This window comes from Zingiber officinale, chromosome 2B, assembly GCF_018446385.1.
Source record: "Zingiber officinale cultivar Zhangliang chromosome 2B, Zo_v1.1, whole genome shotgun sequence".
NCBI classification, from domain to species: domain Eukaryota; kingdom Viridiplantae; phylum Streptophyta; class Magnoliopsida; order Zingiberales; family Zingiberaceae; genus Zingiber; species Zingiber officinale.
Genome location: NC_055989.1, coordinates 67,111,662 through 67,183,750, shown reverse-complemented (window position 1 = coordinate 67,183,750; position 72,089 = coordinate 67,111,662). Strand labels below are relative to the sequence as shown.

The following is a 72,089-nucleotide window of genomic DNA, read 5'->3' as shown; positions in this document are numbered from 1 at the left end:
GGAGCTCGGGGAAGTTGAGGCGCGCACCGTCGCCGCGGAGCATGAAGGCGGCCTTGTCGTAAGCCAGGGCCGCCTCGTCGGCGGTGTCGAAGGTCCCGAGCCAGAGGCGGGTGCGGTTGCGCGGGAGGCGGATCTCCGCCACCCACTTGCCCCAGTGCCGCTGGCGGACGCCGCGGAAGAGCTTCGTGGGCTTCGGCGGCGACCCGGCGCGCTTCATGGGCTGCGACTTTGGAGCGAGGGAGTTCGTGTTCCTCTGGATCCGGAGCTCGGCGGACCCCGATCGGAGCTGCCGCTGCTGCTGCTGGAACTGAGCTTGGATCTGATGGATCTGCGCAGGGGAGAGATAGTTGAGCCCCATCGAGCTCGAGCTGCCGCTCTGATTCAACCACTGCTGGGTAAACATCTCGGCTCCAGATCCCAGTGGCATGGACAGATCAAAGCTAGGGTTTTGATGCAGATCGAAGTAGTCGAAATTTGAGGAAGAAGAAGAAGAAGAAGAGAAGCAGATCGGATCGAGAGAGGTAGAGGAAGCAGCTTTAATAAAAGGCTCAAGCGCTTCCCTCAAAGGATCTGACGAAGAGAACACTGGCATACTACTGTACATATCCATGGCGGTCGCCATGCCTTCTAACAATCAAATCTAGAAAAGAAAACCTAAAAAAAGATGCAGATCGTAGCAAGAAAGAGATCAAGAACAAGGACAAAGCAAGATCAAAAATCAACCAGAGGGAGTAACACACACACACACACAAAGCCCTCTTTGAAGCCGAAATCGGATCTGAACGATAAGAAGCCGGAATCGAAGAAGATTAAAGGGGAAAACAAGTGAAGAAAGATCGGAGACTCGAACAAGATGAAGAACAAATCAGATCAAAGATCAAAATTTTCTCCTTTGTTTTTTTCGCTCCGCGAAGGGATTTCTCAGCTCACCGATGGTGTGGGTCAAGGCTTTCTATTGCTCTTGGTGCTTTTTTGGTGATGAAATGGAAGCTTGCAGGTAGCTGTTATATAAGCCGCGGTTCTCCCGCGTCGGCGAATCCGTTGGCGCCACGTACCCTTCGACCGAGAAGACACCGGCAGCTGTCGGGGAAGCTACTGACTGGTGGCGGTGTCCAGGACGCGTGGTGGATCTCCATTGGCGGAGAAGCCGGTCCGTTAATTCGAGGCTTATCAATTTCTTATTCGGTAGGGGCCGTAGGATGAGACCTTGCGCTAAGTTGAGGAAGCTGCGTAGCGGGATGCAATTGGTTGAGTTCTTGCCACGGGTAACTGTTACGGTTAGTGCAGTTGGAGGAAGGTAATATTGTTGGGCGAGTTATGAGATGATTGTGAAAATATGTTTAGATTATTAGCAAATTTTTCTATAAGAAAACTTAAATTTATAAAATTTGATTGATTAGGAGAGGTTAATACGAGTAAAAAATATCGAATGTAGTGACTACTTGAGTTCTAAATTGAAAATTATCAATCTTATAGTTTCATAACTTCACTTCTTGCATCCTCTCTATGAGACTAAAACCATTTGCATGCATTTCCTTTGTAAGTTTTGTCAGGCGTTACCGACTCTCTCGAAGTGTTCAATCACATACATTCCTATCGAGCACAAGAACTTCTTAATCTCCTCGGGATCTTCCTCACTATCCTCCCCTTAGCTTTAGGATCGTAGCACTATGATCATCCTCACCATCCTCTTGCTCAGCGCTCTCTTCAATTGCATGCATTTTTTTATCGACCTCTCAACTCTCGAATTGCACTAGACCATCTTCGAGACTTGGCAGACTATTCTCCTTCAACGAAACTTGGCTTTACTATCTTTGAGACTTGGCTTAATGGTCCGGCCGATTTATCAGAATTGATCGACCTACCCAAAAATTGGCAAAAATGAAAAGGTGAAGATAAAGATATATCGATAAAGTGAACAACTTGCAAATGGGTGGAAAAACAATTTTCAACTGAACCAAACAAGAACCACAAGGATCCACTCGGCGAGTTAAACTCAAACTAAGCACAAAAGTTCAACACATCAGCAATAGGAACAAAAGCCACAGGGATCTCGTCGAAGAGCATGATGCAAATCAGTGAGACTGGTAGTACAACCACAGAGCCACAGCAAAACCGCTGAGGAACTCGACTCCAGATACTGAGGAAGGCGCACTGCATGATGGGGACGGACCTGCAGCATCAGAAAGGAACTCTTCAAGCGTTTTCTCGATAGCTTTTACTGAAGGTTAAGTTGCTCTCTGTGGACCAAATGATCAATACAAGGAACAAACACTGAAATCAAGTCCTAGTAAGCATCTACTTTGTTAACTTCAGCACAATTTTGATATATCGAGTTTTTGGTTCATGAAACAGTTTGATGGACTAAGAAAAGTATCTCGATACAATTGACAGATCAATCTAGATTCTTCGTTCATAGGAGTCTGATGATTGGCTTTATCTACATTTAGTTACACAATTATGTAGGCTAGTTTAGCATGCTATACTCACATTCATATATAGCTTGAAATGCTAAGGAGTCTTCACGCTAAAATCGCATGAACACCCCTCTATACCTCCACAAAACCCAACTTTGGAAGGATCCAACTAATTTAATCTCAGACTATAGCTTGTGAAGGATCCAAACTAAATCATATTTGGATCTTGTAGCCGCTAGGGAACCTTCATGCGAACAACAAAGATTACATCAAAACTAGATCCCGCGACTATTAAGCAAGTCTTCACATCGTTCCATACAAAGGCCCCTTCATAGTTGGTGCTTCGGAGGTTAACTCCTTGCTTCAACTAAAAATACCTTATTTTGTAGGTGATACAGTGCATGATAGTGGGGTCGGACAGCGGATGTGGTCGGAAGTCAAGTCTACGGGACAGTCAGAAGTCAAGCCCACAAGACAATCAAAAATCAAACTCACGTGGCGGTCAGAAGTCAAGCCTACGAGGTGGTTAAAAGTCCGGCGTACGTGGAGGTCAAAAGTCCGGCTTACGTGGGGTTCAAAGGATCAGGTTACAGGATGGTCCTGGTCGGGCACAAGTCCGGCCTACGTGGGGTTCAAAGGGCCGGGTTACAGGATAGTTCTGGTCGGGCACAAGTGACCTTCCAGAGTTAGGCCTACATGTCAAGTAGGAACTCGGAAGGTATGACCTACAAGTCGGGACTAGACTTGCGGAACGGGATATATGGACAAAGCGTACAGGTCGTGATGTGCAAACCAAGGATGACAGGTCAGGACTTGCGGACTTGTGGAACGGGATACCCGGACACAACGTACAAGTCGGGATATGCAAACCAAGGATTACAGGCAGGACTTATAGACTTGCGGCATAGGATACACGGACCAAAGCATACAGGTCGAGATATGCAAACTAAAGATTACAGGGCAGGATTTATAGACTTGCGACACAGGATACACGGAGTAAAGCGTACAGGTCGGGATATGCAAACCAAGGATTACAGGGCAGGACTTATAGACTTGCGGCACAGGATACACGGACCAAAGCGTACAGGTCGGAATATGCAAACCAAGGATTACAGGGTAGGACTTATAGACTTGCGGCACAGGACACATGGACCAAAGCGTACAGGTCGGGATATGCAAACCAAAGATTACAGGGCAGGACTTATAGACTTGCGGAATAGGATACATGGACCCAGGCATACATGTCGGGACACGCAGACCAAGGCTCGCAGAGCAGGATATGCGGACCAGAGACATACAGGTCAAGATATGTGGACTAGGGTTTCAGGCCGGGATCTGGAGGACGAGATACACAGAACAGGATGCACAGGCCAAAGACGTACAGGTCAGGATATGTGGACGAAGGCTTACAGGTCAGGGGCGGTAGACGCATATCTGGATCTACTGAGATAAACCGAATAGCAAAAGCAGGGCGGGACGTACAGATCTGGATTTGTGGGACAACAAACACAAGCCGGGGAATGCGCCAGGAAATGCAAGTCTGGGCCTACAGGTCAAGATTTACAGGTACGAAGACCCAGTCTAAGGTTAACAGACCAGAGCGAACAGACACTACACGATAGTCAAGCCAGAGAATCGTAACAACCCGTCAGAGAATAATCACCACATGTCAGGGAATATGCTAACGGTCTGTGGCTCGTTGCTTCCTCAGACCTATAGAAACATGCCACGTGTCATTCACCGCTAGACAAATTCTGACACCCGACATTCCCTGACACTCGTCAGACTCCAGAAGCACCCACTGCCATATAAAAAGGGAGGCTTTGTCCCTACACAAGTACGCTCACTCGTCTTTTCATTCTCGTCTTTTACTTTTTGTCCTTTCACTGTGCTTCTGGGAAAAAAGTACCTGACTTGAGCGTCGGATGGCCTGACCCGGGGACTTTTTCCCTGGTTCTTGATCTCTAACGTAGAAGCGGCTTGTCTGAGTGTGCGCAGAGCCCTCGCATCGTCGTCCTCGTCATCACCCCCCGTCATCCGCTCGTGAGAACCCTTCCAGTAGGTGCCAGAGCAACCAGGCGTCTCGATGACTTTCCGTCAGCACCAATGACAGCGCAACCAGCCTCTGTCCAACTCAGCTTTCGGACGAAATCAAATTTGGCACCGTCTATGGGAAAAAGTACTTGACTTGAGCGTCGGAAGGCCTGACCCGGGGACTTTTCCCCACTGGTTCTTGGTCTCTAACGTAGAGGCGGCTTGTCTGAGTGTGCGCAGAACCCTCGCGTCGTCGTCGTTGTCATCACCCCCCGTCATCCGCTCGTGAGAACCCTTCTAGTAGGTGCCAGAGCAACCAGGCGTCTCGGCGACTTTCCGTCAGCACCAGCGACAGCGCAGCCAGCCTCTGTCCGACTCAGCTTCCGTACGGAATTAAATTTGGCACCATTTGTGGGAAAAGGTACCTGACTTGAGCGTCAGAGGGTCTGCCCCGGGGATTTTTTCCCTAGTTCTTAGTCTCTAACGTAGAGGCGGCTTATCTGAGTGTGCGCAGAGCCCTCGCGTCGTCGTCCTCGTCATCACCCCCCGTCATCCGCTCGTGAGAACCCTTCCAGTAGGTGCCAGAGCAACCAGGCGTCTCATCGACTTTCCGTCAGCACCAGTGACAGCGCAGCCAACCTCTGTCCGACTCATCTTCCGGACGGGATCAAATTTGGCGTCGTCTGTGGGAACACAACTACTTGCTCCGGAACGTGAAGATGGAGGATTCTGACAGAATCAATGTAACCATGACAACGGGAGAGTACGAACTCTTCAAAGAAGCCAAAAGGCGGGGAAGCCTCTAAAAAGCAACAAACTACTGCCTCCCGACCGCGAAAGTTACATGAGGTTTCTAAAGAACCAGCTCACACTTCGGATCGAGGTTCCAAGAGAAAACAACCCATGGAATTTCCTCCTGGCTTTTATAGAGACCCCAACCACAGTTATTACCAGCCAGACCCTGGATGCTATAGCCGCAAGGAGCAACCACAAGTTTCTGTGGCTGAAAGTTCTTTGCCTAAGGATTCGAAGAGAGGGAAGTCTGTCGTCCCTCGAGAAGAACGCTGGGTGGAGCCGGAAGAGAAAGTGCCCTTCTCTTCCAAAATATTGGAGGAAAGGCTACCCAAAGGGTACCGACCCCCTGCTATCGGGGAATATGATGGCAGCAAGGACCCTGAATACCACCTCCGCAAGTTTAGAAACACGGCTCTGCTACATCAATACAGCGATGTCGTTAAGTGCCGAGTGTTCTTGAACACTCTATCGGGCTATGCCCAGAAGTGGTTCGATGAACTACCGCATGGGTCCATCACCTGCTTCTCCGATTTCAAGATCGCATTCCTGCGTCACTTTGCAAGCAGCAGAAAGTATCAGAAGACGGACCACCGCTTGTTTGCTCTTAATCAAGGGCCCTCTGAGCCGTTAAGAAGCTATATCAAACGTTTCAATCAAGTGGCTCAGGACGTTCCCTCGGCCACATCAGAAATACTCATGAGCGCCTTCTCTCATGGGCCGACAGAAGGAGAGTTCTTTAGGGATCTCATCAGAAATTCTGTAAAAAAATTCGATGAGATGTTGGAGAAGGCGGTCAGCTACATCAATGTGGAGGAAGCACAAGCGGCGCGAAGAAAGACAGACAAACCTCCTCATGTAAATAAGCCTGAGAGAAGAGTACCCTAACCTTCTGCTCAACCTCTCCCGCGTGCTTGGGGCGCCCGACCTTCTTTCCACTCCGGTCAGGATGTTCGGCCGATCCCGCGCATAGCTGCAGTTCATGCCCCCCGACCTGGACCTTGGGGACCGCGCTATTATACTTATCATCGGTCCCACACGCACACCACTTTCGATTATTTTTAATTTGCCCGGGATTCTCGTCGCGCTGTCGTGCTGGGCCTACCACCCCCCGAGCTGGCTCCTCAAGTCCAAAGAATGATGGAGGAGCGACGCAATGCAACGGGACAGGCCAGCCGACCCCGGGCCGATCAGGAGGGGTCAAGCATGCAACAACAAGGACGCACTGGAGAGCAAGGAGAAGCCCGCAAGGCGGAGAATCGGGGCAACGCGACCATCCGTGACATAGGCATGATTTCTGGAGGACCTACCGACGGAGATTCAGGCCGAGCACGCAAGTCTCATGAACGCCGATTGGAGATTCACACTGTTGGATGTAGCAAGAAGCAGGCCGCTGACCCTGTTATCAGTTTTGGGCCACAAGATCTGGAGAGACTGGAGTTGCCTCATGACGACACCCTTATCATCAGAGCTGTCATAGCCAATAGCCGCGTGGCCAGAGTCTTCGTCGACATTGGGAGCTCTGTTAACGTGTTGATCCGGTCTGCTTTTGAAGAAATGCAGATTGATGCCAGCGGGCTCCAGTCGGTGGCTACTTCTTTATATGGCTTTACTGGTAATGAGGTAAAGCGTATGGGCCAGATCAAGTTGGGCATATCTTTGGGAAGCGAGCCATTAGTCAGAACCAGGAGGAGTACCTTCCTCGTAGTAGACTCGCCCTCTTCTTACAACGTCATTTTGGGTCGACCGGCTCTACATGAGTTACGAGCTGTTGTCTCTACCTTCCATCAAAAATAAGTTCCCCATGGGAGAGCAGGTCGGGGAAGTTAGGGGAGAGCAGCGGGTTTCTCGGCGATGCTATATTGACATGATCAAAGTAGAAGCTCGCAAGGCATAGAGGACTCAGGACGGGGCCGTGCATGCTATTCAAGAAGAACCCCTGCCTATACCTGAAGAACTCATTCCCTGATAGGAAGTTCAGCTATATCCTGAACGTCCAGAGAGTCTTACTCGGGTAGCAGGTGACTTACCTCCCGAGCTCAAAGAAGAATTAATCCAGTGCTTGACCGACAACAGAGATATCTTCGCTTGGTCTACTGAAGAGTTACCAGGGGTCAAGCCTGAAGTAGTGGAACACAAGTTACATCTCCTGTTTGACGCCCGACCTATCAAGCAGAAGAAGAGAAATTTCTCAGTCGATCAAAATAAAATTATCAGAGCTGAAGTGGATCAGCTCAGGAAAGCGAGCCATGTTAGGGAAGTGCAATTCCCGTCCTAACTCTCTAACGTGGTCTTGGTGGCAATACCCAATAATAAGTGGAGGGTCTGTATATACTTCCGGGATCTCAATCGAGCCAGCAATAAAGATTGTTATCCTCTGCCCAGAATTAATCAGCTAGTAGATTAAACCGCCGGCTGCGAAAGGATTTGTATGCTGGATGCTTATCAGGGCACCATCAGATTCCCCTAGCCCTGGAGGATCAGGAGAAGGTCAGTTTCATTACGGCTGATGGTACTTTCTGCTACACTGTCATGTCCTTCGGACTCAGGAATGCTGGAGCGACATACCAACGGATGATGGATAAAATCTTCCGGGAGCAGGCTGGGCGTAACGTGGAAATCTATGTGGACGACATACTTATCAAATCTCCTTCAGCCGCAAATCTGATAGCTGATGTGGAGGAGACCTGCGACACCCTCCGACAGTACGGGTTAAAATTAAATCCCCTAAAATGTCTGTTCGAAGCCAAAGGAGGGAAATTCTTGGGATACTTGGTGACAGAGCGGGGAATCGAAGTCAACCCTGAGAAGGTTCAAGCACTCTGGGATATGAAGGCTCCCCACAACCGGAAGGAGGTGCAAAAGTTGGTAGGCAGGATAACAACCCTGTCTCGATTTATCTCCAGATCAGCAGACAGAGCAGCGCCCTTCTTCAAAGTGCTCAAAAAAGACTCCAAATTTCAGTGGGATGAAGAATGCACGTGAGCTTTTAAAGAGCTAAAAAAGTATTTGGAGACTTTGCCTTTTTTATTCAAGCCTATTACAGGAGAACCGCTCTGGGTCTACCTGTCAGCCACCCCTGAGACCGTGGGGGCGGTGTTAGTGAAAGAGAAGGACAATGTACAACGATCGATGTACTTTTTTAATCATCTATTGAAGGGGGTTGAGTCTAGATACACAACCCTTGAAAAGTTAATCTATGGATTGGTGCTCATGGCTCGGCGCCTAAGGCCTCATTTTCTGGCACATCCCATCACAGTCCTGACCAATAGCACCATGGGTAAAGCCCTCACCAATGTAGAAGTTGCGGGTCGACTTATCAAGTGGGCGACAGAACTGGGAGAGTATAATATAGCTTATCAACCTCGAACGGCTATTAAAACGCAGGCCTTGGCTGATTTCCTGACCGAGATTCATCAAACTGATTCGGAAGAAACTTGGAAGGTATATATGGATGGATCAGCCACACAACAGTGAAGTGGTGTTGGAGTTCTTCTGATATCTCCTCAAGAAGACATTTTGCAGTTAGCCGTACGGTTGAACTTCAGAACCACTAATAACAAAGTAGAGTATGAGGCTTTATTGGCAGGGGCAGCCCGACATGTGGGAGCTGCCCGAGTCATCATATACTCGGATTCTCATTTAGTGACCCAGCAGGTAGCAGGCAACTTTGGGGTCAATAGTGACAAGTTACAAGTATACCGAGAGACCTATGAGAAAATGAAAGAAGAATTCAAGGAGGTCACGGTGAGCAAGATTCCCAAAACAGAAAATGGTCGAGCTGACGAGTTAGCCAAAATGGCCAGTTCTCTAACCACATGGGTTTTGGACAAGTCAATAGCGCAGACCTTCCTCATAGCTCAGATAAATCTTCAGAATAACAAGGACGAGCTTATTGACTGGAGGGCACCAATGATTAGTTATCTGTAGCAAGGTATCCTACCAACCGACCTAGAGGAAGCACAGCTGGTCAAGAAAAAGGTCCATGCCTACACCATAATAGGAGATCAATTATATAAGCGGGCCTTTTCCAGGCCTTTACTTAAGTGTTTAAGCATGGAAGAGGCGGAGCATGCTTTGCGAGAGATACATCAGGGGTGTTGCGGCAGTTATGCTGGAGGTCAAACATTAGCTCACAGGGTGCTACTGGCCGGCTATTTCTGGCCTACCTTACAAAAGGATGCTCAGCAGTTGGTGAACACTTGCTTATCCTGCCAGAAACATCAAAATTTGACACAGATGCCCACCTCAATGCTAAAGACGTCCATTGTTTCTTGCCCCTTTGATCAGTGGGGTATGAATATTGTAGGACCATTCCCTATGACACTCAGTCAAAAGCGATTTCTACTTGTAACAGTGGACTATTTTTCCAAATGGGTAGAAGCCGAATCTCTGGCAAGAATTACAGAGGGAGTAGTTATTAAGTTTTTGTGGAAAAACATTTTGTGCAGATTCGGCATACTTCATAAACTGGTATCGGATAACGGAAGACAATTTCAGGGTCGAAAGATACAGGCCTGATGTCAAGGGTTCGAAATTACTCGGACCTTCACGTCCGTAGCATACCCACAAAGTAATGGGCAAACAGAAGTTATCAACCGAGAGATTGTGCGGGGATTGAAAGCCAGGTCAGGTAAGAACGAGACTTGGGTCTAGTCAGTCGGGCTGGAGCCTCCTTCGACTATACTTGAGGGGGAGGCTTGTGATACGGTGCATGATAGTGGGGTCGGACAACGGATGTGGTCGGAAGTCAAGCCCACGGGGCGGTCAAAAGTCAAGCCCACGAGACAGTCAAAAGTCAAGCTCACGTGACGGTCAGAAGTCAAGCCTACGTGGTGGTTAAAAGTCCGACCTACGTGGAGGTCAAAAGTCCGGCCTACGTGGGGTTCAAAGGGCTAGGTTACAGGATGGTCCTGGTCGGGCACAAGTCCGCCCTACATGGGGTTCAAAGGGCCATGTTACAGGATGGTCCTGGTCGGGACTCGGAAGTTAGGACCTACAGATCGGGACTAGACTTGCAGAACAGGATACATGTACAAGGCGTACAGGTCGTGATGTGCAAACCAAGGATGACAAGTCAGGACTTGCGGACTTGTGGAACGAAATACCCGGACAAAACGTACAGGTCGGGATATGCAAACCAAGGATTACAAGGTAGGACTTATAGACTTGCGACACAGGACACATGGATCAAAGCATACAGGTCGGGATATGCAAACCAAGGATTACAGGGCAGGACTTATAGACTTGCGGAATAGGATACATGGACCCAGGCGTACAGGTCGCGACACGTAGACCAAGGCTCGCAGAGCAGGATATGCGAACCAGAGACATACAGGTCAAGATATGTGGACTAGGGCTTCAGGCCGGGATCTGCAGGACGAGATACACAGAACAAGATGCACGGACCAAAGACGTACAGGTCAGGATATGTGGACGAAGGCTTACAGGTCAGGGGCGGTAGGCGCAAATCTGGATCTACTGAGATAAACCGAATAGCAAAAGCAGGGCGGGACGTACAGATCTGGATTTGTGGGACAACAAACACAAGTCGGGGAATGCGCCAGGAAATGCATGTCTGGACCTACAGGTCAAGATTTACAGGTACGAAGACCCAGTTTAAGGTTAACAGACCAGAGCGAACAGACACTACACGACAATCAAGCCAGAGAATCGTAACAACCCGTCAAAGAATAATCACCACATGTCAGGGAATATGCTAACGGTCTATGGCTCGTTGCTTCCTCAGACCTATAGAAACATGCCACGTGTCATTCACCGTCAGACAAATTCTGACACCCGACATTCCCTGACACTCGTCAGACTCCAGAAGCACCCACTATCATATAAAAAGGGAGGCTTTGTCCCTACGCAGGTACGCTCACTCGTTTTTTCATACTCGTCTTTTACTTTTCGTCCTTTCACTGTGCTTATGGAGAAAAAGTACCTGACTTGAGCGTCGGAGGGCCTAACCCAGAGACTTTTTCCCTGATTCTTGGTCTCTAATGTAGAGGCGGCTTGTCTAAGTGTGCGAAGAGCCCTCGCATCGTCGTCCTCGTTATCACCCCTCATCATCCGTTCGTGAGAACCTTTCCCGTAGGTGCCAGAGCGACCAGGCGTTTCGGTGACTTTCCATCAGCACTAGCGACAGCGCAGGCAGCCTCTGTCCGACTCAGCTTCCGGACAGGATCAGTAGGGCAGACACATGTCCTTTGTGCAGACCACCTCCTTCACCCAGCTCAAGTAGCATTTGAAAAAGGCAGGACCATAATGGATAACATCCACTTAACTCAAGAGCTACTAAGAAACTACAACAGAAAGAGACTATCCCCAAGATGCATTTTGAAGGTGGACCTCCAAAAGGTGTTTAACTCTGTACACTAGGATTTCCTTAATCAAGATGTCTTCATTGGTTTCTAGTTCTCGGAGATATACATTTCACGGATCAGAGAGTGCATCGATACTACATCATTTTCCTTGGCAATTAATGGTGGCATTTATGGGTATTTTCGAGGAACGGTCTTAGGCAAAGGGACCCATTATCTCCCTATCTTTTGGCATATGCACGAGGTATATGACATGACTACTATAACAACACACCATACTGTCTGATTTTCACTTTCACCCAAAGTGTGAGCATCTCAGAATTGTCCATTTAGCTTATGCAGATGATCTGTTACTGCTAGCCAGAGGACATATACCTTCAATCACCATCTTGGCCAAATGCTTGACATAGTTTGGAGAAATGGCTGGCTTTCATGCAAATCTAGTAAAATCTAACATCTACATGATAGGAATGGTTGAGCAAAACAAAAAGACTGATTCTGACTAACATGAACTTTCAGAAAGGCAACATGCCTTTCAGATACTTGGGGATCCTCCTGGCCTCAGCAAAGTTAAGGATAGCAGATTACAACCCACTCATGAATTCTTTAATAAGGAAAATTAATTCCTGGCCAACCAACACCCTATCACATGCAGGGAAAGCACAACTTATCGCCTAAGTGTTGCAGGGAGTAGAGTGTTTTTGGATGTCCATTCTGTCGTTGCCATGTGGTGTCATTGATCGTGTCTATAACCTCTGCAGGGGTTTCATGTCCAAGCACCCTCCAATAGCATGGGAAGAGTTGTGCAATCCTAAGGAGAGAGGTATGGGATTCAGGGACACTTGAAAGCATGTAATCTTTCATTGCTGGCCAAGGTACTACAGTAAATTCAGGAGAAACATGACACTTACCTCATGCATGTGGATATATGGGGATGACGAACCAAGTACGTGGACTCTCCGCTGATCAAAAAGTTACTGCAGATAAGGGGCAACATTTTGGCTACAATTGGCACCTCAAAAGGTGCAAGACAGAAGTTGGCATCATGGTTCAACCAAGGGAAGGGGGGAGTGCAAAAAGCTTACGACCACTTCAGGGATGTGGGCACGAGAAAGGCATGGGCAAGCACTGTCTATAAGAGCTATCTGCAGTCGAGACATATATTCACCCTATGGATGTTTGACACATAGGAAACTGCCCACTAGAGAGAGGCAAGAATACTTTGAGACCAGGAGGTGCACCTTTTGCATATTAGCATTGGAGACACAAGAGCATGTTTTCTTCAGATGTCAGCCGATCAGGGAGCTATGGAGGAGGATTAGATGGTGGTTGCACATTACCGGCGAATGTTCATTCTTCGAGCATCATTATCGGGGACCAATAGCTTGGTGAAGGCTCGACACCTTGTCATGTCATCCATGATCCACAATGTATGGATGACAAGAAACTGAAGCATGTTTGAGGATATGCATTTTGATGTGGAGTTGATTTTTAGAAAGATACAAGTACATATCTACTAATCCTTGGACATCTATTCAAATCTACTCAGGTCTGATAATTCATCTAATATGAATAGCTATCCTTGACCAACATGGTACACTTTGCCTCTTTTATATCTACATTTACCTTACCATCAATAAAATAAAAATAAAAACACCTTATTTTGTAGGGCAGGCACATGTCCTTTGCCCCTTCATGAAGGAGAAGACCCAACAAGCCATTCATTACTCCAAAGACAAAGCCTCCTACCCCATAGTCCTTGGCATAAATTAAAGGCTAGCCAATTCAATCGGCTTAACCGTTTCATGCCCGGTTCGACCAAAGAAACAGCCGACCGGAGTAAGTGTTCCTTCGGGTTCGACTCAGTGCACAAGTCTGCACCAGTGGCTCGAGATCAAACCACTTAACTACTCCAATTACTCTACTTCTCAGTGATTTAGCTGTCTATCACTCACGCAATTCCAAGAAACAAGTTTTTATGCTCGATCGACCTCAGGGGAAAATAAAAATGGAAATTTGCTGTAAAATATGATCTCAAGCATTGTAACTGAGAAACATACCTGAAGCAGCAGGAGCACCGGGAACTGCAAAGAAAAACCCAAAACACAAATCTCTCAACATGAAGAAGAAGAAGAAGAAGAAGCAGAAGAAGAAAGCGGCAAAAATGGGAGAAGAGCATACGGTTGCAGGGGGTGGAGATGCCGCAATCGGAGGGAAGGGTGAGGGCCTTGGTGACGTTGATACTGAAGCCTTGGGCTTGGCCTTGGCTGGAGAGGTGGCAGATGCAGTCGGGGGCCTCCTCGACCACCTTTCTGAGGCCGGAGCAGCACTGGGCCTCCGGCCTGGTAGCGGTGCTGCCGTTTTGGACGAAGGAGAGGCAGCTGACGAGGTTAATGACCTCGGAGGAGCAGTCGGGAGAAGGCGACGGGGCGGCGAGGGGAGGAGCAGCTTGGCTGACGCGAGCGCCGGCGGTGCAGCAGAGGAGGAGGAGGAGGAAGGGGAGGGAAAATGCCATTATTTTTTATTTATTTTTTTGTGGAGAGGTTGCAACCGGAGGGGGGGATTCGATCGGAAAGGAGAAGTATGCAGTGTGGGATGGAGAAAACGGCAGGATCTAGGAGATGGAGGTGACCTGTCGGAATGATGAGTGGAGGTGGTGGCGGCTGTGGTGGTGGTGGGCCGGCGGAGGTGGACTTGGTAGTTGGAATTTATGGGAGGGGGCTGGACCATAGCTCGGAAAAACAGACTCGTTTCAACTCTACCACTGACTAACGATTAATTACGGAAATAATCGATTGCATACAAATTCCTCACTGTCTGTCCTAAATCATGTAAAATGGTTCCTCTTAATTGATTCCTAAACTATATGACGAAAAGTAAACGGTAATTTATAAAAAGGTGTACTAGATTTAATATATTTATCAAAAGACGATTTTATATTTATTAAAAGGCGTACTAAATTTAATATATTTACTAAAAAAATATAGTTTACCAAAATTAATTTCCAGATTACCCCTCTGGCTAACTTGGCAACCGCCTTTTTCAAATACATTTTTCCAAGCATCCAAGCCGAAATTAGAATTGGAAAATAATTTGTGGTTCGGATGCACATCTTCTCACTGTCTCTCTCCCTCCATCCCTCTGTGTGGTGTTATACACTTAAAAGAAAAAATAAATATGAACCCTACGCTTGCCATTACTGCTCGTGGTGGTTGGCGGGATTGCAATAGACCAGTTAGGTTTATGGCATAATTGCGTAAGAGTTGCTAGAGAAGACCAAGGACAAATTAAGTTAAGAACGTCAGCCGAGAAGGACAAACTTCTTGCAAGAGGGAAATTAGTAGAAGCACACATTTAAAGATTTAGACATGTATGTATTGATTTTTTTACTGTAAATTAGGGTAGTGATGGTAAATAAAAATGACACTATTGGTGGAAAGGGTGACAGCAAAAAGTGTTTTTATGGTTAATTTTGGTTGTGTGGAGAATAATATTTAACAACACCTAAATTATGATGTGATAGAAGACTTAATCGATTTAAGTCATGTTAGTTTTTGACGTTGATAGTTAAGTTTGGCTAAAAATTGTTTATTTATGGTTTAGGGTTTAGTCAGTGGTGGTCCTAGTTTACAAGAAGTATCTGCTTCAAAAGGGGCCTGATATCATAGATATCATGCCCACCTTGGGCCTGATATCGATAACGTGTTATGTGGTTAAAACTTTGCTTTTACATCAGACCCTTCCTAGTTTGAGCAAAATTACAATTTAACTATAGCAATAGATTATGTAGTTGCAAATTTACTAAAATAGTTTGTAATTTATTTATCAGGGATGATCATATAACTGACGAAATTCTGTCTGAGATATAGAATACTCTTGATGCAAATTCTAGCATTGGACATGCAGATAATGTAGGAGAAGTATCCAGAACAAATATTCCATCATCTTCACAGTATAGTTGTGTGCATAACACAAATAGAAATACAAGCAGTAATTTCACATTTGATCTAAATGAAGAAGCTAGTATTCAAGAAGATGAGGTTCTGAACCCGTGTGCAACACTTGTTGATTACTATTAGCCTACTTGGAGTGAGGAGGAAGGATATTATAATCGAAATGGAGAGGAAATGCAATGCAATACAGATGTATAAGAATTCTTTGTTGATGATATGCAGATTGAACAATATGAAATATCTCAAGAGCAGTACAGTGACTTAGAGGAGGAGTTCCCAATAGCTGATGATCCATATATTCTAAATTCTCGATTGCTCCAAAGGCCAATTGAAGAGGCAACAAATCAGCATGAATTTTTTGTAGGACAGATATTTCCGTCTCGACAAGAGTTCAAGAATGAACTTGTGAAGCATGCCATGGTTAAACATATGAGATATAACCCAGTTGACACTCGGAAAAATAAAGTAAAAGTTGTCTGCTTCAATCAACCGTGTAAGTGGAGAGTAGTTGCCAGGGGGGATGTCGAGTTCATTGCTACGAAATATATAAAGGAACACTAATGTGGCACCATTAGGGAAAGTGCTGATCATCAAGCATGCTCTTCATCCTTTGTAGCTTCTTTTGTTGAAGAGCAATTTCTTGCTAATGAACAATACAAGGCAAGTATGATTATAGCAGATATAAAAGCCAAGTTCGGAGTGACCATTGTTAGAGTGTATATTGAAAGCCTAAGCTTTTGTAAACATTTATTTTGAATAAAGAATCACATTTGGTCAAATTATCTACATTTGTTTGTAGTTGTTCAATTAATTTATATTGTAGATAACATAGTATGTGCTGTCACATACAGAAGATAATGTTATCAGTACCTTATAAATTATAAACAGTAGCTCACAACCAAAATGGAAAGGAATAAACCATTGGAAGGTCGTAGTGTAATTAGGTATTAGTTTATCTTAACTATATAATTACACTAGTACACTTAGAGTGTATTGAGTAGGACCATCAGAGGTCGTTTCTTTTATACTGACTCTATAAAGGAACAAGACCTCAGTTATTATGGAAGTGTGTGCTCTTAATCCTAATATAATAACAAGTACATATATTTGATATATATTTCTTTAATTTATCAATGGGTGAGATTTAGTTCGATAAATCAATAAGTCCGATAAGTTGGGAAATGATATCACTTATAGTGTGTGTTGTTGATTATAGAAGGAAACTGTGTCCTAGTGATCTAGGTTGATAATGTCCCCAAGAGGAGCTCATAAGGATTGTCATGTTAAACCCTGCAGGTGGACTTAGTCCGACATGACGATAAGGTTGAGTGGTACTACTCTTGGACTAAGATATTAATTAAATGAGTTATCAGTAACTCACTTAATTAGTGGACATTCAACATCTTAAACACAGGGAGACTAACACACTCATAATAAGAAGGAGCCCAAAAATGTAATTTGGGATTGGTGCGGTAGTTCAATAATAGTTCTATAGTGGAATGAATTATTATTGATAAAATTAAGTTGTGTGTTCGGGGCGAACATGGGATGCTTAATTTTATCGGGAGACCAAAACCAATTCCTCCTCTCGGTCCCTATCGTAGCCTCTTATTTATAGAGTACTATACCCACATATACCCACCTTCATACCCATGTTGTAGGGGTCGGCCAAGCTAGCTTGAGGACCAAGCTAGGGTCGGCCAAGCCTTGATCCATGGGTGGCCGGCCCTAGCTTGAACCCAAGCTTAGGTGGCCGATCCTATTAAATTAGAAAAGAATTTTAATTTTAAATTTTTCTTATGTGGAAAATATAATTTATTGGAGAGATTAAAAATTAAAATATCTCTTTTATAAGTTTCTACAAAAGATTAAAGAAAGAGATTAAATCTCTTTCCTTATTTGTAGATTGGAAGAATATTTTATTTTCTTCTTTGTAAATTATTCACATGTTGAAAAATTAAAATTATAGAAATTTCTTTTTATCAACCATGAAGGGATTTTAAACGGAAATTTTATTTTTAAAATTTTCGAAGACAAATAAAGAATTTTAATTGTTGATTGAAAATTACCTTGTTTACTCTCCATGAGGTGGCCGACCATGACATGATCTATAAGGAAATTTTATTTAATTTTTCTTAATTAATTCATGTCAAGGAAAGTTAAGGAAATTTTATTGTAATTAAATTTCCTTATTTGCCAAAGCTAAGGATTATAAAAGAGGGGATTTTGGGTGCCTTCAAGGTGAACAACCTCTATTATTTTCTCCCTCTTTTCTTCCTTGGTGTGGTCGGCCTCTTCCCTTTCTCTTCTCTCTATCCTTGTGGCTGAACCTCTCATCCTCCTTGGAGATCAAGTGGTGGCCGGATTTTAGCTTGGAGAAGAAGGAGAGAAAGCTTGCATCCCTTGGAGCTTGGTTGGTGGAAAAAGATCTTCATCCTTTGGAAGCTTTGAGCTTGGCCGAAACTTGAAGGAAGGAGAAGAAGGTGCTAGGTGGTCCTCGTCTTGGAAGATCGTTGCCCACACAACGTCCGAGATTAGAAGAGGAATACGGTAGAAGATCAAGAGGTCATTATCTACTAAGTAAGGTATAACTAATATTGTTTTCCGTATCATGTTAGTTTTATCTTCATGTAAAAATACCAAATACAAGAGTCATGCGATTCTAGTATTTAAAATTAGTTTTTGATGTTGTGTTCTTTTATTTTTCTTTTCCTTGTGATTTGATTGTTCTTTTTGGTTGACCTAAAGTTATTTAAGGAAATTAAATATTAGCTTTCCTTAAAAGGTTTTGTCTAGGCGGTGGTGGTTGTTCCCATATCCAAGAAGATCATGTGCCTCGCCATGCAGTCCTGGAAGCCAATTTTGGAAATTAATATTTAATGAAATTAGTAACCTAGGTGATTTGGATCGAATGTGTTAAGTTCCGCAGGAGATCCAAGTCTAAACCTAAAATAACAAATAAATTAAACTTAGGATCAAACGTGTTAAGTTCCGCAGGTGATCCGAGTTTAATTTAAAAGAACACATGGTAGCTAGGAAAAGGTTCAGACCTTTGTACAAAATTTTTGTACAGTGGAACCATTAGGTTTTCCGAGTAGCATCCAACAACCATATCCTACAGAAAAGCATACATAGCTTGAGAGAAAGCGATGAAAAAAGTTGTTGGAGATTATGATCAAGCATATAGATATCTTCCACTATATCTGCGTGAGTTAAGAGTCAGGGATCCTGAAACCTATGTGGTGTTAGGATGTATACTAAAAGCCTAGCTTTTGGTATAAACATTTATCTAGAAATAAGAAACACATTGGTCAAATGTCTACATTTATGATAAATGTAGTTGTTCAATTAAGTTATATTGTAGATAACATGGTGTGTGGTGTTACACACAGAGGATCATGTTATCAGTACCTTATAAATTATAAACAGTAGCTCACGATCAAGATGGAAAGGAACAAACCATTGGAAGGTCGTAGTGTAATTAGGTGTTAGTTTATCTTAACTATATAATTACACTAGTACACTTAGAGTGTATTGAGTAGGACCATTAGAGGTCGTTTCTTTTATACTGACTTTATAAAGGAACAAAGACCTCAGTTATTATGGAAGTGTGTGCTCTTAATCCTAATATAATAACAAGCACATATATTTGATATTTATTTCTTTAATTTATCAATGGGTGAGATTTAGTTCGATAAATCAATAAGCCCGACAAGTTGGGAAATGATATCACTTATAGTGTGTGTTGTTGATTATAGAAGGAAACTGTGTCATAGTGATCTAGGTTGAGAATGTCCCCAAGAGGAGCTTATAAGGATTGTCATGTTAAACCCTGCAGGTGGACTTAGTCCGACATGATGATAAAGTTGAGTGGTACTACTCTTGGAGCTAGATATTAATTAAGTGAGTTGTCAGTAACTTACTTAATTAGTGGACATTCGACATCTTAAACACAGGGAGACTAACACACTCATAATAAGAAGGAGCCCAAAATGTAATTTGGGATTGATGCGGTAGTTCAATAATAGTTCTCTAGTGGAATGAATTATTATTGATAAAATTAAGTTATGTGTTCGGGGCGAACACGGGATGCTTAATTTTATCGGGAGACCAAAATCAATTCCTCCTCTTGGTCCCTATCGTAGCCTCTTAATTATAGAGTACTATACCCACCTATGCCCACCTTCTTACCCATCCCATAGGGGCCGGCCAAGCTAGCTTGGAGACCAAGCTAGGGCCGGCCAAAGTTTGGTTCATGGGTGCTTCAAGGTGGCCGGCCCTAGCTTGGTTTCAAGCTTGGTGTGGCCGGCCCAAATTAAAATAAAAGGATTTTTATTTTAAAATTTTTCTTATGTGGATAACATGATTTAAAAGAGAGTTTAAAATTTTAAATCTTTCCTTTTATAAGATTCTACAAAAGATTAAGATAAGAGCTAAATCTCTTTCCTTATTTGTAGATTAAAAGGTTGATTTTAATTTTGGTAAAAACTTTCCTTTTTAATCATGTTCATGATTTAAAAAGAGTTTAAAAATTAAATATTCTCTTTTATAAGTTTCTACAAGAGATTAAGAAAAGATTTGATATCTTTCCTTATTTGTAGATTAAAAGAGATTTTAATTTTTAGAGATAACTTTCTTTTTATCCACATGTTTAAAAGAAAGATTTTAATTTATAAAATTTCCTTTTTATTAACCAATCATGAAGGAATAAAAATTATTGGAGAAATTTTTATAAATTTTCGGAAGCAAATAAGGAAGTTTTAATTTTTGTTTAAAATTTTATTTGCTTGGAGAATTTATGTGGTGGCCGGCCATTACAAATTGAAAAGAAAAATTGTTTTTAATTAAATAAATTTTCCTTTTCAATGGAAAAAGAATTAAGGAAGTTTTTATTAAATTTTCCTTATTTGCCAAGACCAAGGATTATAAAAGAGGGGGTAGAGGAGGCTTCAAGGCTAAGGACTCTATTCTATTTTTCTCCCTCTTTTCCTTGGTGTGGTGGCCGGCCCTTCCCTTTCTCTTCTCTCCTCTTGTTGTGACCGAAATCTATCATCTCTTGGAGCTTGGAGGATGTGGTCGGATCAAGGAAGGAGAAGAAGGAGAGAAAGCATGCATCCCTTGGAGCTTGGTTAGTGGAAAATTCTTCATCCTTTGGAAGTTCTTGTGCTTGGCCGAAACTTGAAGGAAGAAGAAAGAAGGTGCCTAGGTGGTTCTCATCTCGGAAGATCGTTGCCCACACAACGTCCGAGGTTAGAAGAGGAATACGGTAGAAGATCAAGAGGTCTTTCTAAAAGGTATAACTAGTAATTTTTCTTTCCGCATCATACTAGTTATTTTTTTAAATAATACTAAATACAAGAGGCATACGATTCTAGTGTTTCGAATTTGTTTTCGATATAGTGTTCTTTTGTTTTTCTTTTCCTTGTGATTTGATTGATCTTTTCGGTTGACCTAAAGTTATTTTAGGAAATTAAATATTAGCTTTCCTTAAAAGGTTTTGTCTAGTCGGTGGTGGTTGCTCCCATATCCAAGAAAGCCATGTGCCTCGCCACGTCACTACTGGGAACCAATTTTGGAAATTAATATTTAATGGAATTAATAACTTAGGTGATTTGGATCAAACGTGTTAAGTTCCGCAGGAGATCCAAGTCAAAACCTAAAAGAACAAATAGATTAAGTTTTGGATCGAACGTGTTAAGTTCCGCAGGCGATCCAAAATTTAATTTAAAAGAACACATGGTAGCTAGGAAAAGGTTCAGACCTTTGTACAAAATTTTTGTACAGTGGAACCTCTAGGTTTTCCGAGTAGCAACCAACAATTGGTATCAGAGCTAGGGTTTTGCCTCTGTGTATTTGGTATTAGTTTAATTATGCATATGTCTGTTAGGACCAAAAGTAGCTAGAGGGGGGGTGAATAGCTCGTCGCGTGCTCTTTGCTCGGCGTTGCTTGTTTCTTCTAAGATGTGCAGCGGAAAATACAAAGAAACAAATCACACAACGCTAACAAGGTTGGTTTACTTGGTATCCACCTCACAAGAGGTGACTAGTCCAAGGATCCACACCACGCACGCACCCTCCACTATGAAAACACTCCTTTTCGGTAACTACCGAGGGTGGAGAAGCCCTACAAGACTCTCAGTACAAGAAGAAAGGAAAGGGAAACAAAATACAAGCGCAAAGCTTACAATGAGTACAGAAAACCCTAACCCTAGCTTCTCTTCTTGCCTTTGATCCGCCTCTTGACTTGGAAAGCTTCCAAGATCCTTCAAGAACTGGCGATCTGATCTTTGAGAGCGCTGTGGAGGAGTTGGCGAGAGATCTGGAGTGAATCGGTGAAGATCTGCCGCAGCCATCGCACGCCTGCAGCTTAAATCGACGCCAACGGTCGGAACCCGATCGATTCAAATGTTCCCAATCGATCGGGGAGGCTTTGGATCGATCCACGGATCGATCCAGAGCGCCTCTGTGCTCTAGGAAAAACGCCTGGATCGATCCACGGATCGATCCGGCGCTTATCGCGTTTGCGTCCCAATCGATCCACCGATCGATTGGGATATCTGAATCGATCCACGGATCGATCCGAGTTTCTGATTAGCCGGATCGATCCAGCGATCGACTCAGCATCGATCACTGATCCAGACTCGTGGTTTTGCCCAAAACCAAGTTCCAAGACTCCCAAACCAACATCCGGTCATCCTTGACTGTTGGTACATCATGCCTAGCATCTGGTCACTCCTTGACTGCCAGACTTCACCAAGTGTCGGTCAATTCCTTTGACCCACTTGGACTTTTCTCGTCATGCCAGTATCCGGTCACTCCTTGACCTACTTGGACTTTCCTATTCAGATGTCGGTCAATCCCTTTGACCTATCTGAATTCCTCGTGCCAAGTATCCGATCAATCCTTTGACCTACTTGACTTCCCAACACCGGATGTCCGATCATCCTGATCCATCTGGATTTTCCTGCTCGGCTTCACTCACGGGACTTTCACCTAGCTTCACTCACTAGGGTTTTCCATCCGCCTAGCTTCACTCACTAGGTCTTTCACGGCTGCCCCAGGACTTTCACCTAGCTTCACTCACTAGGGTTTTCCATCAGCTTCACTCACTAGGTCTTTCACCGGCTTCACTCAGATTTTCCTTGCCTAAACTCCGGTTAGGACTTCCATCAAGGCTTCACTCACCTTGACCTACTTGACTCTTCTTCATTAACATCTTATTGTCAAACATCTAAACTCAAACCAAGACTCGGCTTGGTCAACCAGGTCAACCTTGACCTGACCAACAATCTCCCCTTTTGATGTTTGACAATACCACAATAACACTTACAATACCACATGTAAGGTAGGCTAATCCCATAGCCTCATTCTTCATGCCACTAGGTAATGAAAGCATAAGTTAAGCTCTTCATTCTCCCTCTAAGAGGGCAAACTCCCTCTTAGATAATGAAAGCCTAACTGACTCCCTTTCACTAGTCTTTTCATTCTCCCCCTATTGGCACACATCAAACTCCCCTGTAGGGCACACTCAACCCATCTTCAGGCACACATCAACCCATGCCTCAATTTCGGGTATACTTCAACAAATCCATTGTTGAAAGACTCTCCCCCTGAAGAGTTGCTCATCGTTGTTCACAACATCACTCGTTGTGATCAACACGATAAAGAAGGTCCCATACCCTTCATTCATCCTTAACTTCTCCCTCATTGTAGACAAATACTCAACCCTGAGCATTTTCTAACCACGTGAGTTCCCACTTGAACTAATGAGGATATCCACTCCCCATTTCAAGTTCAAAAACTCATACATGAGCATTTTCTTTAAAGAAGGTTAACCACCTTCCAAGGTTCATGAAAAATAATTTTCATGCCTTTAAAGAGTCCCTCCCCCTAAAGACATGGTGGTAACTTCTGTCATTGCACCAACAATGACTTGGAATCCCTAAACCTTTAGGAAACCCAAATTTGGAAGTTTTGAGGTTCAAATGTTCAAAATTTGAAACAAACTTCAACCTAAACTTCAATGAAGTCTTCCTTAACCATTCCATCCTTGTTTTCAACACGAAAATACCCTTTTTATGTATACAAATGTATTTTAAGGGTTTGGAATGGTTACATAGACTAACCATGGTTCAAAGATGCTGAAATCAGGCATTCCCAGCCAAAATCAGCAACTTGGATCGATTGGAGTTGGGATCCAATCGATTGAACCAACTGAATCGATCCAATATTTGTGGATCGATCCACTGATCGATCCAGCGAGCTTCTGCTCGTGAGATTTGCCTTCTGAATCGATCCACGGATCGATTCAGGAACTCCAATCGATCCATGGATCGATTGAAGTTCTGATAGTTGCTGAAATTCCATTTCAGTCAACTTCAGAAACCCCTAGAAAATTCTACAAAAATCCAAAAATCATGAAATTTCGTGTAGACATTATTTAGGGCATACTTAATCATGGAAAAATAGTTTTCTATGAAAATACATCATATTTTCAAAGATTGACACAAACTTGAAAACTTGCAAAAACTTTAGTGTTTTCTTCAAGTTTGTGTCTAACTATTCAATGGTGATTACTATAAAAAAAATAGCCTTCACCAAGGTTTTCCAAAAACATTTTAAAAACATTTTCAAAACCAATATCCCATCATGTTCCTTGGGCATAATGCACATGACTTGTACATTAGCTTTCCCAATGATGGGAAAACACATAACTATGTGTTTTGATGAACCTAAAACTCAAAAGAATGCACTAAATCAACATCTTGAGTTTTGTTCATCATCCTAACATCTCACTTGTATCTAATGTGCACTGAAACACATACAAGTCATCTTATAGGTCTTTGTGAGATGCAAGATTTTGGTTTTGCCCTATTCTAGGGATCATGCATATCTATCTAGGCATTTTGAGAGGTAGACATCCACAAAGGATGTTACTTGTTGATTTACTTGTTAAACAAATGTCACTTGTTTATTCCACTTGTTGTAAACAAATGCCACTTGTTTAACTAATGCCATATGTCCTTAATTTTTAAGGAAATAAACATAATGCATGATAATGTTATGGCATACATCAAAATAAAATAGCTTTCAAAAGAAAGATTCCTATAACTACATGATGTATGTATGGCATGACATGGTATTTTTGTATTTTTCATGATAAGTCATGAATGCAAAATACACATAAGATAAAATATGATGTCATGGCATATTATGAGCAAACAATCATGGCAAGGTTTAGCATAAATAAGATATACCTAGATTACCTATCTAAGTATCGTTAATCTTAGCTAATCCTAAAACTTAAACCTAGATTGCCCTAAAGTGCTTAAAGAAAATGCCAAAGCCTAAATTGGCATTTCTAATTCCCTTGATTAATGTATGTCAATTGAAAGTAAGCATATCCTCAAATGTTGGCATATTTCATTTTTCCACAAGAGTAGCACTTTTAAATTAAGGCCCGGATTGCCTTAAATTTCCTAAGAACATACCAAAATCCCAACTTGGTATTTCTCTAGGTTTTCCCAATTTATGCCTTTTTAAGATAAAATCAATTTTCCACCATTAGGCACATTTTACTCTTTCAAGGAGTAAATAATGATTCCATTTCATTTTCAAAGGTTAACAAAAACCTTGAAAATGCTCCTTGAGTGTCAATTTCCTCAAAGTTGGGTTAACTACCCTTCTAATCGGAGTTGACACTCTCTAACCCATCTATGGGGTAGAGAAGATGCTCCTAGGAACCCAACACCTATTGGTGCTCCTTGGATGCTCTAGGTATTCACTAGGGATAACTTACCTAGATACCTTCCTAGTGACCTTGTTTGGCTTCTTGGAGGCCTTGGTCACACTTTCTAGGTCAACTCTAGGGATAACCTCCCTTGTGACCTTGTTTGTGACTTTCTTAGACTTCTTAGAAGCCTTAGTCACATTTATTGCAAAAATACTCTTAGGGATGACTTCCCTAGTATTTTTGGCTTGACCACTAGACCTAGGGTTTGTTCCATAACTATATGAAACTCTATGGTAAGAGGGCACATCCTTCTTAGCCTTTGGTTTGTATCCCAAACCTCTATGGCCATTTGATGGCTTTTGTACCCCTAAACCTAGGTTATGCTCATTTTGCCCTAATAGGATATTTTCCATCCTTTTTAGGGTCTTTTCCATTTTATCAAGTCTTGACCTCAAGACTTGATTTTCCATCACTAAGTCCTTAGTTTTTGGTTTTCCATTAAGTTCATGAGCATTTTTGTTTCTAGGCTTGTAGCTACAATCCTTAGAGTTCTTGCCTAGACTTTTACCTACATTCCTAGCCTTAGGTGTAGTAGTTTTAGCATGAAAAGCTATATGTTTTTCTTTAACGCTATCATGCTTTCTATTTTCATGGTAAATAGCATTAAAATGATATAAGTTAGAACTATCATGCTTTTTACCATAATGTAAAGGGTAGGCTCAATAAAAGTTACCTTCCTTTTTACCTTAGAGGCTCCCCCTTGACTTGAGCTTCCTCCTTGAGCCTTGACCATCTTCTTCCCCTTAGGGCATTGACTCCGATAATGCCCCTTTTGATTGCAAGAGAAACACACAATGTGCTCCTTGCTCTTCTTTGTTCCGGGGATGGTCTCCTTGGGCTTCACCTTACCTTTTTGTGCCACTTGGCCCTTCTTCTTGGCCAATTTAGGGCACTTGCTCTTGTAGTGCCCATGTTCCCTACACTCAAAGCATATAATATGACTTTTATTATTAATTGAAATATTTATACCTTTGCTTGTAGGGGTGGCATCTTTTCCTTTGGATCCGGAGGTAGAAGCTTCCTCTTGATCGGACCTTGATTCTCCTCCATTTGATTTTTCTTGACTTGTGGAGGTAGAATCTTCTTCCTCCTCTTCGTCTCTTGACCCGGATGTAGAAACTTCTCCTTCTTCTTGATCCGGCGTCACCAAGGATTGCTCCCCCTCAATCCTAGAGGTGGAGGCTTCATCATCTTGAATATGAAACAAGGAGTATGCTCCCTCCTTGTTCCCTTCGTTGCATTCCTTTGAGGATGAAGCTTCTTAGATTTCCTCTTCTTCGGAGGTTGAGCATCTCTCAACCTCGGAGTCCTCCTCTTGGTCTTGCTCCAAAGAGTCACCCTCTCTGGATACTTCTTGCTCTTGTACAGTGGAGGGGATCTCTTCATGAAGCTTGGCCAATTTGCTCCATAATTCCTTTGCATCTTCAAATTCTCCAATTTTACAAAGGATGGTGCTTGGCAATAAATTGACCAAAAGCTTGGTCACTTTGTCATTTGCATCGCACCTTTGGACTTGCTCCGAGCTCCATTTGCTTTTCTTGAGAAGCTTGCCCTTGGAGTTTGTTGGAGCTTCAAATCCTTCCATTAGAGCAAACCATTGCTCTATCTCCATCATAAGAAAGTTTTCGATTCTTGATTTCCAAGAATCGAAGCTCGTGGAAGTGTACGGTGGAGCCACCCTTGTGTCAAATCCAAGCCCATCTTGGAATTGCATCTTGAAGTTGAGCTTGATAAAGTCTTGAACTTGAAGAATTTGCTCTAACTTCTTCACCCTCTAGCTTTTCTTGATATGCTTGACCCTTCCGGCGATGATTCCGGTGAAGAGCGGCCTCGCTCTGATACCACTTGTTAGGACCAAAAGTAGCTAGAGGGGGGGTGAATAGCTCGTCGCGTGCTCTTTGCTCGGCGTTGCTTGTTTCTTCTAAGATGTGCAGCGGAAAATACAAAGAAACAAATCACACAACGCTAACAAGGTTGGTTTACTTGGTATCCACCTCACAAGAGGTGACTAGTCCAAGGATCCACACCACGCACGCACCCTCCACTATGAAAACACTCCTTTTCGGGAACTACCGAGGGCGGAGAAGCCCTACAAGACTCTCAGTACAAGAAGAAAGGAAAGGGAAACAAAATACAAGCGCAAAGCTTACAATGAGTACAGAAAACCCTAACCCTAGCTTCTCTTCTTGCCTTTGATCCGCCTCTTGACTTGGAAAGCTTCCAAGATCCTTCAAGAACTGGCGATCTGATCTTTGAGAGCGCTGTGGAGGAGTTGGCGAGAGATCTGGAGTGAATCGGTGAAGATCTGCCGCAGCCATCGCACGCCTGCAGCTTAAATCGACGCCAACGGTCGGAACCCGATCGATTCAAATGTTCCCAATCGATCGGGGAGGCTTTGGATCGATCCACGGATCGATCCAGAGCGCCTCTGTGCTCTAGGAAAAACGCCTGGATCGATCCACGGATCGATCCAGCGCTTATCGCGCGAAGCAGCCGCGTCCCAATCGATCCACTGATCGATTGGGATATCTGGATCGATCCACGGATCGATCCAGAGGCTTTCTGTTCGCTGGGAAAAGCCTGGATCGATCCACTGATCGATCCAGCTCCTGGATCGATCCACTGATCGATCCAGCTCCTGGATCGATCCACTGATCGATCCAGCTCCTGGATCGATCCACTGATCGATCCAGCTCCTGGATCGATCCCCTGATCGATCCAGCACTTGGTTTTTGCCCAAAACCAAGTTCCAAGACTCCCAAACCAACATCCGGTCATCCTTGACCTGTTGGTACATCATGCCTAGCATCTGGTCACTCCCTTGACCTGCCAGGACTTCCCACCAAGTGTCCGGTCAATTCCTTTGACCCACTTGGACTTTTCTCGTCATGCCAAGTATCTGGTCACTCCCTTGACCTACTTGGACTTTCCTATTCAGATGTCTGGTCAATCCCTTTGACCTATCTGTATTTCCTCGTGCCAAGTATCCAGTCAATCCTTTGACCTACTTGGACTTCCCAACACCAGATGTCCGATCATCCTTGATCCATCTGGATTTTCCCTTGCCTGGCTTCACTCACCAGGACTTTCACCTAGCTTCACTCACTAGGGTTTTCCATCTGCCTAGCTTCACTCACTAGGTCTTTCACCTGGCTTCACTTACCAGGACTTTCACCTAGCTTCACTCACTAGGGTTTTCCATCTGCCTAGCTTCACTCACTAGGTCTTTCACCTGGCTTCACTCACCAGGATTTTCCTTCTGCCTAAACTCCCAGTTAGGACTTCTCAGTCAAGGCTTCACTCACCTTGACCTACTTGACTCTTCTTCAATTAACATCTTATTGTCAAACATCTAAACTCAAACCAAGACTCAGCTTGGTCAACCAGGTCAACCTTGACCTGAGGGATGTTGCACCAACAATGTCATACATAATTTAGGCAGGTTAATAGTAGGATGTGCTAACTTTGTGGATGCAGGATCCAACTATTATGGCTTATAGTTATTATGTGTGTGATTGGACCCTTGGACATGTCAAGGGTATTTTATTGTGTGTGCATGATTGTATTATAAAATACAGCAGGAGCTGTATTTAGTTTTATTAGGATTTTATTTTTTGATCTAGTTACATGTACATTCCTTTTATGGAATATAGGATCGATGGATGTAAATTTTATTTTATGTTCGATCTAGTTTACATGTACATTCCTTCGAGGAATATAGGATCGAAAAATGTAAAATTCTATTTATGTCGTGGATCGAATCTTGCAAGGCGTAAAACCTTTTGAGGATCAGAGGCGTAGCGGAACAAGGAGCAAGATGGATGCGACAACTAGACCCGGTGGCGGTGGCCAAAGATGGCAGCAGCTAGGGTTGGAGACACACGGAGGACAGCAATAGATAAAAGCCATAATAATTGAAAATTAGTTTTTCTATTTATTTCTTTTTTATGCTGTGTTGTGTGTGTTTGTTAGTATGCATGCTAAGTAGGCTAGCATAGTCAAAATTCCTCACTTTAAATAACTAAGTGGGAGAGGGATTTATTTTTAAATAAATTCCACGGTCTCCATTACTGGTTTATAAGTGATGCAACAAGCTTGCGCGTTGGCTCTGAGTGCCTTCCTCCATATCGGATGAGCTTGTTTGCGGATCACTAGCTTAAACTTCCATTTTGGATGACTATAAGAAGTTAATTAAGAGTGTGTGATCTTCCCCATCGGAAGGGACACAATCTTATTAACGGACTTAGTGTCAAGTAATGGTATACACTTAGGCACGTCTAATAGTATCCTCCCCATCAGAGTCACTGCTATTATTTGTGTGACCGAAGAAAACCAACTATTGATTTGTCAAATAAATAAGTTGACAAAATAATAAAATTAAAAACCCCTCTAACAAATGTTTGATTTTGTATACGTCCACACTATCGTGGCATACAAAATTCACGGTGTTTGAGGTAATTTTATTTGTCATAAAGATTTATTGACAAGATAATTAATGGGTAAACCCCTCCTCTTACAAATGTTTAATTTTGTATACGTCCACACTATCGTGGCATGCAAAATTCACGGTGTTTGAGGTGTTAGTGAATTTAAATAATATTGTTTGAGGAATTAATGTTATTTTAAATTCAAAAGTTTTGACCAAATATTTGATCAAAGAAAGATCAACTATTAATTTTATTCGTCATAAAGTAAAGTTGACGAGATAATAAAATTAATGGATAAAATCTCTTCTTTGATTTTGTATACGTCCACACTATCGTGGCATACAAAATTCATGGGGATTTTAAGGAATTGATCTTAACCAAATATTTTTGTGATTCTTAGGATTTAAAATGTTTGTTAATTCCCTAGTTGTTATACTATAGATAAGACTTAGTAGTCTCGATTGTAATAATTGGAAATAGGACTTGGACATTAAGGTAGTCTGTCCTTTTAGAACTAAAGAACAATATAGGTGTATTTAATTCATTAGCTGAAACATGTTTAGTGGTGTTATCTACCAGAACCTGGAGTGTAGATACAGATGCCATTAATCATGACCGCAATTCATTGCAGGGTTCCAGGAAACCCGACAACTAAATGAAAATAAAAACACTGTCCACATGGGCACTGCTGTAAAAGTGGCAGTTGTTGCAGTGGGAGATGTTTATCCTTTAATAGGAATAAAATATGGATTATTAGAAATTGTCTTTACGTACTAAGTTTAGAAAGAACCTGATTTCAGTTTCTAAACTATTATAGAATAGATATTGTGTCTATTTTGATAACAAAGCTGTTATCAAGAAAAATAGAGAAGTTATCTATTTTGGTATGTTGGTTGACAATTTATAATCCAATAACTCCCACAATGCAATAAATGGAAATTATAACACATCTTCTAACTTTAAGAGGAAGCAACCTTTGGAAATGAACCAATTATATCTTTGGCATCTAAGGCTAGGTTATATTAACTTGAGTAGGATTCATTGGTAGCTGATGAACTTTTGGGTTCATTAGTAGTGGAAATCTTTCCAACCTGCGAGTCTTACTTGGAAGGAAAAATAACCAAGAAGCTTTTAAGTCTAAGGGGTATGGAGTCAAAGATATGTTGAAATTGATTCATTCTGATTTGTGTGATCCTATGACTATCCAGACAAGAGGTAGTATTGAATATTTCGTCTATTTTATAGACAACTATTCAAGATACAAATAAATTTACTTAGTGTACCGCAAGACTAAGTACTTTGATTAGTTCAAAAAGTACAAGGCTGATGCGGAGAAATGTTAAAGTAAAAGTCACTATGGTAAGATCGTAGTGGCAAGTACCTCTTGGGAGAATTTAGGAGTCACTTATCAGAAGTAGGGATTCAATCCCAACTAACTGCACCTGGTACACCCCAACAAAATGGTGTAGAAAAAAGGAAGGTATAGGACTCTTATGGAAATAAGTAGATTGATGAGTTATTACCAAAATCATTTTAAGGATATACTCTGGAAACGGAAGTGAATATAGTACCTTCCAAAGACAGAACTCTCTACTCATATAGAATTGATGAATAGACGTAAGCCTATTTCGAAACATATTCAGATTCGGGTAGTCCAGCACATATGCTGAAGAGAGATAATGATAAGTTGGACAGGAATTCACTTGTTTATGGGTTATCCTAGAGAAATGAAAGTAGGTTTATAGTCTTAAAAATCAGAAGGTCATTGTTAGCATCAATGATCGATTTTTAGAAATGGACTATGTAATAAACCACAAGCCCATAAGTAAATTTGTTCTTAAAGAAATTATAAAGGACATGTCTAATCTAGTACCAATTGTACAAGATGAAATATCACAAGAAACTGCAACACGTATCACAATTGATATACAATTATAGACAGTACATCATCGTAGTGGGAGGGTTGTCAAACAACCAAAAGGATTCATGTTTTGGGAAAGTTTTTGGACTTGATCCCAAATGAACATGAGTCTGATCCCGGAAACATGATGAAACACTCCAAAATAAAGATGCAGCATCTTGGCAAAGAGCAATGAATACAGAATTAGAATATAAGTATTCTAATCAAATCTGGAAGCTTGTAGAACCACCAGATGGTGTAAAAGCCATTGGGTGAAAATATGTCTACAATAGGAAAAGATGGATAGACAGGAAGGTGGAAACTTTCAAAGCAAGGCTTGATGAAAAAGGAAATTTTTTCACTGGTAGCTATGCTTAAGTCTATCCGGATTTTTTTTTATCTATTTGGCAAGTGGATATCAAGACAGCATTCCTTTATGGAAGTCTTGAAGAAAGCATCCATATAAAGTAACCAGAAGAGTTCATTGCAAAGGGCAAAGAGCATCTTGTGTGCAAGCTCAATCAGTCTATGGACTGAAGCAAAGCTTCAAGGTCTTGGAACATCCAGTTTATCAAAATAATCCAGACCTATGGATTTATTTAGTAACCGGATAAGTCTTGTGTATACAAAAAGTGTGAAGGAAACGTGGTGATATTTCTTGTACTATACGTAGATAACAATTTTGGTAGTTGGAAACAATATCAAAATGTTGTCAGAAGTAAGGGTATGATTGTCCAAACAATTTGATATGAAGGACTTGGGAGAGAATGTATATATTCTTGGGATCAAAGTAATAAGGGATCGCAAGAAAAGAATATTTTACTTATCCCAAGCTTCATATATCGAAAAAAAATCCTTGCTCGTTTTAAGCATGCAAAACTCCAAGAAAGGTTTCTTACCTTTTTAGCATGGAGTAACTTTATCTAAAGAAATGTCTCCGTAGACATCAAAGGAGATAGAGGAAATGAAGGCAGTTCTTTATGTTTCGGCTGTCAGAAGCCTAATGTATGTTATGCACGAGATGAGAAATCTGTTTTGCCAAGGGCATAGTTAGCAGATATCAAAGTAACCCTAGACAAGGATATTGGACTGCAGTAAAGCATATATTGAAGTACCTTAGAGGCACTAGAGATTATATGCTAGCTTACAAGGCAGTTAATTTGGTCCCTGTGGGTTGCACGGATTTTGACTTCCAATCGGATAGGGACAATATTAAGTCAACCTTGGGGTTTTGTGTTTACTTTAGGAGGTAAAGTCATAACTATGGAAGAGTGATAAGCATAGGTGTTTTTCTGGACTCCATAGAAGCTGAGTATATTGCAAGCCTCTGAGGTAGCCATAAAAGCTGAATGACTCAATAACCTCAAGATAGACTTAGATATGATTTCTGGTTTGTCCAAAGATTATTACAATTTATTGTAATAATAGTGGTGCAGTAGCAAACTCGAAGAAGCCATGAGTCTATAAGGTAAGTAAACACAATAGAGCGCAAGTACCACCCAATACAAGAAATCGTATAAATGAGGAGAAGTTGTTGCTGCCTAGATTGCATCATATGATGACCTATAGATCTTTTCACTAAGACCCTTAAGGCAAGAGCTTTTGATGGGCATGTTGAAGGGTTGGGATTCAGATGTATGGCAGCAGATATGGCAGCTTAGTCTTTTAGTATAAGTGGGAGATTGTTAGGATGTATACTAAAAGCCTAGCTTTTGGTATAAACATTTATCTAGAAATAAGAAACACATTGGTCAAATGTCTACATTTATGATAAATGTAGTTGTTCAATTAATTTATATTGTAGATAACATGGTGTGTGGTGTCACACACAGAGGATCATGTTATCAGTACCTTATAAATTATAAACAGTAGCTCACGATCAAGATGGAAAGGAACAAACCATTGGAAGGTCGTAGTGTAATTAGGTATTAGTTTATCTTAACTATATAATTACACTAGTACACTTAGAGTGTATTGAGTAGAACCATTAGAGATCGTTTCTTTTATACTGACTTTATAAAGGAACAAAGACCTCATTTATTATGGAAGTGTGTGCTCTTAATCCTAATATAATAACAAGCACGTATATTTGATATTTATTTCTTTAATTTATCAATGGGTGAGATTTAGTTCGATATATCAATAAACCCGATAAGTTGGGAAATGATGTCACTTATAGTGTGTGTTGTTGATTATAGAAGGAAACTGTGTCCTAGTGATCTAGGTTGAGAATGTCCCCAAGAGGAGCTTATAAGGATTGTCATGTTAAACCCTGCAGGTGGACTTAGTCCGACATGAAGATGAAGTTGAGTGGTACTACTCTTGGAGCTAGATATTAATTAAGTGAGTTGTCAGGAACTTACTTAATTAGTGGACATTCGACATCTTAAACACAAGGAGACTAACACACTCATGATAAGAAGGAGCCCAAAATGTAATTTGGGATTGGTGCGGTAGTTCAATAATAGTTCTCTAGTGGAATGAATTATTATTGATAAAATTAAGTTGTGTGTTCGGGGCGAACACGGAATGCTTAATTTTATCGGGAGACCAAAACCAATTCCTCCTCTCGGTCCCTATCGTAGCCTCTTAATTATAGAGTACTATACCCACCTATACCCACCTTCTTACCCATCCCATAGGGGCCAGCCAAGCTAGCTTGGTTTCAAGCTTGGTGTGGCCGGCCCAAATTAAAATAAAAGGATTTTTATTTTAAAATTTTTCTTATGTGGATAACATGATTTAAAAGAGAGTTTAAAATTTTAAATCTTTCCTTTTATAAGATTCTACAAAAGATTAAGATAAGAGCTAAATCTCTTTCCTTATTTGTAGATTAAAAGGTTGATTTTAATTTTGGTAAAAACTTTCCTTTTTAATCATGTTCATGATTTAAAAAGAGTTTAAAAATTAAATATTCTCTTTTATAAGTTTCTACAAGAGATTAAGAAAAGATTTGATATCTTTCCTTATTTGTAGATTAAAAGAGATTTTAATTTTTAGAGATAACTTTCTTTTTATCCACATGTTTAAAAGAAAGATTTTAATTTATAAAATTTCCTTTTTATTAACCAATCATGAAGGAATAAAAATTATTAGAGAAATTTTTATAAATTTTCGGAAGCAAATAAGGAAGTTTTAATTTTTGTTTAAAATTTTATTTGCTTGGAGAATTTATGTGGTGGTCGGCCATTACAAATTGAAAAGAAAAATTGTTTTTAATTAAATAAATTTTCCTTTTCAATGGCAAAAGAATTAAGGAAGTTTTTATTAAATTTTCCTTATTTGCCAAGACCAAGGATTATAAAAGAGGGGGTAGAGGAGGCTTCAAGGCTAAGGACTCTATTCTATTTTTCTCCCTCTTTTCCTTGGTGTGGTGGCCGGCCCTTCCCTTTCTCTTCTCTCCTCTTGTTGTGGCCGAAATCTATCATCTCTTGGAGCTTGGAGGATGTGGCCGGATCAAGGAAGGAGAAGAAGGAGAGAAAGCGTGCATCCCTTGGAGCTTGGTTGGTGGAAAATTCTTCATCCTTTGGAAGTTCTTGTGCTTGGCCGAAACTTGAAGGAAGAAGAAAGAAGGTGCCTAGGTGGTTCTCATCTCGGAAGATCGTTGCCCACACAACGTCCGAGGTTAGAAGAGGAATACGGTAGAAGATCAAGAGGTCTTTCTAAAAGGTATAACTAGTAATTTTTCTTTCCGCATCATACTAGTTATTTTTGGAAATAATACTAAATACAAGAGGCATACGATTCTAGTGTTTCGAATTTATTTTCGATATAGTGTTCTTTTGTTTTTCTTTTCCTTGTGATTTGATTGTTCTTTTCGGTTGACCTAAAGTTATTTTAGGAAATTAAATATTAGCTTTCCTTAAAAGGTTTTGTCTAGTCGGTGGTGATTGCTCCCATATCCAAGAAGGCCATGTGCCTCGCCACGTCAGTACTGGGAACCAATTTTGGAAATTAATATTTAATGGAATTAATAACTTAGGTGATTTGGATCAAACGTGTTAAGTTCCGCAGGAGATCCAAGTCAAAACCTAAAAGAACAAATAAATTAAGTTTTGGATCAAACGTGTTAAGTTCCGCAGGAGATCCAAGTCAAAACCTAAAAGAACAAATAGATTAAGTTTTGGATCAAACGTGTTAAGTTCCGCAGGCGATCCAAAATTTAATTTAAAAGAACAGATGGTAGCTAGGAAAAGGTTCAGACCTTTGTACAAAATTTTTGTACAGTGGAACCTCTAGGTTTTCCGAGTAGCAACCAACATGTGGCACTACACTGGAATGGTGATAATTAGTTCCAACGCTGTTTTGGGGGTTTTGGAGCTTGTAGAAGAGTATTCAGGTCTTATCTTCGTAAATTAATTGGAATTGATGCCACTCACCTAAGAGGCAAATATCCGGGTGTGTTGTTGATGGCTACATCAATAGATGCTAATGATAATGTCCTCCCAGTAGCCTTTGGAATCGCTGAAGTTGAATGTCGGTCTGCATGGGAGTGGTTTCTGGATCATACGAAGAGATTCTTTAATGTTGATCCAGAGTCAATGAGTATAGTATCAGATAGACATCATGGCATTATAGCAGCAGTTAGGAAAGTCTACCTTACTGCCCATCATGCTTTTTGTTGCCACCACATGTCTTGCAATATGGTAACAAATACTGGCAGTAGTTCAGGTTTAGGGTTGTTTTGGGCAGCTGCTCGAGCAAACACAACACTACAATATGATCTCATAATGCAGTCCATGCTTGAAAAACATCCAGATGCTCATAAGTGGCTTCAGAACATTGACCCTAAAAGATGGGCTAATGCACACTTTAGTGGTAGAAGGTACACAATGCTAACCACCAATTGTGTAGAGAGTTTAAATGCTTTGTTCAAGGAGACGCGTGAACTTCCGATAAACAGTTTAATTGATAATACCAAAAGAAAGGTAGCTCAATGGTTCTTTAACCGTAAGGAGGAAGCGTCGAAATGGTATGTTGCGTTGACACCTTATGCTACCAAAGAAATGCAATCAAGGAGGGAGAAAGCTAGACGATATAAAGTCCACCATTACTCTCAATCCGAAATGGAAGTAGAGACATAGGGTGCTTCATACATTGTTGATTTGGAGAGAAAATATTGTAACTATGGGGAGTTTCAAATTTCAGGATTGCCTTGCTCACATGCAAATGTCGTCATAATTCACCGGAACATGGATACACTCCCATATTGTGAGCATTATTTTCATTCACATAATTGGAAAACGACATACATGGATCGTATTTACCCCTGTCGAAGCAAGGAATTTTGGCCTAGGGGAGTCAACAACATTATAGTGCTATGTCCCCGTAGCCTTGTGCAGCCTGGTAGGCGAAAGAAGGCAAGGATCGAGTCGAAACATAATGGGAAGGTAAAAATCAAATGCAGCAGGTGCAAACAACTGGGCCATAATCGGAGGACCTATAGAATGCCGCCAGCCCCTGGTTCTTGACTGAATTGTAAATTGGAGGAGTTGAGCCATATGTTTTGTATGAAGTACATAAATAGGTTTGTAAGAAAAACAGTTGTTAAAAGTGATGTTTCTGTTATATAGGTTTATGGAGTATTTAGTTTGTGTTACAGTGTTATTGTAGGTATGAGAAGTGTAAACCATCACCTGCAAGGCAGAAATAATACTTCACACCATATCTCCATTGTGTAAAATAAAAATGCGATACATTTCAATTCAACAGGAAGGGGTTCGTAATTTCAAAGTCACGTAAATATGTAGTGAAATATAGATGTGTTAAAACTCGCACAAAGGGATTGTAGTAATCCTTGCAAAATAAGATATGACAGCAATTCTCGGTCATTGAAATGGGGTATAAATATGTTTTGACACCAGATATACCATCTTCCCAGTTAGACCTTCACAGGTGACTTGATTTCATGTAAATCCAAGTAGGGGAGGGCCATCAGTGGGTTTTGGTCAAAACCCACTTATGGACCTAGACACCTCTGATTGGACCCATTTCAGCTCTAGTGGTATTCTGGAGTTGCAAGGACTCCAAATCTGCTGGTAAATTATTATTTAAATATCTATAGGTGCTGGGAAAAAATAATATAAAATCAGCCTCCGTTGGGCCTAATATGCTTGGATATCAGGCCCAACGTGGGCCTGATATAAGTGCATATCAGGCCCAACGTGGGCCTAATATGAGTATCATTTAATAAAGCATTATTCTATCTCCCCCTAATATAAACTTCAAACATTCTAACAGGGGCCTGACAAAAAAAAAAAAATAAGATCAATTTTAAAAGTCACCTTCCATAGGGTAGAAAAGAAAAACTGTGCACTGTTCCGTGCCAACTGGCACGGAGCCATACCTTCCAATCCATGGTGTATAAATTATGTTTGACGCCATATATACCATCTCCCCACCAATACCTTCACAGGGGACTTGATTTCATGTAAATCCAAGTAGGGGAGGGCCATCAGTGGGTTTTGGTCAAAACCCACTGATGGACCTAGACACCTCTGATTGGACTCATTTCAGCTCTAATGGTATTCTGGAGTTGCAAGGACTCCAAATCTGCTGGCAAATCATTATTTAAATATCTATAGGTGCTGGGAAAAAATAATATAAAATCAGCTTCCGTTGGGCCTGATATGCTTGGATATCAGGCCCAACGTGGGCTTGATATGAGTGCATATCAGGCCCAACGTGGGCCTGATATGAGTATCATATCAGGCCCAAAGTGGCCTTGGTATGGTATCCTTTCTTATAAATTTATACTATCTCCCCCTTTCTATAAACTCAAAATGTGCTACCATGCTCCTTATGAAAAAAATAAATAAATAAAATTAGAAGGTGCTACCATAGGGTTTAAGTCTATAGCATGGCCATAAGTGGAATAAGTGGCAATTGGCACGGAGCCATACCTTTTAATCCATGGTGTATAAATTATGTTTGACACTATATATACCATCTCCCCACAAAAACCTTCACAGGGGACTTGATTTCATGTAAATCCAAGTAGGGGAGGGCCATCAGTGGGTTTTAGTCAAAACCCACTGATGGACCTAGACACCTCTGATTGGATTCATTTCAGCTCTAGTGGTATTCTTGAGTTGTAAGGACTCCAAATCTGCTGGCAAATCATTATTTAAATATCTATAGGTGCTGGGAAAAAATAATATAAAATCAGCCTCCGTTGGGCCTGATATGCTTGGATATCAGGCCCAACGTGGGCCTGATATGACAACATATTAGGCCCAACGTGGGCCTGATATGAGACCATATCAGGCCCAAAGTGGTCTTGGTATGGTATCCTTTCTTATAAATTTATACTATCTCCTCCTTTCTATAAACTCAAAATGTGCTATCATGCTCCTTATGAAAAAATAAAAAATAAAATAAAATTTGAAGGTGCTACCATAGGGTTTAAGTCTATAGCATGGCCATAAGTGGAATAAGTGGCAACTGGCACGGAGCCATACCTTCTAATCCATGGTGTATAAATTATGTTTGAAACCATATATATCATCTCCCCACCAAGACCTTCACAGGGGACTTGATTTCATGTAAATCCAAGTATGGGAGGACCATCAGTGGGTTTTGGTCAAAACCCACTGATGGACCTAGACACCTTTGATTGGACTCATTTCAGTTCTAGTGGTATTCTGGAGTTGCAAGGACTCCAAATCTGCTGGCAAATCATTATTTAAATATCTATAGGTGCTGGGAAAAAATAAAATAAAATCAATCAGCCTCCGTTGGGCCTAATATGAGACTATATCAGGCACAAAGTGGCCTTGGTATGGTATCCTTTCTTATAAATTTATACTATCTCCCCCTTTCTATAAACTCAAAATGTGCTACCATGCTCCTTATGAAAAAATAAAAAATAAAATAAAATTAGAATGTGCTACCATAGGGTTTAAGTCTATAGCATGGCCATAAGTGGAATAAGTGGCAACTGGCACGGAGCCATACCTTCTAATCCATGGTGTATAAATTATATTTGACACCATATATACCATCTCCCCACCAAGACCTTCACAGGGGACTTGATTTCATGTAAATCCAAGTAGGGGAGGACCATCAGTGGGTTTTGGTCAAAATCCATTGATGTACCTAGACACCTCTGATTTGACCCATTTCAGTTCTAGTGACATTCTGGAGTTGCAAGGACTCCAAATCTGCTGGCAAATCATTATTTAAATATCTATAGGTGCTGGGAAAAAATAAAATAAAATCAATCAGCCTCCGTTGGACCTGATATGAGACCATACCAGGCCCAAAGTGGCCTTGGTATGGTATCCTTTCTTATAAATTTATACTATCTCCCCCTTTCTATAAACTCAAAATGTGCTACCATGCTCCTTATAAAAAAATAAAAAATAAAATAAAATTAGAAGGTTCTACCATAGGGTTAAGTCTATAGCATGGCCATAAGTGGAATAAGTGGCAACTGACACGGAGTCATACCTTCTAATCCATGGTGTATAAATTATGTTTGACACCATATATACCATCTCCCCACCAAGACCTTCACAGGGGACTTGATTTCATTTAAATCCAAGTAGGGGAGGGCCATCAGTGGATTTTGGTCAAAACTCACTGATGGACCTAGACACCTATGATTGGACCCATTTTAGTTCTAGTGGTATTCTGGAGTTACAAGGACTCCAAATCTACTGGCAAATCATTATTTAAATATCTATAGGTGCTGGGAAAAAATAAAATAAAATCAATCAGCCTCCGTTGGGCCTGATATGCTTGGATATCAGGCCCAACGTGGGCCTGATATGAGTATCATTTAATAAAGCATTATTCTATTTCCCCCTAATATAAACTCCAAACATTCTAACAGGGGCCTGATAAAAAAAATAAAATAAGATTAATTTTAAAAGTCACCTTCCATAGGGTAGAAAAGAAAAGTTGTGCACTGTTCCGTGCCAACTGGTACGGAGCCATACCTTCTAATCCATGATGTATAAATTATGTTTGACACCATATATACCATCTCCCCACCAAGACCTTCACAGGGGACTTGATTTCATGTAAATCCAAGTAGGGGAGGGCCATCAGTGGATTTTGGTCAAAACCCACTGATGGACCTAGACACCTCTGATTAGACCCATTTCAGTTCTAATGGTATTCTGGAGTTACAAGGACTCCAAATCTGCTGGTAAATCATTATTTAAATATCTATAGGTGCTGGGAAAAAATAAAATAAAATCAATCAGCCTCCGTTGGGCCTGATATGCTTGGATATCAGGCCCAACGTGGGCCTGATATGAGTGCATATCAGGCCCAACGTGGGCCTGATATAAGTATCATTTCATAAAGCATTATTCTATCCCCCCCTAATATAAACTCCAAACATTCTAACAGGGGCCTGATCAAAAAAATAAAATATGATCAATTTTAAAAGTCACCTTCCATAGGGTTGAAAAGAAAAGTTGTGCACTGTTCCGTGCCAACTGCCATGGAGCAATACCTTATTAGAAATGGGGTATAAATAATGTATTAATTAACCATAAATTTAATTTACAATAAATTGATTCACCATAAATTTAATTTACACAAACAGTAAATCATTACAAGAATAGTATATTACAATTGTTCACTATTTCTATAGTTTAAAGTTTTTGGTAGACATGATTTTATGTCCAAGTCTAAATCTATAAGCTCTCATATCAGCTTGTACAAAGTCTGTAGATCTCCGGAACATCAAACTCTCTGCATAGCGCATTATAAAAAAAACACAATCCAACCTACAAAACAAAAGCACAATCCATCATAAAAAAGCCAAATCAAATTATTATGGAACATACACAAATACTTACGATTTGCTTTGTGTGGGGCCAATAACTTGCATCGTTTTATACTCTCTCCCGGAGAATGGTGCTGAACCTTTATGTCATCTTTGATAGTATGACCAGTTTAGCTCCTTAAAAAACAATACCTACAAATATCAAACCATAGTAATTAATACATAAACAATGATTATTGGATATAAGAAATTTGTTACTTACAGTTTGATTAAAAACAGAAGTGTAATTTTCTGTGGTGCCAAGAGAGTTATAATGAATTATTTAACGTTCCTCCAGGTCCATGACCATTAGATGCCAATGATCATCTTGGTTATGTAGAGGACAGAAAATATATCTAATGTCCTTGTCGTCATCAGTTTTTGCAGTTTGTTTCAATGCATCCACGTGCATCATTCCGAACAAGTCCTATGCAAATAATAGAGCTATTTAGGTGACTGCATCCAATATATATTGTAAACAATTTACAATGAGATAAGGGACATACTTGGAATCCAACCCCACAAAATATGGATGGGTGGTATGGTGAGTTAGAGTTTTTGGCTTCATTAGCAAGAATATTCCAATAAACATTTATGCAATCCCCATTGGTATATTGCGTCCAATCAAATATTGTCATAAAAGATTGCATATCTAAAGAGAAATTATCATTTGTCCATATCGGTTGCACCGTCACCCTACACACAAGGATACAGTCAATGGTATTTAATAAATTAAAAGTATAAAAAATATCATTAAACTCCAATAATAATCCTTCGTTGACATGTGAGTTAAGTATTTAGGTTGGCAACTACGTTACCTTAACTGATTGAGCTTCAATAATGCATCGGCTATCACTACATACAAAGATATTAAACTACCTACACTACGTAATAAGTTCATTTACATTCTATACAAGTTTTTGCCTTACAAGACTAGATATTTAATCCAATGTTTTAAAATACTTATCCCTCAAAATTGATACCATTACATCAATTCTAATATTTTTCATGTCTCCTTGTTTGAAGTCCATCTTCATATCATATAGGAGACATCGAATGTATTGCATCACAAAGAAGCTACAGTCAACGTTGTAAAGAACAACAACATTTTTATGGTCAATATTTTTTTATCAATAATTTATATTCACACTTTGTGCTCGATTTACCTTGCTTGTTGTTGTGGACATTCTATTGTGCGAGAGACACATCTATCAAACGGATAATGCCTTTCCAAGTTTGGATGAATAGCAGCAACGTGCTCATGACTATATAATTTAAAATCTGATACCTGAAGATTGAAGAGGAAATTTCCATTTTCCATCAACTAGCATTTATATTAAAATACAATCATGCACATTATTATTAGATGCTCACCGCTGCTTCAAATTCATATTTGTATTTACTTCCACTTGCTAGAGAATTGTACTGATTGAACGTCATTGATTTGGTGTCCACCACCAGCAAGTGGAAGTGTGCATTATCACTGCACAAAGGTATAAATATATACCTTACCTCTTCATTTCGTCTATCCGTCTTTATCAAGTGTTGGAAAGCAAACTTACTTGACGATTTCATTAATGACTACAAATATGCAAAGTCATACATACATAACCAAATAATAAAAAGAATTCTATTTTTTACTATAATTAAATCAATTCCTTACTGTGAAGAATGTTGAACAATATATTGACTTGTTGTATGTGCTTCCAGACGGGAATACCCCCCTAAATAGAATTTTACAATACGTGTCGATTACATCCCCTCTTGTCAACATTTCTCCATTCACACCAGATAAAAGGGAATACAAATTTAAACAAAAGGGTGGTTTCTCCCAAACTATATCATTTGTAAACCTACAAAGTAAACAAATCAGAGATTATTTTTACAAATTTAATTTTGATAACCTTAGCTCAACTATGTAATTAGAGAAGCATATAATATTCTTGACTATTCAACTATGTAATTTACATACTTTATTTCCTCCAAGGCTTTTAATAAGTACGCCACCTCTTCGTCTTGTTTTTTTTTCTTGGAAGACTTAAATTGCTTCTTCACATACTATGCATACAAACAAAAAAGGCAATTAGATAATCCATTAAATCTAACAAATTACAATGAAATTTGCATATATCGTCTTACAGCAATTACTTGTTTCCTCATTTTGTCATATTTGGCAAACATATCTACATCCTTGTCTGCCTCTTCATCAGATTTGTCTTCCATCAATTGTACAATATTAATTTCTTCTTCCATTTCATCCAAATCAATTTTTCCTTTCCCCTTGCCCACAACAGCATATTCTTTGACAACTTTTTTTCCTTCTCCTATACTTGTAACTTTCTCCGCAGGCTCACTTATTTGTATATTTCTACGCTGCCTCTTAGGTAAAGTTTTGAGCCACAATGGACTATCAATTGGAGTATCCCTGTAATCATAGCGACTTCTGTCACGTCCTCTCCTACTTCTTGTTGTAACACCTACAGGTTCAATTTGAGGATCGTCTACAAGCTCGCTATATTGAGATTCCATGCCTTTTTTTTCAACTATTTTAAGTAACTCTTTCACCCTCTCCTTCAATTGCATGTTCTCCATTGTTAGCTCTTTAATTCTGTTTGCTTGAATAATGCAATTACAACAATCCTTATTAATCCGCCTTCCTCCTACAGTGACTTCAATTTGTGATGCCTCCATTGCATGTGGACTGTCATCAACGCCAGCAAGGTTCTCAACCAATGATCTTTCATCTTGGTTAGGGATTAGGTCAATCACAACCTGTAAGAATATTAAACCACATGTTAAAACAAGACTTTTTAACCAAACTATAGTCAAAGTATTCAAAATTTACCTCTTCAGATGAGACTTAGTCAATCAATTCTCTCACCTTACTAATATGTGAAGGAATATTCCTCCATTTATTTATTCTGGCTCCTTTTATTTTGTATGGTTTTTGGATTGGAACATGCTCCAAAAATCATGCCTGATTCACCATCACAAGGGTTAAATATTTTAAAATTGTCCGCAAAATATTAAAAAATTTCACACAAATTATACATTTATTGCCAAAAGACCAGCAAATCCCTTTAGGTAAGAGAGGTTGGTGTTAGAATGTTTTGTCTCAGTTGATGAAAAAATGTCCCCAATCTTAGGTAATTGTGGAGCCATAAATTCATGGATTGCTTCAACCCAGTTGAATCTATCAAGATTCTCAAAATCATCTACTATATCTATAAGACTTAACGGGACCTTATATGTACTAGAAGAAAATAAGACACAAACAAATATATACAAAATATAGAATTTGCAAAATAATAAAACATCATCTTCGACTTCAACACGATTGCCATAAAATTTAAGCAACTCCTCAATTCTTGATCTAGTAGCTTCTTTTTTGTTTGAGAAGTAAGTTAGAAAGAGGTCACTGGATGCTTTAGCTGAATTCATCGGAATTAAAGCTCCTCGGTCTGCAATACCAAGCAGCAATGAAACGTCTCCTCTTGTGAAGCAAACCGGAACACCTGGCCAAGTTAAATTATTATTAGACTTCTACCAACACATACAAAAGTATTAGGAACACTGTGGACATGATACGATGTCATATCAAGCACACGTTAGGCCTGATACAACATCATATCAGGCCCACGTTGGGCCTGATACGACATCGTATTAAGCCCACGTTTAGCAAAAGATTAAATTTTACCATACAACTACTTTGTAATTAAAATACGAAATTATAAATTGTACCTGAGAATCTAAAGGTTTGACTACTTGAATCCCAATTTTGAAATATATTTACCAAAATCCCACGGATGTGCTGCATATCTTTTATGTTCAAAAAAATACGAAAGGGTGACTGTTTGATCAGCACTATGTGTCGGTCATGTAAAATAACAGACCCTTCATGCGTTCCTTTCTTCGTGGATGCTTGAAAAAAACTTTTAAAGTGACCGAGGACACTGTTCCAATGCAGTTTCTGTCCAACATCAACTGAAGCCTATACTGTATAAAAATAAAAAAATTTAAATCATACTAGTTCAGCTTCTCAATATCACAGAGTTTGTAAAATGATAACCTTTACAGCTAATTGATGTGGAGAGGATGATGATACACCCGATCGACATCTTTGCGCCATTATGATACTAGCTGATTAATGTAAACCCTAGAATCCTTCACTGTTGGCTCACGAACACTCCTGGTTTTTAATTGAACTGAAATGCTTGATGTCGCTTGAGAAAAACTCGAGGTCACTAAACTAGGGTTTCACAAGACGGAGCTACACTCGCATGTCACGAAGGAGGGAGGTACACTAATGATCGATTTTATTTTTTTAAAATCAAAGTTATTTAAAAATGTGGTTCAGATGCTTGAGAAATGATGACTGATCAGAGGAGTTGCCGGGAGGATTATATTCGGTAATACACATCACTTACCTACACCTTTTGGTAAATATCAAATGATGATATACCTTTTGATAAATACATTAAACCTAGTACGTTTTTTGATAAATTATCGAAAAGTCAATTATGAGATCGATTTATAAGTCAACTACTAAATTAATTAGTAGAAAAAAAAATCCTAAAATATATATCCATCGAAATTAATCTTATATCATTGTAATAAGTCTGATGTCTAGATAAATTAATAAAAGAATTACACTTACCCAACATCCTGTCAATCTGTTCTACAGTCAACTTTTAAGAGGACAATTAAATCCATGGACGAGCATCTAGTGTTAACGGTAGCCCGTTTTGAGATGGTCTTTGGAGTGATCGGAAAAGAATATTCCTTTTCTTTTGTCATAATTTATTTCTCGGTAAAAAATTAAAAGCCTCCCTTAATTGTTTTTTTATCATTATATCCATTCTATTTTATTTTCATTTATAAACTACAGTCATATTGGTTAAAAAAAATAATTAAAATTAGATCTACTTGATCAAAATTAATTAAAAGCTATTAAAATAATTTTAATCAAAATAAATATAATGAGAATAATTTTAGCTAAAAGTACTAAAATTTAGAGTATTTTTTGGCAAAATTACTAGTATCCAAACAAGAATATTTTAGGATGGAAAAATAGAATGGACATCATTTTAATTTTTTTTTTATAACGTTTATAAAATAACACTAGAATACCATTTGATTTTTAAATATAGGATATATTCCAAAAATTAAAGTAAAATTAAAATTGTATTCCACCGACAACTTATTCCTTTTATTTATCATCTTATATTTATTACAATATGAAACAAAAGAGATGTGTACAGCTGTATAATGTAATAATAAAAATATAAGAAAATGATATAAAAGAGTCTTTTTGCTCGATTAATCAATAAAACAATTAATCCTTAATTTGGTTACAAATTGAGTGATCCTAAATTTATGGATTTAGCGGCTAGTGCATGAAGTATTATCATCATAAAGTCTGGGATTCGAATTTCGATAAAGTCGAGATAAATATCTCCCTTATGTATTAGTCACTATTCCAAAGGATAGTAGCCGCCTGTGATTTACCTCCTCCGTGTTGGTCATGTGACGGGTTAGCGGGGACACTAGGGGCAAACGTATTCGCCTTTTACCATCATTATTATAGCTTTTCAGGTCCCCTCGGATGGATCTAGTGGCTAACGCATGAGGTGTTGCCATCATGAGGTCTGGGGTTCAAATCTCGGCAAAGGCGAGGTAAATGTCTTCCTTATGTGATAGTAATTATTCCAAAGGCTATTAGCCGCCCGTGATTTACCTCCTCTGTGTTGGCCCTGGAACGGATTGGCAGGGGGGCTGGGGGCAAGCGTATTCGCCTTTTGCCATCATTATTATAGCTTTTTAGCCCCTTCGGATGAGTCTAGTGGCTACCGCATGAGGTGTTACCATCATGAGATTTGGGGTTCAAATCTCGATAAAATCGAGGTAAAATATCTCCCTTATGTGCTAGTCACTATTCCAAAGGCTAGTAGCCGTCCGTGATTTACCTCCTCCGTGTTGACCCTGGGACGGGTTGGCAGGGGCGCTGGGGGCGAGCGTATTCGCCTTTTGCCACCATTATTATAGCTTTTCAGTCGCGGGGTCAAATCATAAGACTATCAGGGCATAAATCTCTAGACATTGTGCAACTCACCCTACCACCACTTGCCCTTTCGGCTGCCGTGATTTACCTTCCTCGTGATGGCCTGGGGTCGGGTGTGACGGGGGCACTGGGGCGAGCAATTTCATCTTTTGCCACATTATTATAGCTTTTCAAGTCCCCTCGAGACGGTCTAGTAGTTGACACATGAGGTGTTGCCACCATGAAGTCTGGAGTTCGAATCTCGGTAAAGCCGAGGTAAATGTCTACCTTATGTGCTAGTCACTATTCCAAAGGCTAGTAACCGTCCGTGATTTACCTCCTCCGCGTTGGCCCTGAGACAGGTTAGCGAGGGCGCTGGGGGCGAGCGTATTCGCTTTTTTTTACCACCATTATTATAGCTTTTTAAGTCCCCTCGGGACGGTCTAGTGGCTAGCGTATGAGGTGTTGCCGCCATGAGGTCTAGGGTTCGAATCTCGGCAAAGCCGAGGTAAATGCCTCCCCTATGCGCTAGTCATTATTCTAAAGGCTAGTAGCCACCCATGATTTACCTCCTCCGTGTTGGCCCTGGGACTGGTTGGCGGAGCGCTGGGGTGAGCGTATTCGTCTTTTGCCACCATTATTATAGCTTTTAGATTTTATTTTTTTTTAAGTATTTGATCGGTGGAGACGACAAGGTTACGTGACAGAAGTCGATCAATATAGAGCTCAAGTGGGTATGTTCTAGGACTTGATTAAAACATAGGTTATACGGCAATATTTGACCTCCTGCATACCGACTTCCCGACCAATTGAGCCAAGATGATCTGACTCGTTGAGCCATTGGGTTGTCGAGTCGGTAGGATTGAGCCCCCTATTCTAGTCGAGTTCTATTAACTAAATTCAACTTAACACAAAAAGATATAGGACATGATCCCCAGTCCTCATGATCTCCGCTCCACATGATATCCATAGATGCATACTTCTCTCATATGAAGGGATGGCTAGGTATGCCCGGAGGGAGGGGCTCTCCCAAAAAAAATCTCTTAATTACTTCAACCCTTTACGAAACACTAGGATAATTTATGCATTAGAGTAGTTTTGTCGAGTGACTTCGGATGAGTTTTTCAATGTTTATTACTCCCATAAGAATCATCACACTACAAGAAGAAATATAAAAGAAGATCTCAAATCATCGATCTTTATGTCAGGATAAAGTTGTAAGAAGAAGAATAGGGAGAAAGCAAGAAATAATATCAGAATAATAAAATCTATTGTTAATTGATATTTATCCTAAGAATAATACAATATATAATGTTCAAAAAGTACTTCGTCAATTAATCAATTAATAAATAACATAATTATTAGAATAATCCAAATTCTAATTTGATTTGATTTGGTGATTTGATCCGATCAATTCTGGTAATTCTCTTTTATCTCCTTTACCCCTTCCTCCGACAAATTTAACGAGAGATCTTTGACGTTAAGGTGACGTTTGGTTTAGAGGTTTGGGAATGAGGGAATGGATTCATTTCCAAACCTTGGGTTTGGTTGATGGGAATGGAATCAAGATTTTGAAATGAAACCCAAAAATTTGGGTATGGATGAAACTCACCCCCTCCCTTGGGTTTTGATGGAATGAGAATAAAAATTAAATTTTAGACGAAAATACCCTTAGTATATTTGTTCAATTTTTCTTTCATTTCACTCTCCTTATTCTCTCTCATCATATTTTCTCTCTCCTCATTCTATCATCACATTTTCTCTCTCAACATACTTTCTCTCTCCTTATTCTCTCTCATCATATATTCTCTACCATTTTCTCTCTGTATTCTCTCTCATCACACACACTCATATTTTCTCTCTCTTCATTCTCTCCTTATTTTTTCATCATTCTTTCTCTCTCATCATTCTTTCTCTCTCTTCAATTTCTCTTACCATACTCTCTCTTCGTATTTTATCTCATCACACTCTCTCTCTTCATTCTCTTCCATTACACTCTCTCTCCTCATTCTCTCTCATCACACATTTTCTACCATTTTCTCTCTGTATTCTCTCTCATCACACAAACTCTCTCATTATTTTCACTTTCTTCATTCTCTCCTCATTTTTTAATTATACTTTCTCTCTTCTTAATTTTTCTTACCATACTCTCTCTCTCTCCATATTTTCCCTCATCACACTTTCCCTCTCTTCATTCACTTTCATCACACTCTCTCTTCTCATTTTTTCTCATCACACTTTTCCTCTCTTCATTTTTTCCATCACACTTTCTCTTTCATCATACTTTCTCTTCTCAATCTCTCATTTTCTCTCATCATACTTTCTCTCTCTTCATTTTTTCCCATCACTCTTTCTCTCTCAACATACTTTCTCTCTCATCATGCTTTTTCTCTTCTCAATCTCTCCTATCACGCTCTCTCTCCTCATTTTCTCTCATCACACTTTCCCTCTCTTCATTTTTTCCCATCACACTTTCTCTCTCATCACACTTTCTCTCTCATCATTCTCTCTCATCATATGTTTCTCTCACATTCAAATTTATCTTCTATCTAATTTTTTCTCTTATTTTCCTCTAAGGGTAAAAAAAGAAATTTAAATTCATTCCGATTGAAAATATTCAACTAACCAAACATTATTTTTAGGAATGATACCCAAGCTTATACTCATTCTCATTCCACAATATTATGATACTCATTCCCATTCCGATTCCTATGAGAGAACCAAACGTCACCTAAGTTTGTTTGCTAACTTGTTAAAACCTTGTCTGGATAATGACTTAGTAAATATATCAACAATTTGATCTTTAGCAGAAATATAAGAAACGGATAACTGCTGAGTTGTCACACGTTCACGAACAAAATGAAAATCAATTTTCATATGTTTTGTATGAGCATGAAAGATTGGATTTGCTATGAGATATGTTGCTCCAATATTGTCGCACCAAATTTTTGGTGCAATATTTGATGCAAGATGAAGTTCAGAGAGAAGTGATTGAAGCCAAATAATTTCTGACGTTGTATTTGCTATAGCTTTATATTATGCATCAGTGCTTGAACAAGATACTGTAGGTTGCTTTTTCGAATTCCATGAGATAAGATTTTGTCCAAGAAATATTGCATATCCACTAGTAGAACGTCTATTTTCAGGAGAACTTATCCAATCCGCATCACTATATGTATGTAAATCTCAAGACGATTGGCGATATAAAAGAAGAACATGTAAAATAGTACCTTTGAGATAGCGAAGTATTCTTTTTACATTATCCCAATTTTATTCAGTTGGAGCATGCATGAATTGACAAGCATGATTTATCGCAAAAGTAATATCAGGGAGTGTGATAGTGACATATTGTAAGGCTCCAACAATACTTCGATAAATCTGTAGATCAGACAGAGCAGGAGAGGATAAAGTTGGAGAGTTGTTTATAACAATTGGTATAGAAACCGGGCGTGCTCCATCCATTTTGGCTCTTTGAAGAAGTCCAGTAATATATTTACTCTAAGAGAGAAAATAATCATCCTCATGTGGAATAAGCTCAATACCAAGAAAAAAACGAACAATATCCAAATCTCGCGTAGGATCTAGGATGCCATCACTTCTGACAATATTAGGTGGTATTAAGAAGATGTCACTTGTATTTAGAAGAGAAATCGAAGAAACTACCGAAAAAGAGAATAAAGACTCATTAAAAATAATATGTCGTGAAATATAAATTCATCCTATTGATATATACCAACAATGATAATCATAATAATTTGATTGGTCAATTCTAATAATTTTCTTTTATCTCTTTTAAAAGTTACGCTGCCAGTGGTGAAATAATTTCTAGACCAGAACACTAGTATTATTTTTTAGACTTTTCAAGTAATTTATTAGGTAAGAATCTCCTCTACAATCTATTATGAAAAAAATACTAATAAGAAAAATCTTAACTAGTTGGTTTGAGTTTATCCGCAGTCATGCACTCTCGAATAGAAACTTATTTTATAAATTCTACCTTTCGTACTTTAATAAGTCTTTGATCGAGAGACATGTCTGGCTCATTATGCGACATATATGTCAACAAAAAGTAGATCGACTTTCAGTAGACGGTTTTCTTTTAGTTGTTCCTCTTCGTCTCTCAACCATCTAAGCATTCTGCAGTTCGACATCAAAACTGTTGGAAGAAATAATATATTATCGAAAATTTACAGAGTATTAATTAAATTTAAATTATATTAAATTAAATTTAACTTTAAGTTGATATGATTTGAATAGATAATCTCAGGTTATCAGTAAGGTTAGTTTATGCTACGAGCTGAAGAACGGCAGAGCAGACTAAGTCGCCGAGCGGGAAGATCGACTGAGCAGCAACTTTCGGAGTAGACCGAACGAACTTATAGTCGGTCAGGTGAGCAGAGAGACCGAGCGAGTTGAAGGTCGGCCGGGCAGCTTAGCCGAGCGAGCTTGGCAATCGAGTGCCGAGCGAGATCAAAGTCGATCGAGAAGATAGACTGAGTGAAGCAGCCGAGTGGTCGGTCGGACAGATAGACCGAGCGAAGCAGCCAAGTGGTCGGTTGGGCTGAGCAGCAAAGCGACCAACCGAACGAAAGGGCAAGCGGCTGAGCGAATTGGAGGTCGGACGGACAAAGAGGCTGAGCAAGCTGGAGGGCGGCTGGGCGAAGAGGTCGAGCGAGCCGGAGGCTGGCCGAGCGAAAATTAGAAAGCGACTGGACGAGCACACTTCCAAGCGACCGGGCAGGCAAACAGGCAGGCAGGTCGAGATGGTGTCGATCGAGTGACCAAAGCAAGCCAGACAAAGATGTCGAGCAGAGTGGTTGACCGGGCAAGTGGCCAATTGGGCTTTTAGCAACGGATTGAGGCTTGCGATTAACGCAGTTGCCTTGAAACAGATTCGCTCACCTCCGGCTGTGCTTCGAGGCTTACTTGAGTCCTTTGTTCCCCAGGATACAATGGTTGACCGTGATTCTCACCAAGTACTGGTGGTCACGACGAACTGAGTATCACCTGATTGCTATCACAGGTACTCTGCTGAGCAGGAGTTGCACGACAGAGAAGGAGGGGAACGAAGTGGAGAGCTTCTGCTTGTGTCACTGTGTTTTTTCTGTCTGTGATCGCAATCTCCTTATATAGGAGCTCAGACCAATGGCAGTGTTAATGATCTTAATGATCATTATTCGCTGAGCAGTGAAACATCTACCGTTTCACTCATTATCACTCAATAGTTTTGATTCTGTATTAATCTCGAATTTAATGCATTTGTTACACAACAGTAAAAGGAGACTTAAGTGGTAAAATGTTGGTTGTTCCATTTGGACAAATTTTGCCCCGATCGGTCAGACATTCGCGCACGCAAGTCGTGCCGACACACGAGTCAACATGGTTCAATGCAATCCGGGCCCTGGATTTGCACCCCCCCCTGCGCACCCACGTGTGAGAGAGAGCCTCTCCCCATGCATTTGTTCACATCCTCAATGCATGTGAATCAATATAAACCAACTAATATACCAAGAAACTCCCAATGTATGACTAAAATCCTATTCATAATGAAGCTTCTATCCTCTTCCACCCTTTCTCCATTCACACATATTCAACAATCTCTCACATGAATGGAGATAGGGTATGTGATAACATTCAGCAGTTAAGTCAAGTATAGGATAGGTAGGTTTTACCCTTTGAACCTTTCCTTGTGAATATTTGATTATTTACTGGCTGATAGTAGACACGATGTCCTTGAACTATACTACCGTCTGTGTAAGCATTGACAAAGCTTACCCAAGACTCTCTCTGATACAACTCAATTCTCATGAGTATTTCGTTCTTGGCCATGAACACGCCTGATTCTGTGAGAAGTTCTAAGAATTGTACCTCTAATTCTCTTCGAAGCGGTCCCACTTCTTTCTCACATAGGTGATCCCTCAAGAGTTATCATCTACTCTTCTTGATCATTAAAAGTCTATCGGCTTACCCTGACCTAGTCACTGTTTCATTGAGCTATCCCCAACAGTGTGTCTAGTCAGTGCAAATTAGTTATCCCTTTGAACCTAGTTCTTGGGATCTCCAATCAGCATAGGTTGGGTGTCCTCTACACTGATCACTGACAACGACATCAAGTCCACTACTCGTGATGAGCTCACAACTAACTCTCGATTTAACCCTTTGATTAGCGGATCCTCTATATTATTATTTGACCTCAGATAGTCAACAGTGATAACTCCCGTTGAGAGTAGTTGTCGAATGATATTATGTCTACAACGTATATGTCTAGACTTACCATTATACAGATGACTCTGAGCCCGACCAATTACTGATTGATTATTGCAATGTTTGCAAATTACCGGCACAAATTTCAGCCATCTAGGAATATCTTCTAAGAATTGTCATAGTCATTCAGTCTCTTCACCACATTTGTCAAGAGCTACAAACTCAGATTCTATCATGGATCTGGTTATTATGATTTGTTTAGAAAATTTTCAGGAAATGGTTGCACCTGCTAAAGTGAATACATATCCACTCGTAAACTTAGAGTCTTTCATATCAGATATCCAACTCGCATCACTGTATCCTTTGATCACAGTACGATATCTTATATAGTGCAATCCATATTCACGAGTATACCTCAAGTACCTTAGTACTCTTGGTATCTCTTTCCAGTGCGCAACACCGGGATTGCTCGTGTATCTACTCAGTTTACTTACTGCGTAGGCCAAGTCTGGTCGTGTACAACTCATCAGGTACATCAGACTTCCAATCACTCAAGAGTACTCTATCTACGAGATACTTTCCCCTCGATTTTTTGATAGATGTTGACTCATATCTATCGACGTTCGTGCCAATGTAGTATCACCCTTGGTGAATTTCTCAAGAATCTTGTCCACATAATGAGACTGACTAAGAACAAGTCCTTCTGTCGTTCTAAGAATTTTGATTCCTAGAATCACACCAGCTAGGCCCATGTCTTTCATGTCAAATCTTGAGTTTAATATATCTTTAGTGGATTTGATTATCTTATCATTACTCCTAATGATAAGTATGTCATCTACATATAGACACAAGATGATATAGTCATTCTCTGTTATTTTCATGTAGACACATTTATCACATTCATTAATTTTGAATCCATATTCTTTCATGACATTATCAAATTTCTCATGTCACTGCTTTGTTGCTTATTTCAAGCTATATAGTGACTTCACCAACCTACATACCTTGTTTTTCTGTCCTTGCACAAAAAATCCCTCAGGTTACTCCATGTATATTTCCTCTTCTAAATCCCCGTTTAGAAAGGCAATCTTTACCTCCATTTGATGTATTTCGAGATTCCATAGATCGGCAATACCTAACAATACTCTAATGAAAGTTATCCTTGACACCGGAGAATACGTATCAAAGTAATCAAAGCATTCTCGTTGTATATATCCTTTGATTACCATCTGGCCTTATACTTATCAATTGTGTCATCTGACTTTATTTTCTTTTTGAAGATCCACTTATAACCTAATGGTTTACTTCCAGGAGAAAGATCCACAGGTTCCCAAGTGTGATTTTGCAAGATAGAGTCTATCTCAGATGAAATTGTCTCTCTCCAGTGAGGTCCGTCAGAAGAGTATACAGCTTCTAAGTAACTTCGGGGTTCACTTTCCAATATGAAAATGATAAAATCCGATCCATAGGATTTTTCTACCCGAGCTCTTTTGCTCCGTCTAAGCTCAACCTCCACTGGTTCCTCATCATCATCTTCACTTTGTGTTTCATATACCCACTTTGAGGAGCTAGCATCCTCTTGGATCTTATACAAAAACACATGCTCGAAGAACAAGACATTTCTCGAGTCTATTATCGAGTTCTTGTGTATCTCTGATATTTGTGATTCATACACAATAAACCGATAAACACTGTTGTTCTGTGCATATCCAATAAATACACAATCACCAATCTTTGGTTCTATTTTAATCCTTTTCGGATCAGGCATCAAAACTTTGACAAGACACTCCCACATTCGTAAATATTTGTAGGACAGTCGTCTTCCATTCTACAACTCATAAGGGCTCTTATATATTTTCTTCCGAGACACCTTATTTAAAAGATAATTAGTTGTTAACACAGCTCCCCCCCCCCCCCACATGAACTCTGGCAATCAAGAGTTCAATAGAAGAGCATTCATCATCTCCTTTAGAGTTCGATTCTTCCGCTCAGCAACTCCATTTTACTGAGGAGTATAAGGAGTTGTTATTTCGTGTCTGATCCCATGTTCAGCATATAACTCAACAAATGATGATACATATTCACCGCCTCGGTCACTTCGAACCACCTTAATCTTTCTATTAAGCTGGTTTTCAACCTCATTCTTATAGAGAGCAAATTTCTCTATAGCTTCATCCTTACTTTTGAGAAGATACACATAACAGTATTTTGTGTTATCATCTACAAAAGTGATGAAGTATTTATTACCACCATGTGTTGGCGTACCTTTAAGGTCGCACACATCAGTGTGAATTAGGTCAAGTGGTTCGTTACTTCTTTCAATATATTGAAAGGATGACCTTGTCATTTTTGCTTCAACATAAATCTCACACTTGTGTTTTAGATCAAGGTGGAATGTTGGTATGCTTTGCATATTTATTAATTTACGCAACACACCTTAGTTAACATGTCCTAGTCTACCATGCCACAAACACGAAGACTCAAGCATATAAGTGGAAGATCTTTCATTTTTATTTATCTTGCGTCTAATGGTCATTACATTGAGCTTGAATAGCCCATCATCGCTCCACCCGCTTTTATGTGCTCTCATGAGTACATCCTCATCGCTCCACCCGCTTTTACGATATGTATAAAAGTTGTTGTATATTGCTGTAAATTCATTCACCATCGGATGAAACCTATAGAAATGTGATTTTACCTTCACCCAAGGTCGCTCTACAAATCCATCAAGTCGATACTTGTTATAGTAATCTGTAATTTGTTTCCAGAAAGTTTGTTTCTTTTGATCATTACCGATGATTAAATCGGTGCTAATAGTGATTCATGCCTTTGCAAGGTGTATCTCTTCGTCCATTGACCACTTGACTCGTTTGCTCCTTCTGATCATTACCTCAGTACTCTTATTACCCCCTTTCTAATGCTCAATACCATGATTACTCGTGTATCAACTCAGTTTACTTACTGTGTATGTTAAGTCTGATTGTATATAATTCATCAGGTACATCATACTTCTAATCACTTGAGAGTACTCTATCTAAAAAATACTTTCTCCTAGATTCTTCGATAGACATTGACTCATATCTATCGATGTTTGTACCAATGCAGTATCACCCTTGGTGAATTTTTCAAGAATCCATGTAATGTGACTGACTAAAACAAGTTATTTTGTTATTCTAAGAATTTTGATTCTAAATCACATCACTAGGCTCATGTCTTTCATGTCAAATCTTGAGTTCAACATATTTTTAGCGAATTTGATTATCTTATCATTACTCCTAATAATAAGTATGTCATCTACATATAGACACAAGATAACAAAGTTATTCTTTGTGACTTTCATATAGACACATTTATCATATTCATTTATTTTATATCCAGATTCTTTCATGTCATTGTCAAATTTTTAAACGTTACTGCTTTAGTGCTTGTTTCAAATCATATAATGACTTCACCAATCTACAACATTATTTTTTTTATCTTGGCATAGAAAATCATTTAGGTTGTTCCATGTAGATTTCTTTTTCTAAATCCCTATTTAGAATGAATGTCTTTACATACATCTGATGCATTTTCAGATTTCATAGAGCGGCAATAGCCAACAATACTCTAATGGAAGTTATTCTCAACACCGGAGAATACGTATTAAAATAATCAATGTCTTCTCATGATCGGTATCATTTGATTATTAATAAGTGTTGGGGTTGTAAAGTTACAAACATAGTCCTACAATGAAAACATATGGAAAAGATCATGGATTTTGAGGAGTTAGCGTTCTCTCAGGTCTTATACGGAAACACATACTTGAAGAATGAGACATTTCATGATTTTATTATCGAGTTCTTGTGTATATTCGGTATTTGTGACTCATACATATAAAACCAACATGCACTATTATTATGTACATATCTAATATATATACAATCGATAGTTTTTGTTCCTATCTTAATCCTTTTCGGATTAGGCACCAAAACTTTAACGAAACACCTCCACATTTGTAAATATTTATAGAATGGTTGTCTACCATTCCATAACTAAAAAGGGCTCTTACCTATTTTTTTTAAACATCTTATTTAAAAGGTAATTAGCTATTAACACAATTTCCCCCCACATGAACTCTAACAGTCCATAGTTTAATAGAAGAGCATTCATCATATTCTTTAGAGTGTGGTTATTTCGCTTAGCAACTCCATTTTGCTGAGTATAAGGAGCAACTTATTTCTTGTCTAAGCTTATGTTCAGCACACAACTCAATGAATGGTGAAACATATTCACCGCCTTAGTCACTTCAAACTACCTTAATCTTTTTATTAAGTTGGTTTTAGATCTCATTCTTATAAAGAATAAATTTCTCTACAGTTTTATTCTTACTTTTGAGAAAATACACATAACAGTATTTTGTATTATCATCTACAAAAGTGATGAAGTATTTATTCCTACCACATGTCGGCGTACATTTGAGGTCACACACGTAGGTGTGAATTTTCACTTCAACATAAATTTCGCACTTATGTTTTGGGTCAAGGTGGAATGTTGATATGTTTTGCATGTTAATTAATCTACGCAACACTTCATAGTTAACATGTCTTAGTCTACTATGCCACAAATATGAAGACTCAAGCATATAAATGGAAGAGTTTGTAATTTTATTAACCTTAGGCATAGTCGTCATTACACTGAGCTTAAATACTCTATCGGTTACATAACCCTTTCCTAAAAATATTTCATTTTTGGACAGAACAACTCTGTCTGATTCAAAAACAATGTGAAAGCCATGATTGTTTAACATTAATCCGGACACTAGATTCTTCCAAATCTTCGGAATATACAACATATTGTCGAGAGTTAACTCATTGCTAAGGTCAGTTTCAGTACCATTTTTCCTTGCCCTATGATGTCCGAGATTGATGAGTTCCTCATGAACAGTTTCTCTCCATCTTTGATTTCGTCAAAATTATGGAGCGGCTCCTTATTGTAGCTAATATGTCTGGTGGCTCAAGTATTGATCCACCATTGTTGTGGGTTTGAACTCACTAGGTTAAGTTCGAAGACCACGACGTAGAAGTCGTCCATTTCTAGTCCCTAGATCAGGTTAGCCTCCTACTTCTTCTTCGGCTTCTTGTACTCCGAAGATTTTTAACCGACTCAACCATAATCTAAGCACTTCCTAGAGAATTTCTTGCTTATACCTCCTCTGGGTCCCATCTTGGAAGTTTTTGGGTTCTTCTATTTCAAGTTTTGAACGTGCTCGACCACGTTAGCTTCCACCGTAGCCTGAGAGAATAGTTTTCTTTTTAAACTCTTGTTGTCTTCTTCAATTCGAAATCTAACAATGAGTTCTTCTACATTCATCTCCTTCTGCTTGTACTTTAGGTAGTTCTTAAAGTTCTTCCAGTTGGGAGTAAGTTTCTCAATAATAGTAGACACCTGGAAGATTTCACTCAAAATCATACCTTCCGAATGGATCTCATGCAGGATTACCTGAAGGTGCTGGACTTGGTTGATCACCGTCTTGGAGTCCAGGAATCGGTCCATAATGAATTTCTTGCCCCCCCCCCCCCCCATCCTCCATCTTGTATTTCTTGTCCAAGGACTACCACAACTCTTTAGTCGTTCTCTTTGTGCTATACATTGTGTACAATGAGTCGGCAAGACAGTTGAAGATGTAGTTTCACCAAAGGAACTCTGAATGAGTCCATGTCTCCACTGCACTGATAGTCTGAATATCAGCATGCTTGGGAGGGTCCCGTGTCAAAAACTGAGCCAGATTGAGCATGGTCAAATAGAAGATCATCTTCTGCTGCCACCTCTTGAAGTTCAACCTAGTGAATTTCTCTGGTCTTTCCCCATGATTGATTGGAACATTTCTAATCGGGGCGGAGGAGGCCTTCATGTGATGAGTCTGTTATACCTCAACATTTTTTGTGGTCATCTCAACAAAAATGACTCTGTTTCAAGATTGTCGGGCAATCTGTTACCAGATATTTTGGAGAAAATATTGAATTTACAAACTAAATTCAAACTTATCTGTTGAGATGACCTAAGCAAATAATCTCAGACCGACTGCCAGCTTTGAAAGTCAGGCTGAACTGCTAGGTTATTAGGAAAATTGCTGCTTTGTATCGCCGAGTCAGGAGTCGAAAGCCGAGTTGGGAGTCAGAGTCGTCGAGTCAGGAAAGGAATTTGTCGAGGGAGATACCAAGACCTACGCTCAATGCAGTTTACTTGAAACAGATTCGCCGCACTCCGACTGTGCTTCAAGAGTCTCTCAGATCATCTGTTGTTTATAATACAACAGCAGAACCACACACACAATAGTACCGGTTCTTCGTGACAAACTGAGAATGTACCCGAGTGCTATCACGAGTAGTTCAGTCGAGCGGATGCATGGCTGAAAGGAAAGAATCAGAGAACAAATGTGGAGGAATTCTTTTACTTTCGCTTCACTGCCTCTACTCTTATTCACAACCTTTTTTTATACGAGGGCTCACCCATGGTTGAAATGAATGACTGAGTTATGACCGTTCAATGATAAATTTAATGTCAGACATTATTGTCGAGATATTACAAAATCTCCATTAATAAGTTTAATGTTGGACATTATAGCCTAAACATTACGAAATTATCATTAATGGATTTAATGTTAGACATTATTGTCGAGACGTTATATAATCATCATTAATGAATTTAATGTTAGACATTATTGCCAAGATGTTATAGAATCACCCATTAATTTTAGATTAAGGCTTCTGTTATACTCTTGAACAAATAGTAAAAAGATATTCAAGAGACAAAACGTTGATTCATTCACTTGAAAAAATTTTATCTCGACCAATCCGACATTCAACGCAGGTAGATCGTACTTGCATACAAGTCAACTTGGTTCAATGCAAATACGAATCTTGGAATTACATCCTCTGTGCACTTACGCGTAAGATAATCAATCTCTCTATTTATTTGTTCACATCATCAATATATATATAACAATATAAACCAACCAACGATGATAGTGTCTTAAAATTTCCAATATGAAACCTTCTTCCTTTCAACCTCCTTTTCCCTTCCCATTTCTAACATTATTCTCCTTCAATATTGCTATTTTGTCTGCTAGAAATCGAGCGCTCACATACTCAACTTCAGCGGTAATTTAAGATTTCACAAAGGAAGACAAAACCCTAGACACACTGCAAATGTTTCGACTTACTTGACTTGCGTGAATGGTCCGACCGATCTATCAGAATCGATCAACCAACCCAAACGCTGGCGAAAGTGTAAAAGGCGATGATAAAAGATCTATTGATAAAGTGAGCAACTTGCAAATGGTTGCAAAAACAATTTTCAACTGCAGCCAACAAGAACCAAACAGCAAATTAAACTCAAACTAAGCACAGAAGTTCAGCACATAGGAACAAAAGCCACAGGTATCTCGAGTGGGACGGAAGCAACATGAAGAGCATGATGCAAATCAGTGAGACTGGTAGTACAACCACAGAAACACTGCAAAACAGCTGAGGAACTCGAAGGAAGGAGCTGGGAGTGCTGCCGCAGTTGAATTGGTCGGAGACGATGATGGTACTCCGGTGGAGACCGAGGAAGGCGCACCGCGTGAAGGGGACAAAGCTGCAGCATGAGAAAGGAACTCTTCAAGTGTTTTCTCAATAGCTTTTACTGAAGGTTAAGTTGCTCTCTGTGGATGAAATGATCAATACAAGGAACAAACACTGAAATCAAGCCCTGGTAAACATCTACTTTGTTAACTTCACCACAATTTTGATATATCGAGTTTTCAGTTCACAAAACAGTTTGATGGACTAAGGAGAGTATCTTTAAACAATTGACTGATCAGTCTAGCTTAGACATTTTCGATTAGAGGAGCCCGAACTCAGAATTCTTTGTTCATAGGAGTCCGATGATTGGCTTTATCTACATTTAGTTACACAATTATATAGGCTAGTTTAGCAACGCTATTGCGTACATTCATAGTTTGAAATGCCAAGGAGACTTCATGCAAAAATCGTATGAAGACCCTTCTATACCGCCACAAAACCCGATTTTGATTTAAATCCCAATCATTTGGAAGATCCAACTTATTTAATCTCGGTCTATAGCTTGTGAATGATCCGGACTAAATCATAGTTGGATCTTGTAGCTGCTAGGGGGAACCTTCACGTGAACAACCAAGATTACATCAAAACTAGATCCTGCAACTATTAAGGAAGTTTTCACACCATCCCATACAAAGGCCCCTTCATAGTTGGCACTTCGAAGGTTAGCTTATTGCTTCAGCTAAGCATGGCTGAGTTCAAAGCTCCCAGATGCCTTTCTAATCACCCAACCGGCATTGTCTCCATCCTAGAGGAGAGGACCCACATCAAAAAACCTTACAAGTTTTACAACATGTGGACTACTCATGAAGACTTCAATCGGCTGGTGGATAGAGGTTGGGAGCAAGCAAATGAGCTGGACCAAAGGGTCACAGCACAGTGCAGACTTAAGCTAAAGCTCAATCTATTGAAGAGAGATCTAAAGCAACTCAATAAGCAACATTTTCATCACATTAGTGAGCAAGCTGCTAGAGGAAGGTGCCAATTGGAGAACTTGCAGGAGGCTGGGCTAACAGGAGGTCAAATACAAAGAATTGCAGAGAGTAGCCATCAGGTTTACTGAGGTTGAATATCTCTTCTACCTGCAGCATGCCAAGTACAAATATTTCAAAGAGGTGGATAGGAACACTGCCTTTTTCCACTCCCCGGTGAAGAGAAATAATAAGAAGAGGAAAATAATGACCGTGGAGAAAAATAATGGTGAAGTAAACACTGCTTTTGCTCAAGTAATGAAGGAGTTCACAGATCATTTCCAGTTTCAGCTAGGTGTGCCAATCGAAAAAACCCCTATCCAGATGTCTTGTATGCAGTATGGGAGGCTCCTCACAACTAAGCAACAATCCAGCCTTATTATAATTCCAACAGAGGAGGAAATAAAAAAGGCTCTTTTTAATATTGGCGATCAAAAGGTTCCAAGACGTGATGGGTATGGGTCAAAAAATTTCCAGCATGCCTGAAGCACCATCAAGGCTGAGTTTATTGCTGCTGTATTAGTTTTTTACCAACAGGCGGCTGCTCAAACAATGGGATCACACTCTTAATCATATCCCTGATGCCAAAATCAGCCCATGCAAGCAAAATAAATGATTATAGGCCAATCTCGTATTCCACTGTCTACTACAAAGTGATCTCTAAGCTACTAGCAGCACATTTGGCAGATGAAGCAGACCACCTCCTTCACCCAGCTCAAGTTGCATTTGTAAAGGGCACAACCATAATGGATAACATCCACTTAGCTCAAGAGCTACTGAGGAACTACAACAGAAAGAGGCTATCCCCAAGATGCATTTTGAAGGTGGACCTCCAAAAGGTGTTTGACTCTGTAGACTAGGATTTCCTTAATCAAGATGTCTTCTTGTAGTTCTCGGAGATATGTATTTCATAGATCAGAGAGTGCATCACTACTACATCATTTTCCTTGCCAATTAATGGTGGCTGATACGGGATGTAATGAGCAAACCCAGGATATGATATGGCAGTCAAAGTCAAGGGGACGTGACAATCAAAGTCAAGTAAGGGGACATGGCGTTCAAACATTCCCCAACCGGCTTTGTTATTCGCCCAGCGCTAAGGCTCGCAGTGCCAACCTGACCGAATTACAAGTCGTTCGGAATAGAGCCAACCGGCCCTTAAGCCGATCGGACATAGGGGTTTAATGCTTTACTCTTGAATTGGGAAGCTGGCACGTCCGGTCATTCAATAGCTGACCGAGTTTAGGGGGTGCCTGACCCACCTCGCAATCGATCGACCATAGGTCCGATCGAGAGAAAGGTCAAACTCCTTACTCTGTGCGAGCCTCTCGACACATGCCTGGTCGACCTTATTATGGGTCATCCCTATGGGTTACCACCCGACAATATGCTTGTGTAGCCGTTCGGTAGAATTCTAGGTTCACTTTACCTACAAATTATTATACACTCGGCTGAACAAAAGGCCGACCGGGCCTAAGGCACTTCGGCTTAAAGTATCGATCAAACCTCTCATAACACAGCTTCATTTCTCTGGGCAGCTTCATTTCTCTACGGTCGGACAAAAGGCCAACCGGACGTAAGGCACTTAGCTTCATATTGCTACCCGGTTGGATTCCCAGCACGCACAAGTTATCAAATGGATTTCCAGCATGCACAGGTTATTATATTGCTTCTCAAATAGACTTCCAACATGTCCAAGGTATTATATTATTCTCCGAATGGATGGCTAACACCATGCAGCACTTGACCAAGTAATTTAATGTAAGGACATGCATAAAGACGGTCGACCAAGATATACTCAACAAACAATATGAGGAGAGAATCCTAACAACCTATTAGAATAACAACGATATGTCAGAGAATATTCGTTTGGAACTTTCTTCAGGGATTATTATGTTTCTCATCAGCTGACCACATATGACAACATATTCCTTTAATCGCCTTGTCAATGGCATAAGATATAAACGACAAAGGAGGTACACATGTGGATAAGGGAAGATTCCTCAGAAAATTATTGCACAGATTGTACCCTTTCCGTAACTCGACAACGTCTGACATTCTTCGCCACGTCATGATTACGGAGGTTATGCTCTCTGAACATCTCAAGCGTACGTTCGCACGCACGTTCTCTACTATTCTTCATTCACCCGTTCGGAATTTATTCTGACTTGAGCGTCGGAGGGCCTTCGCTAAGGACTCCCCTTGTCTCAGTGTACGCAGGATTGAAAGGAAGCCTCTCCGTGAAATAAAAAGTCTTATCCCAATCAATAACCAAGCCACCGTTGTCAGCGCGTCATCTCTTCAATTTTCAGACAGAATCAGTGGCATTTATGGGTATTTTTGAGAAACCAAAGGTCTTAGGCAGGGGGGCCCATTATCTGTCTATCTTTTGGCATCTGATGGAGTATATGGCATGACTACTACAATAACACACCATACTGTCTGATTTTCACTCTCACTCAAAGTGTGAGCATCTCAGAATTGCCCACTTAGCTTATGCAGACGATCTGTTACTGCTAGCCAGAGGACATATACCTTCAGTCACCATCTTGGCCACAAGGGTTCTCTCCGTTGGCAAGGTCTGCTCTCTGAACATCTCAAGCGTACGCTCGCACGCACGTTCTCTACTATTCTTCATTCACCCGTCCGAAATTTATTCTGACTTGAGCGTCGGAGGGCCTTCGCCAAGGACTCCCCTTGTCTCAGTGTACGCAGGATTGAAAGGAAGCCTCTCCGTGGAGTAAAAAGTCTTCTCCCAGTCAACAACCAAGCCACCGTTGTCAGCGCGTCATCTCTTCAGTTTTCATATAGAATCAGTGGCATTTATGGGTATTTTTGAGAAACCAAAGGTCTTAGGAAAGGGGGCCCATTATCTGTCTATCTTTTGGCATCTGATGGAGTATATGACATGACTACTACAATAACACACCATACTGTCTGATTTTCACTCTCACTCAAAGTGTGAGCATCTCAGAATTGCCCACTTAGCTTATGCAGACGATCTGTTACTGCTAGCCAGAGGACATATACCTTCAGTCACCATCTTGGCCACATGCTTGACATCGTTTGGAGAAATGACCAACCTTTATGCAAATCTAGTAAAATCCTGTATCTACATGGCAAGAGTGGAAAAGCCGAATTTTGACCATCGCGAGCTTTTAGTAAGGCAACATACCTTTTAGATACTTTGGAACCCCCTTGACCTCAGCAAAGTTACGGATAGCATATTACATCCCACCCAAGGATTCTTTCTGGGCCAAAGAACACCCTATCATATGCAGGAAAAGAACAACTTATCACCTCAGTGTGGCAGGAAGTAGAGTGCTTTTGGAAGTCCATTCTTTCGCTGCCATGCGGTGTTATTGACCATATCTATAGCCTCTTGAAGGGTTACATGTGGGCAATCAAGCACCCTCTAATAGCATGGGCAAAGTTGTGCAAACCCAAGGCGGAGAAAAGGGGTGAACGGTGATTGGATTGATGAGAAAATAGAATCCTGGGTCGCGAACAGTGATTTGGTTGATGATGAAGAAAGAGAATTCTTGGTTCAGTTCTCCACCTTAACGACCGAAAAAGAAAAAAGGATTGATCAAATTCTATTGAGTCTAACTCATAGTGATCATTTATCAAAGAATGACTCTGGTTATCAAATGATTGAACAACCGGGAGGTCTAAGATTGAGGGATTTGAAAGCATTGAATATTGTGTTCTCAGCCAAGGTACTATGGCGAATTCAAGAGAAGCAGGACACACTATGGATCAGATGGGTTCATCACACTTACCTCAGGCATGTGGATATATATGGGAATGACAAACCAAGTACATGGACTCTCCGCTGATCAAGAAGTTACTACAGCTTAGGGACAACATTTTGACTACAGTTAGCACCTCAGAAGCTCCAGCAAAGCAGTTGGCATCATGGTTCAACCAAGGCAAGGGGGAGTGCAAAAAGCTCATGACCACTTAAGGGATGTGGGCATGAGGAAGGCATGGGTGAGCACTATCTGAAAGAGCTATCTGCAACCGAGCCATACATTATGGATACTGACACACAGGATGCTGCCCACTAGAGACAGGTAGGAGTACCTTGAGGGCAGGAGGTGCACCTTCTGCAGATTGGTGGTGGAAACATAGGAGCATGTTTTCTTAGATGTCAACCGATTAGGGAGTTGTGGAGGAGAATTATCATGAGATGTTCACATATTAGCGAATGCTCAGAGTTTTCAAGAAGTACTATCGAGAGACCAATAGCTCGATGAAGGCTCAATACCTTGCTATGTCATCCATGATCCACTATGTATGGACGGTAAGGAACCGAAACATGTTTGAGGGTGTGAATTTCAATGTCGAGCTGATTTTTTAGAAAAATACATGTACGTGTCAACCAGTCTTGGGATCTACTCAGATTTGTTACTTTATCAGACATGAGTAGCTATCCTTGGCCAACTTTGTACACTTTGCCTCTTTTATATCTACATTTATCTTTCCATAAAAAAAAACAACTTATTTTGTAGGGCAGGCACATGTCCTTTGCCCCTTGGTTAAGGAAAAGACCCAACAAGCCATTTGCTACTCCAAGACAATGCCTCTTACTCCATAGTCCTTGGCATAAAGGCTATCCAATTCAATCGACTTAACCGTTTCATTCATTCGGGGTTCGACTCAGTGCAAAAGTCTGCACCAGTAGCTCGAGATCAAGCCACTTAACCAGTCTGCACGAGTCTGGTTTCAAATACACTAGCTACTCCAATTACTCTACTTCTTAGTGATTAGCTATCTATCACTCACACAATTCCAAGAAACAAGTTTTTCTGCTCAATCTCAGGGAAAAAAATAATGGAAATTTACTTTAAAATATGATCTCAGGCATTGTAATTGAGTAACATACCTGGAGCACCAGCAGGAGCACCGGCAATGGAAACTGCAAAGCAAACCCCAAAACACAACTCTCTCAACATGAACAAGGAGGAGGAAGAAGAGGAGAAAGCGGGAAAAATGGAGGAAAATTAATGGAAATTTTCTGTAAAATATGACCTCGAGCATTGTAACTTACCAGGAGCAGCGCCAGGTGCACCGGCAATGGAAACTGCAAAGCAAAACCCAATACACAACTCTCTCAACATGAACAAGAAGAAGGAGGAGGAAGAGGAGGAGGAGAAAGCTACAAATATGGGGGGGAAAAGGAGGAGTTTTGAGTAAGGGAGAAGAGCATACTGTTGCAGTTGGAAGCTGAAGGGGTGGAGACGCCGCAGGCGGAGGGCAGGGTGAGGGCCTTGGTGACGTTGACATTGAAGGCTTGGCCTTGGCTGGATAGGTAGCAGAGGCAGGAGGCGGCCTCCTTGATCACCTTTCTGAGGCCGGAGCAGCACTGGGCGTCCGGCTTGGCAGCGGTGCTGCCGTTGGAGACGAAGGAGAGGCAGTCAATGAGGTTGATGACCTCGGAGGAGCAGTCGAGGGAGGGCGATGGAGCGGCAACGGGAGGAGCAGCTTGGCTGACGTGAACGCCGGAGTTGAAGCAGAGGAGGAGCAGGAGGGGGAGGGAAAATGACATTTTTTTTGTGGAGAGGTTGCAACTGGAGGGGGGATTTGATCGGAAAGGAGAAGTGCAGTGTGGAATGGAGAAAATGGGAGGGTCTTGGAGATGGAGGTGACCTGTCGGAATGATGAGTGCAGGTAGCGGCGACGGCGGTGGGCTGGTGGATGTGGGCTGGGGAGGGAGCTGGACCACTGGTCGGTCCACTGCTTGGGAAAATGGGGAAGTGAGAGGAAGATTCCTTTATCTTTTTGCCATAATTTATTTCTTGGGTGAAAAACTAAAACAATACGCTCTAGTTAAAACCGTTGAATAATAATTTTAATTAAAGGAAAATTATTCAAAACTCCCGATAAACAAGCCATGCTCCCACTCGATTCAATACATATTAATTTATCTAATTATTTTTTTTTATTTTTTATATGTACATACAATCTAAAATAACATATAATTCTTCTTAAATTTAATACATTTAATTAAAATCTGAGAATCATATTAATTAATATACTATTTTTTTAAATGATACTGAATGTAAAAAAAATTATAACTCCTTTTAGACTTTTCGTACTTATAAAAATATTATAATTAAATAAATTAATATCTATTATATTTAATTAGGGAGTAAAAATAAATATTTTTTATATATATAAAGGGAAGATAAAGTTTAAATTATGTTTGAAATTTTTAAGACAATTGATCGTTTAATTTTAATTTAATTGACACTAAAATAAATAAAATACTTTTGATTAATAAATATAAGTGTTTTATGATAATATTGACTCTTTGATTTTTATTCTTATTTATTTATTTCTTTCCCTACTTTATAATTTTAAATATTATATCTATTTTATAGTTTATAAAATAAGTCTAGAATATCATTTGATTTTTAAATATAGAATACGATCCTTTTCGAAAGTAATGCAAATGGTTAGTTGAAAATGTGACTCTATCATTGACTGAATTAAGATTCGATATTATTCTATAACACAAAGAGTATTAGTGTCAGATCAAAAAAGGGGTTTTCGATGTTGATCATCTTACGCTCAAATTAGTGATCAATTTGTGAAGAGGAAATAATGAAGACGAATAGTAGCAAATAAGCGTATAAAATTATAGAATATCACATATCATCGCATATAGATAAAGACCCCTTCTTATAGTGTCACTGTTATATCTACGCACATATCTCAAAATATTTACGCATTTTCCAAAGCACTCCTAAGAAAGAATAGGTCATAAAGTGATTTCGACATCTTTCCTTAAAGAGATCCATAAATCCCTGTGATATGATACGATGGAAACTTCGAAGGTGTGATTTATTTGCAGGATATTCCTTGTCTCTCATAAAACAAACTTCCAAAAGAGAGTATGAAGCTATCGGTCCTTGGGGCCACACTGGATCGACCGACCATTACTCAAGAACGTCACTCGCTTAGGCTTGTCAGACGGGGCTAAGTGAGTACCGGTCTTCATTCGACCTTTATCTCACATTAAGGACGTCATATGCCTAATCGGGTTGTAAGTTTGATCGGCTGGTCGGAAGGCCCGATTGGCTAGGTTTTCCCCTGATTATTACACCCTAAAGTCTTGAAGCCCGATCGACCATCCGATCAGCCATCCAAGACTTGAACGGGCCACCCCAAGGTTCGACCAGCCACTCGAGGGTCTCCTTATGGCCCATTGGAGTGTGTCCCTAGCTCAATTGGTGACTCTGAAGATTGACCACTTCTTAACTTTGATTGCCATGCTAGTCGGTCTTTCACCTTATGACCTGTTTGTTGAATATGTGTGAATGGAAAAGAAGTGGAAGAGGATAAAAGTTCCATTGTGAATGAGATTTTAGTCTCACATTGAGAGTTTCTTGGTATATTGGTTGATTTATATTGATTTATATGCATTGAGGATGTGAACAAATACATGGGGAGATGCTCTCTCTCACGTGTGGGTGCCCGGGGGGGGAGGGGTGTGTAAATCTAAGGCTCAGATTGCATTGAACCATGTTGACTCGTGTGCGGGCATGACCTGCGCAAGCCGAATGCCGAACCGGTTGGGGCAAAATTTACCCAAGCGGAACAACTAACATTTTACCACATACATCTTTTGCTGCTATGTAACAGATGCATTAAATTTGAGATTAATGCAAAATCGAAACGGTTGATTGATAACGAGTGAAACGGTGGACATTTCACTGCTCGACAAGTAATGGTCATTAATCGACCATTAATGCAGCTGTTGATCTGAGCTCCTATATAAGGAGGTTGTGATCATAGGTTTACAGACACACTGAAAAGTAGCAGAAGCTCTTCGCCTGCGTTCCCTCTTCCTCTGTCGTGCAACTCCTGCTCGGCGGAGTGCACGTGATAACAGTTGGGTACCATTCAGTTCGCTATGACCACCAGTGCTTGGTGGAATCACGGTTAGCCGTTGTATCCTGGAAACAGACTGTTGGAAATGGGGATAATGGGGAACGTGGTCCATGTTCCCCACTACTCATAATGGAAAAGTCCATTATGCCCCTAGTGTATTTCCCTATATAAAGGGGGTCCGTCCTGTTGGTTGCTACTCGGAAAACCTAGAGGTTCCACTGTACAAAAATTTTGTACAAAGGTCTGAACCTTTTCCTAGCTACCATGTGTTCTTTTAAATTAAATTTTGGATCGCCTGCGGAACTTAACACGTTTGATCCAAAACTTAATCTATTCGTTCTTTTAGGTTTTGACTTGGGTCTCCTGTGGAACTTAACACGTTCGACCCAAATCACCTTAAGTTATTAATTCTATTAAATATTAATTTCCATAATTGGTTCCCAGTACTGACGTGGCGAGGCACATGGCCTTCTTGGATATGGGAGCAACCACCACCGACTAGACAAAACCTTTTATGGAAAGCTAATATTTAATTTCCTAAAATAACTTTAGGTTAACCGAAAAGAATAATCAAATCACAAGGAAAAAAAAACAAAAGAACACAACATCGAAAAACATATTCGAAATACTAGAATCGCATGCCTCTTGTATTTAGTATTATTTCCAAAAATAACTAGTAAGATGCGGAAAGAAAAAATACTAGTTATATCTTTTAGAAAAACCTCTTGATCTTCTACCGTATTCCTCTTCTAACCTCGAACGTTGTGTGGGCAACGATCTTCCGAGATGAGAAACCACCAAAGCACCTTCTCCTTTCTTCAAATTTCGGCCAAGCACAAAGCTTCCAAAAGATGAAGATCTTTTCCACTAACCAAGCTCCAAGGGATGTAGGCTTTCTCTCCTTCTTCATCAAGCTAGATCCGGCCACCAATTAAAACTCCATGAGCATGAAGAGGTTCGGCCACAAAGAGAAGAAGAAGAGAAGAAGGAAGGGCTGGCCACACCACCAAGGAAAAGAGGAAGAAAAATAGAATAGAGTCGTTAGCCTTGAAGCCTCCTCTACCCCCTCTTTTATAATCCTTGGTCTTGGCAAATAAGGAAAATTTAATAAAAATTTCCTTAATTCTTTTTCCATTGAAAAGAAAAAATTATTTAATTAAAAATAATTTTCTTTTTCAAATACAATGGTCGGCCACCTCAAGCCCCAAATCAAGGAAAGTTTTAATTAAAATAAGAATTAAAACTTCCTAATTTGTTTCCGGAAATTTATAAAAATTTCTCCAATAATTTAATCCCTTCATGATTGGTTTATAAAAAGGAAATTTAATAAATTAAAATCTTTCTTTTAAACATGTGGATAAAAAGAAAGTTATCTCTAAAAATTAAAATCTCTTTTAATCTACAAATAAGGAAAGATATCAAATCTTTTCTTAATCTTTTGTATAAACTTATAAAAGAGAATATTTAATTTTAAACTCTCTTTTAAATCATGAGCATGATTAAAAAGGAAAGTTTTCTTAAAATTTAAAATCCTCCTTTAATCAACAAATAAGGAAAGATTTCAAATTTTAAACTCTCTTTTAAACATGTAGATGATTTACAAATAAGGAAAGTTTTTACCAAAAATTAAAACCATCCTTTTAAACTACAAATAAGGAAAGAGATTAATCTCTTCTCTTAATCTTTTGTAGAAAGCTATAAAAGGAATTTTTTAATTTTTAAACTCTCTTTTAAAATCATGATATCCACATAAGAAATAATTTTAATAAAAATCCTTTTTAATATTCTAGTGGCCGGCCACCTACATGACTCATCCACTTTATCTTGGCCGGCCCTAGCTTGGGTTCCAAGCTAGCTTGGCCGACCCCATTGGATGGGTAAGAAGGTGGGTATGCGGTGGGTATAAATCTCTATATACTAGAGGATACGATAGGGACCGAGAGGAGGAATT

At 40.0% G+C, this 72,089-nt stretch overlaps 3 protein-coding genes across 3 annotated transcripts in view; all 3 read right to left on the bottom strand.

Moving 5' to 3' along the window:
* The window catches only part of LOC122045778 (ethylene-responsive transcription factor ERF057-like), a 1,670-nt gene extending 688 nt beyond the window's left edge, over window positions 1-982 (bottom strand). Inside the window, exon 1 of the mRNA XM_042606149.1 lies at window positions 1-982. This exon is cut by the window's left edge and continues 688 nt beyond it. Within this exon, the coding sequence (XP_042462083.1) occupies window positions 1-622 (622 nt within the window). The 5' untranslated portion in view covers window positions 623-982.
* Window positions 983-1,928: 946 nt separating this feature from the next.
* LOC122045776 (non-specific lipid transfer protein GPI-anchored 31-like) lies at window positions 1,929-14,336 on the bottom strand. Its single transcript, XM_042606148.1, has 3 exons — window positions 13,751-14,336; window positions 13,630-13,653; window positions 1,929-2,173 (listed from the first exon to the last, which is right to left on the bottom strand). The coding sequence occupies exons 1-3, from the start codon at window positions 14,082-14,084 to the stop codon at window positions 2,076-2,078; spliced, it is 456 nt and encodes a 151-aa protein (XP_042462082.1). The 5' UTR covers window positions 14,085-14,336; the 3' UTR covers window positions 1,929-2,075.
* A 46,594-nt stretch (window positions 14,337-60,930) lies between these two features.
* Window positions 60,931-68,010, bottom strand: LOC122045775 (non-specific lipid transfer protein GPI-anchored 31-like). The gene is made up of 4 exons (XM_042606147.1): window positions 67,454-68,010; window positions 67,293-67,325; window positions 67,128-67,160; window positions 60,931-61,284 (listed from the first exon to the last, which is right to left on the bottom strand). Exons 1-4 carry the CDS (start codon window positions 67,788-67,790, stop codon window positions 61,130-61,132), a joined length of 558 nt encoding a protein of 185 aa, XP_042462081.1. The 5' UTR covers window positions 67,791-68,010; the 3' UTR covers window positions 60,931-61,129.
* Window positions 68,011-72,089: the final 4,079 nt, after the last annotated feature.

What these genes read in the sequence shown, in the direction of transcription:
- LOC122045776 (XM_042606148.1), bottom strand. Translation starts at nt 14,084, where the DNA reads ATGGCATTTTCCCTCCCCTTCCTCCTCCTCCTCCTCTGCTGCACCGCC. An exon ending in CATCTCCACCCCCTGCAACC is followed by an intron (nt 13,654 to 13,750) that starts GTATGCTCTTCT and finishes TTTTCTTTGCAG; the next exon opens with TTCCCGGTGCTCCTGCTGCT. An exon ending in CGGTGCTCCTGCTGCTTCAG is followed by an intron (nt 2,174 to 13,629) that starts GTATGTTTCTCA and finishes CTGATGCTGCAG; the next exon opens with GTCCGTCCCCATCATGCAGT.
- LOC122045775 (XM_042606147.1), bottom strand. Translation starts at nt 67,790, where the DNA reads ATGTCATTTTCCCTCCCCCTCCTGCTCCTCCTCTGCTTCAACTCCGGC. An exon ending in TTCAGCTTCCAACTGCAACA is followed by an intron (nt 67,326 to 67,453) that starts GTATGCTCTTCT and finishes TTTGCTTTGCAG; the next exon opens with TTTCCATTGCCGGTGCACCT. An exon ending in TGCTCCTGCTGGTGCTCCAG is followed by an intron (nt 61,285 to 67,127) that starts GTATGTTACTCA and finishes CTCATGCTGCAG; the next exon opens with CTTTGTCCCCTTCACGCGGT.